This window comes from Malania oleifera, chromosome 5 (genome assembly GCF_029873635.1).
Source record: "Malania oleifera isolate guangnan ecotype guangnan chromosome 5, ASM2987363v1, whole genome shotgun sequence".
Classification (NCBI taxonomy): Eukaryota; Viridiplantae; Streptophyta; class Magnoliopsida; order Santalales; family Ximeniaceae; genus Malania; species Malania oleifera.
In genome coordinates, this window is record NC_080421.1 from 50087119 (window position 1) to 50159207 (window position 72089).

The 72089-nt window shown below is 36.8% G+C and overlaps 1 protein-coding gene across 2 annotated transcripts; it reads left to right on the forward strand.

Moving 5' to 3' along the window:
• Nucleotides 1-14923: 14923 nt before the first annotated feature.
• LOC131155595 (tetraspanin-18-like) lies at nucleotides 14924-35000 on the forward strand. 2 transcript variants are annotated; one of them, XM_058108837.1, is made up of 6 exons: nucleotides 14924-15468; nucleotides 16037-16136; nucleotides 17507-17587; nucleotides 17703-17807; nucleotides 33075-33281; nucleotides 34527-35000. In XM_058108837.1, exons 1-6 carry the CDS (start codon nucleotides 15185-15187, stop codon nucleotides 34578-34580), a joined length of 831 nt encoding a protein of 276 aa, XP_057964820.1. In that variant the 5' UTR covers nucleotides 14924-15184; the 3' UTR covers nucleotides 34581-35000. The 2 variants fall into 2 exon arrangements, with proteins under 2 accessions (XP_057964820.1, XP_057964819.1); XM_058108836.1 differs by having other exon boundaries at nucleotides 14945-15468; nucleotides 33075-35000.
• Nucleotides 35001-72089: the final 37089 nt, after the last annotated feature.

Sequence of the window (72089 nt, forward strand, 5' to 3'; positions counted from 1 at the left end):
AGAGAGAGATCAATGGAGGGCTGGCCGTGAGGAGCTTCTCCTTGCTGTCCAACAGCGCGGAACTCCAGAGAAAAAACCCCAACTGCTGCCCCCTAAAAAGAAATTAATATCTCAACCCTACCCTACCTCATTTTCTTTTCTTTTCTTTTCCTTTTCTTTTTTGCCCTCCAGCCCTTAAGCCCTTCATGTTCCAGCCCAAAGAGTTCTCCCCAATGCCTCTTAAGTTGCATGGCCGAGTCATATCAATGGACCCAGCCCACATTTTTTTTTCCTTCAATTTCTTGTTTCATTTGCTCCATTTTAAGTTTCTATTGCCCAGCGAACAAGTCCAATTTCGACCATACTAAAGCCCGCATCTCTCAAAGTTCAAAACATGAAAGTTGTAGATCTCTTTCTCAAATTTTCCCAAAATTTTGAATTGTCTCAATCAGAGCTCGTACGAGAAAGTTACGCCCAGATTACGGAGTAATGCCGAAACAGTCCATAAAACAGCGTATGGTAACTTCATGTCTAATTTCGACCTTGATGCAGCTAGTATTTCTCAAAATGCAAAACATGAAAATTGTAAACCATTTTCTTATCTTTTTACAGCATCTTGAATCATCAAAATCACAGGTCATATGAGAGAGTTACGCATAGATTACGAAATGTCATCGGTTTTTAGCTTCCAATAATCGCCCTGCGATAAAAAATACCAAAAATTTATAATTTACTCAATAAAACTCAAATGTTATAAATATGACACAATGTTAATTTATTGAGATTAATTATAAATTTAATTAAAAATATAATTTGTAATGCGTGAATTAAAACACTTAATTATGCAACTTAAGCGCGTAATCACATATATAATGAAAATCATGATACTATGAAAGTTGTGCAAATTCTGTACTGAACTGATATTCACTCATGCCACACTATTAAATAAATAAACCCATGTACTGGAACCTGTAAAACTGTATAATTTTTCCCTGAAAATTCTTATTCATATACTATACATTTTAATCATAAAAATCTCTAATTTAGCTGGCATAGCCTATTTCCTTTACCTAACTGGTTAGGAGATCTGACTCCAACTTTATTCCTATGCCCGCAGCGTACCAATCAACCCAAACTCAGAATAATAACTATACTCGCCCTTTCCCCAAGCTCACATATCCCATTATATCCATAAAATTCCAAACTACTAATTATTTATCAATATTACGTGAGTTCCTGAGGAAACACCTGCTGGGATCTTCAACCCATACTTGAGGTGTTTGGAAACCCAAACCCTGAAATCACAACACCCTAGTTTAATCAATTTAAAATTCAGTATATTTCCATTTTATACAAAATATGAGTTCGGAAAAGCCTAATAAACATAAAAATCCTAAAATAACCTACTTACCCTGATTTTGGGATGGTGGCTAAACTTCTCAAACCAAAATTCTGTTCTGGCAAAACTGTAGAGAATCTCCCCAGGATCATTGTGGTAGCTTCTGATCGTTGAACCAGGGGAAAACGGGGCTGGAATCTTAGAGAGAAGGTGGGAGAACCAAAAATCTAGAGAGAGAAACAAGGAAAAGAAGAATTTCTCATTGAAAAATGAATTTCCGGCTATAAATAGGCTGTTGCTAGTTCGTCGACGAAGGTGTAAAACTCGTCGACAAACCAAAAGGGTCTGAATTATCCCTCTCAGTATCACTTCGTCGACGAGACACTGAAACTCATCCACGAACCTTACAAGGGATTTCGTCGATGAAACTAGAGTGTTTGTCGACGAACCCTGCCTTGTCCCTTTCGAAATTTCCTTTCTCTCTATTATTTAATTGCAATTATTTTTCGGGTCTCTACATTCATAATCAAATATATAAATATAATAATATAATAATATCTGAGATTTATTTATTTTCACTGTTATTATTTTCACTAAAAATATAAGAAGTAGCACATTAGACCCTATTGGGTTTGGGGGTGCTACACATACAAATAGATATGAACAAACGATCTGTTCTGAAATCTGAATTTACCCAAAACTACTTTGTGTGTGCAAGTTGGATATGAATATGTATTTTTACATTGCATATTCAGTTCTCATCAAAATATTCAAACTTGATTTAGGAATATAGATTTGACGAAATCTTTAATGTTAGTTTTGTATTAGTTTATAAGGAATTAAATACAATTTAAATGTTACTATGTTATAATTAAATTCAAATAAAATAAAATTTCAAGTTCATCATTCAATTATTGTAAACTTCTTCTTCCAAGATAGTTAAGGAGATTAACCAGTCCTGACCAGGGTTGTCCATAGTAGTATATATTAGAGTAGAGCTCCTTATACAAAAATGTACATAGGTGGCTTGAAGTAATTTAATAATAATAAATAAATAAATAAACAAATAAAAAAATAGCGTCATGGATGGGAATCATCAGCTATACCTCACATACCCTCAAAGTAAGGTCAGGGCATAAGACAACTTAGGCAAAGTGGGGACTCGAACTCATGATCACATGGATACACGGCCGATTCCTTACCACTAAGCCACCCACCCAAGTGGCAATCTAAGGATGAGATTAATTATAGTTAAAACATTAATAAAGATGTAGAAACCTGAATAGAACTTTGATTCTGCGAATTTTGCGATACGCGTCGCTGCATTTTTTCGGCACATGTCGCTCTCTCTCGATTTCCACTACACACATCGCCCTCTCTTGATTTTTACAAAACGCATCGCTCGCGGCACGCGTCACCCTCCCTCGAATCTCACGACACATATCGCTCTCACTTAATTTTCACAAAATGCATCGCGCACTCGATATTCACGACACGCGTTACTTTCTCTCAATTCTTGCGACACACGTCGCTTTCTCTCGATTTTCATGACACGCGGCCATTTCCCTATTAAAAGGGTTTGCTCTCCTTGAACTCTAAGCATCACAACTTTCTACTATCTCGAACAACCACATTTCGGTTTGCAGAGATTAGTTTTTCCCAACTTTTCTCTTGGTTGTCTTATTACTCGTTTTATTTAACTGAAAATGCTGCCAAATCACCCAACTCCCCAAGTTGCTGAAAGCAGCACTAGATCACTAATCCAAAGGTGGAAACCTAGCAATGACCAACTGGAGATTTTAGAGGAGGCCTTTCGCAGCGGTCAAGGGGAACTCCCTTTTGTGGAGTGGGTTATCTTGCTTTTAGCATGACTCCAACGACATGGTCCAATCAAGCCGAAAAATGTACGCTTTTGGTTTGAGAACCATAGACGTAGGCGGGGATCAGTTGAAGAGGCCACCATTTCAACTACTGCCCCACCAATTATCCATCTTACCTCCTCCACCACTACTACCCCGAGTAGTGCCCCCACCATTTTCTCAACCTCTCGTACCCTCATCCGTATCGACAATATTCCATCTATGAAGCTTACAACTAACATCACACTAATGAGCCTTACCCCTTACAATGACAACATCACAGTCACCACAATAAGGGTTTTTGATAATGCTGGCCTACTCCACCATTTCCAAGAGATCCAATACGCGTTGAAACTCATGTACGGGCCATTGATGGCTCGTCACGAGTATCCCCACTGAAGGCCACAAGGGGAAGAGAGCAACTCTTCCTCCCTTGCCGAACAAACGGGCGTTCTCTCCCTTTTTCTGACCTAAGTCGGCGGCATTATAAGAGGTCAACGCTGCCAAGAAAAAACCCAAGCAGATAGCGGTGACATTGGCAACACTTCGATAGATGCTAACGTTGAGCTAAAGCTCTAAAGGCCGGATTTTATTTCATTTTATTTTGTTATATATATATATATATATATATATATATTATCCTTTTCCACATTTTTTGAATTTCTTTTCCACTTCAACCCCTATTAGACAGACGATTCACACTTTAGTTCTCAAAATAAAATATTTCACCAAATTAACCCTTAATCTATTCTAAGACTTAGTCAAATCGTTCATTAAATTACCCCTTCAAATTTAAGAGCGCAACCAATTGTACACTACTCATTTTAAATTAGAAAATTTTGAGGATGAAATTTTTATGAGGAGAGGAGGATGTAATGACCCCGAAAATGTATATGCGATTAAAGCATAATAATAATAATAATAAAAAGGATCATTTAGTTAATATCAATACAAATGTGTTTTTCTATTAGGATCCTTGATTCAATATTTGATGTTTAAGAAAAATCTTGTCTTAGCAAGTGCTCAGAGACCATTGCGGCTCAGTCGCTCCCTAGAGGTTAGCCTGATCAAAATATAATTTCATAAGATAAACAGGGTAGACACTATTTGTACACATAAATAAGTGCATATACATAAAATAATGTTTTGACTGGTATAATTTGTAGAAATATATAATAATAATAATAATAATAATAATAATAATAATAATAATAATAATAATAATATAGGTATCCTATGTGGGACCTACAAGACCGTGTGGGGCCCATATGAGCCCCGAAACCGTGTGAGGTCCACATGAGTCCTGAAGCTGTGTAGGACTCATAAAACCGTATGAGGACTATTGCAGTTACGTAGGACCCACTTGAGTCTCAAAGTTGTGTGGGGCCCACAAGACCATGTCTATTCTTTTATTTTAAAAAAATTATAATTTCACCCCTCTCCCCACCCTTTTACAAATTCCATTTTCTTTTCTAAAATTTTCCTATAAATAGGAAGCTATCAGCCTTCACTTTTTGCAAAAAAATTTCCAAAGGAAGAGCAGGATTAATAAGTGAAAGAATTAGTGGTGGAGGGAGAATTTTTTTATAATTAAAATTCTCACTCACCCATTCTTTCCGATCTTACTTTTTAAAGATATTTATTGTGATCGTATCACAAGGTTAAGTAAGAGGTAAGTAAATTTGATTATGTTAGATTTTTATTAAAATTTATACTCGATTTTATTTTTAAGTAAATTTGATTATGTTAGATTTTTATTTAAAATTTATACCCAAGTTTATTTGTAAGTAAATTTTGACTATGTTAGTTATTTTCATAAAATTATCTCGAGTTTATTTTTACACATATTTAATTATACAAGTTTTATCTTTAATATACTTGCATTTATTTTTTAGTTAATAAATGTTATAAACCCCTCAGGTATTTTATAACATTAATTTATATTCAAGAAAATATTTTTAACACGAAAATCATGTGGCATGAGTTTATTTCTAAATTACATATTTCATGAAAATATGAGTAAAGATGACATGAGTTTATTTTTACATTGCGTATTTCACAAAAATATGAGTAAAAAAAAGAAGAAGAGATTTTCATGATATTATTTTAATTTTATAAATTATATAATAAGATATTTTCAAAACCCCTTATTTCTCAGACGATACAGAAATTACGAATGTTCGATACCACAACTTAAAGTTTAAACAGATCAGAGTGCACCCACACTATTTATACAATAGTTTTATATGACACTGGATTTATCCTGAGTGCATACCTGGGTCGAATCAGGGTTTAATAGGGAAAATTTCACTTAATGATGATGTACGTTGATTTAGTTTGATTGGCTAGCGAGTTAAGTCTAGTCTTCAGACCGTACAACTCAGTCATGAAGGTAAATATGACTTACGGTTAACAGAAACATGACTTACGATTAACAGGTCTAAGGCTGATTTTTACAGTATATGTATATACATATTCAATTACGTGTATAAAGTTATTGATGATTTGAAGGAAAAGTATATGTTTATGTAAACATGGTCATTTTTGAGCCTAAATGATGATATAAAAGAAATGTGTAAGGAATATATATATGTATATAATTAAATATTATAGTTACAATTTTAAAGTCAAAAGTTTAATTTAACAATTACAGTATATGCTTATAAAATTTTACTGCTGTAGTAGATGGTAAAAGTTTTTATGTAGAAATTTTTATATTCACATTTATTTTAAAAGCAATTTTGAAGTTATAGTATTAAATATTATTTTACGAAAGTTTTATATTATGAAAGATCATTTTGGCCACACACTAATAATAATCTTATTTACTTACTGAGTGTCGTCTCTCCCAAATTGTTATTTTATATTTCAGATGATTTTGAAGAATATACCAGAAATCTAGCGTAACAAGTGCTTTGGTGGGAGTAGAAAGAGCAGAATAGAATAAAAATTTAGTATAATACAATTTAGAATATGTTTGTGTATTTTAGAATTTAAAAAATTTTCATTTTAATAGTTGAGACATATATTGGTAATAAAGCTAATTAGTGCTCTGATAATAAAAATAATTTAGATTTATGTGCATCAGCTGAAAAATTTATACGTAGGAACCCACTTGGGTTCAGCTCCTTACAACTTAGCTCTTTTGCTTTGTTACTTTACAAAATCATTTTCCAAGGTTTTAAAAACAAGGTCTCTAAATCTAAGATAAACCGTAATGAGCTTCAAACCATTTCACATGATATTTGAATATGAAGTACTTACATTGATTCATCCTAAAACCTTAAGTACTCTAAACTTGAAGTCTTTATAGGTGTCTTTGCTTTGAGTCCTCTTGACTTGAAGCTTGAGTCAACTTTAGGTTTCTAAATGCTTTGAATATTTTTAGTCCACTCGAGCTTCCTTTGGATCACTTTGAGAACGAGTATGACTTTGTGGTTCTTGGTGATCTTTGAATTTGCATTTCCTTTGATATTTTGAACTTTGTCATTTAAGCATTCCTAAAACATCATCACTTAATAACACATATGTTAAATCAACATTCTTTTGTTATCATCAAAACAAGATTCGAAAGTCATGTTAGGCCAACACAGCTCAATGTCATGGACATTTTGGGATTGACCCCACTCGGGTTGGACCTCGTATGCCCAACTTGGACACTTGAGTGCTTAAAATCAACTAAGTTTACTAAATTCGCTTCTAAGCTTTAAATTTTCAACCAGGGAGGAGTTTTCAGGTACCTTCAGTTCCAGCACGTCTAGCTTAATATTATGGGCGTGTTAGGACTAACCCCACTCAAGTTAGACCTTGTATGCCCGACTTGGACACCTAAGTTCTTTAAATCAACTAAGTTTGCTTGGTTAACTTCTAAGCACATAATTTTCAACTAGGGATGAGTTTTTGGGTACCTTTAGCTCCGACATGTCCAGTTCAACATCATAGATGTGTCAGGACTAACCCCACTCGGTTTGGATCTCTTATACCTACTTAGACACCTGAGTGCTTAAAATCAACTAAGTTTACTAAGTTTGCTTCTAAGTGCAAAATTTTCAACTGAGGATGAATTATTGGGCATCGTCAGCTCTGGCATGTTCAGCTCAATGTCACAGAAATGTCGGGACTGATGCCACTTGGTTTAGACCTCGTATGCTCAACTTGGCTCAATTGGTGCAGGTTTTTTTCTGATGCGTCATTTTACTTTCGAGTATGGTGGCAGTAGCTTTTTTTTTTAGTGACAGAAACAAGCATATTCCACGTTTTTGGCACCTCAACCTTATTTTTTCAAGCTAGATGCCTACGTATATGGGAATTGTTGGCTCGTTTCATGCAAGTTTAGTTCACACGAGTCATTCTACTTGTGAGTATGGTGGTGGTAGTTCATTTGTTACAAAAACATATATATATATATATATATATATATATATATTTCAAGTTTTAGGCAATTGAAACCTTATTTTTGACTTGCTTTGTAGGTCCTACGGTTCAAACTTGGGAACTATTGGCTCGTTTGCAACAAGACTACTCGTGTAATAACCCGAAAAAAAATTATTATTTTAAAAAATTATTAATTAATTAAAATTATTAATCAATCAATTAATTAAACATTATTCAATTAATGTATTAAATAAACAAGCAATAAGAAATAGTATGAAAAAAAAAGTTATTTATTAATTAATTAATGAATTAATTAAATATTATTTAAATAAATAAATAAAAAGTAATAGTAAAAAAAAATGGAATAAAGATATATATATATATATATATATATATATATATATATATAAAGGTTATCTAAAAGTAAGTTAAAAGAAAAAAAAAAGAAAAAAAAAAGAAAAGAAAAGAAAAGAAAATGAAAGCAGACGTCTCTCTCTCTCTCTCTCTCAATCTCTCTGCATCTCTCTCAGGCTTTCCGACGCCTCTCCGTCTCCGCTTCTCTCTCTTCTCTCATTTCTCGACAAATATTCAACCGATCGGGAAACGAAAGGTGTCGTTGGATTCGTAACTCCGCCACCAACATTTCCACTGGGGCAGATTTGTCGTGGGAACGACTTAAGCCCTATTCTTGGGGAAAGGTATATTTTCCCTAATTTCTTAATTTCTAGTTAAATTTGCTGTGAAATCGACGATCAGGCACCACCACCGAATCCTAATCGTCGTTGTCGTCATTTTGGCGTAGGTAATTTTTTAATTGGGGTTTTCTAGGCTTTACTCCAAAGCAAGAGTGGGATTTGGGAAATTTGGCAATTTGGCTAAATTTAAGGGTATATCTATTTATTTAGGAATTATGATTCTAGGAAATATTTAAATAATATTTTATACAGGAATAATTTATTGGAGTTAGGAATTTTTGATTCAGGGTTCGGGTGAGCGCCGCAGGTATTTTTCGGAGTCTCTGTTGGCGTAATTCAAGAAACCAGGTAAGGGAAAAAATATATATTAAATCAGAATTTTTATGAATTTAATGGAAAAATAAATTGTCTTATATGTACGTATATATGTTTCAGTATGGGTAAAATGCCAACTGTTTAAATTATATTTTTTTCTGAGTTTAGGACTGTTTATTAGATATGTATATGCGAAAATGAACGGATGAAAGTGGGAATATTTTCAGGATAATTAAGTAAGAAATGAAAGGTATTTTCAGTATATAAACATTAAATGTTGGTTGGCTTATTTTACAAGCAGTGTATGAATTTTATTGCTAAATTGTGTGGCATGAGATTCAGTGCAAATATATGTTAAATGTATGAGATACAGGCTAAGTAAGTAAAGCAATGAAAATAAAATATGATATGGACAATATTGTCTGTGTATGTTAAATGCAACCATGTAAATGTAAGACAACTGAAAGACAGCCATGTTAGCAGATCTAGCACACTTTTGTGTAGACTAACTGATGACAGCTAAAAGGAGCTGTGTTAGCAGATCTAGCACGTTTCTACGTAGACTAACTGATGATGGCTAAAGACCAACTGTAGTACGAAGTAATGAAATGAAATGTTATGCAATGAAATGACAATGAAATGAAATGACAAAGGTAAATGATGTAAATGGGAAAGAGTCACTTAAAGTGAAACGAAATGCAAAGTTAAGTTATGAACAGGAATGAATGTGCATGAATGTATAATGACAGAAAAGAATGATGTATTATGATATTAGAAGTATGTATGTATGTAGAACATGTTACGATTGGGCGAGGCGTACCTTTCACTTGAGGGCTTGCTGAGTAAGGCGAGTGCACTAGTAGCTTCAGATGTGGCAGTAGCTGCATAACGCACTAGGGCAGAGGGAACCTACTTGTATGGGCGGGTAGAATTCTCTATCCTTAGGGCCTTTGTACGAGATCAGTTTAATACTTGAGGGCTTACTGAGTAAGGTGAGTGCTCTGGTATGCTTAAATCGTAACCTTCGGGTTGCTAAATGTATCAAAGCAGAGGGGTGCTACTTGTATGGGCGGGTAATCACCCCTATCCTCAGGTAATCTCGTAGGTTAAATATTTGCATGTGATTGTTTAGGTTCAGAAAACGATTTCAATGTTATATGATGATTTGCAAATGAAATAAAATGATATCTATTTAACTCATGTTGGTCACACACTATTTTAATATATTGTTTCTTCCCTTACTGAGATGTGTCTCACCCGAATATGAATTCATTTTTTTTTCAGGATTTCTCAGGATCGAGCTTTGAGAGCTCGAGATTTTATAACATTTTTGGAAGATATAAGAAAAAAGGGTATATTTTTATGTTAACTTTGATATGTATATTTTATGTGTTATAATTTATGTTTTAAGTTTTATAAGATATGGATGGTTGTGAAACATACTGGTATTAGTGGATAATATTTTGGAGACATGTATATATTTGAATACTGGTAGATGATTAATTTATTATGGTTGGTAGTTAGAATTAGTAAACTCTGGTATTATGTTATATGGAGATTATGGTTATGTTTTCCGCTGCGTATATTATGGATTATGGATTATGGATTATTAGGGATTTTATCAGGTATAACGCACCAGACCCGAGTTTAAGGGTTCGGGGCATTACAACTCGCTTGTTGACTTGAAGCATATTCCATGTTTTGGGCACTTTCTGTAACGCCCCCAACCCATAAACCCGGGTCCGGTGCGTTATACCTGATAAAATCCTAATAATCCATAATCCATAATATACATAGCGGAAAACATAACCGTGATCTCCTTATATAACATAATACCATAATATCGTAATATCAGAGTTTACTATTTTCTATCTATAAATCCATAAAATAAATCATCCATCACTTGTATTTCCATATATTTACTAACTCTCAAAACATTTCAATATTTTTACAACCATTTTTTTCTCAACATCCTTAAAACATAATGACATAAAGCATAAAACATATACTTAAACTTTATACAACCTCATAGTATATAAAAAAAATATACCCTTTTTCCTTTACAATCCTCAAAAATGCTAAAAACCCTCGAGCTCTCTAAGCCCGACCTCGAGGATGTCCTGAAAAAGAAATAATCATATTCAGGTGAGACACATCTCAATAAGGGAAGAAATATACATATTAAAACAACGTGTGGCTAACATGAGGTATATAGATATCATTTTAATAACATTTGCAAATCATTAATATAATAGTGAAATCATTCTCTGAACCTAATCAAACATATGTAAAAGTTTAACCCACGAGATTACCTAAGGATAAGGGTGATTACTCGCCTATACAAGTAGCACCCCTCTACTCTAATACTTAGGCAACCCTAGGGTCGCTGTTGAAACATACCAGGGCACTCACCTTACTCAGTAAGCCCTCAAGTATTAAATTGATCTTGTACTCACACAGTTCAAACAAAGGTTTACATGTGAAGGCCCCAAGGATAGGTAAATCTACCCGCTCATATAAGTAGATTCCCTCTGCCCTAGTACGTTATGCAGCTACTGCCACATCTGAAGTTACTAGTGCACTCGCCTTACTCAGCAAGCCCTCAGGCGAAGAGTACGCCCTGTCCAGTCATAACATGTTCTACGTTCATAGATACTTCTAATATCATAATACATTATTCTTCATGTCATTATTCAATCATACACTTTTGTTCATGTTCATAACTTAAACATCGCATTGCATTACACTCTATGTAATCTTCATCATTACATCGTTCATATTTGTCATTTCATACCATGTCATTTCATAGCATTTTCCTTTCTTTCCTTCATACTACAGCTGGTCTTTAGCCATCATCAGTTAGTCTATAGCTCCTTTTAGCTATCATTAATTAGTCTACACAGAAGTGTGCTAGATCTGCTAACATGATTGTCTTTCAGCTGTTTTACATTTACATGGTTGCATTTAACATACACAAGCAACATAGTCCATATCACATTTTATTCTTAATACTTTACTTATTTAGCCTGCATCTCATACATTTAACATATATTCGCACAGAATTTACATTTACTCATACCACACAATTTAACAGTAAAAATTTATACATGTTCCTGTAAAATAGGCTAACTCACATTTAACATTTATATGATGAAAATACATTTCATTTCTTACATAATTCCTCAGAAATTACTTTTCACTTTTCGTCTACTTTCACATATACATAATTATATAAATAGTCCTAGGTTCAGAAAACATAGTTTTACATGGTTGGTATTTTATACCCACATGGAAACATATATACTTGAATAAAACATATTCCATTTTAATTAATGAAAAACCTAACTTAATATGTAATTTCCCATTACCTGACTTTAAACTACGCTGTTAGGATCCCCGAATCGATACCCACAGCGTTCATTTGGACCCTGAACCAAAAATCTTATTTTAATTAAAATAAATTCCAACTAACTCAAATCTTAAGAAAAACACATATTTACTACTTCCTGGGCTCCAAATAACATTATTCATTAAGGAAATCCCAAAATAACTCACTTACCCTAATTTTGGGATGTTTCCTAAACCCCTCAAACCAACGATCAGCTCCTACAGCCTTATAGAGAACAATCCTACGAACCTCGCGGTGGTTTCGAATCGTCAAACTAGGTCAAATCCGGCTCGAAATCAAAGAGAGAAGGTTGAAGGTTTGTATTTTAGAGAGAGAGAGTGAGGGTTCCCGAGTTTCTCGTTGAAAATGAAGAAAAACTCTATTTATAGGCAGGACTTCGTCGATGAGACACGTGGGTTCGTCAATGAGGCACTATAGATACTTCGTCGACGAGAAGGTACATTTGTTGACGAAATTCTGAGTTCCAAAATTCTCTCTCGAGATTCCTTCGTTGACGAGGGATTGAGTTCGTTGACGAGTGGACGAAGACAGGACATTCATCGACGAGGCCTGGTACTTCCTCTTCTAGTTTCGTTCCTTTTCCCCTTATTATCCTTTAATCCATCTCCTTTATTATATTTTCTAATTATTTTAATCCCCAGGTTATTACACCTTCAACCCCATTTTTGACTTGTTTTCTAGATTATATAGTAGAAACATGGGTACCATTAGCTTATTTGATGTAGGTTTAGTTCCTACAAGTCATTTTACTTACAATTATGGCGGCGGCAGTTGAATTATGACAAAAACATGCATATTTCACATTTTGGGCCCTTGTAACCCCATTTTTGGTTTGTTTGTAGGTTATATGGTTCAATTTTGGAACCATTGGTTCGTTTGATGCAACAATAGTTCCCCCGAGTAATTTTACTTATGAGCACAATGGGGGTGATTGGTTTGTGACGAGAACAAGCATATTCCACGTTTTGGAACCTTAAGCCCCAATTTTGACTTGCTTTGTAGGTCATAGGGTTTAAACTTGGGAATTGTCGGTTTATTTGTTACAGGTTTAGCTCCCCAACTTATGGCTATTAATTGGCATGGGTTGTCGATGGCTGTGTAGGTGACGTATCAGCACCAACATGCTTTGGCTGTATTGGGTCTGCTGCATGGTCCTAGTTGGCCATACTAGTTAGCCTACGCCTCAGCTGTCGAAGACCCTCCTAGTACCATGTATGCATTATAGACAACATTGAATAAGATAATTGCATATTAATTAGAATTATAGTAAATATATTTTCAGTTATTTATATAGATCAGATACATGGAATGTAATATGACAACATAACATGCTTACCCCCTATGAAATGTAGAATGATTACAAATCCTCAATATTGGTATCATCAACACTTTCTAGTATCTCTTCCTCCTCAGTATAGTAATCCACCATTGTTTCATCTTTGATATCATTTTCATCATTGTTGATGAAGTTAATATGTACATTATCAATTTTAATATCAGTAGTCCCTACGTGTTATGACGTGACACCAACCCTATTCAATGATATAGGATCAGCTCATTCCTCAACAACATAATTGTCACCGCGCGATGCCACATTCGAATCATATTGAGTTGCTGCATTGACTGATGGCTCATCTTGTTGGAAATTATCCTCGATGACATTCTTATCCCTATCTGGGACTTCTGTAATATCATACAAATTTTTGAGCTACATATGCCAATCACCCTTCAATTTTGTGTCCTTAAGGTAGAACACTTGTTCTGCCTGCGTTGTTAGCACAAAAAGATCATTTTGATACCATGTCCTACTAAAATTGACATTGGTAAAGTAGGTATCTGTGTTTATTTCACTTTTTTTATTACTAATGTCCCACTAGTCACACTTGAACAAGTAGACGATTCCATTGCCTCCATAGTTTAGCTCAATAATGTCATTTAAGATACCAGAATAGTTAATATCCTCATCTTCTTCTGTGCCTAGCACGACAACCCAACAATTTTGGGTTTTTCTATGCAGTTCAAGAGACTTCGTATGAAATCTTAAACTATTGTAATGCAACCACTGTAGTGGTTAACTCGTTGATTGATGCCACATGCCAATGCGTACAAATTTTTAGATGAGTTAATTGTCATTGAAGCTTTACGTCGCTTCAAACTCATAGAAAATTTGTTACTTACAAGTGTCCCAAACCAATTGACAAATTCTTTCTTATGTCTTTCATCAACTTTCATTTCATTTTCCTTCAGAAGTTGAGCTTTATGTTCACTATATGTAACAATAGTACATGTTAATGTCAATTAAGTATATATATATATACATTGCAAAGTATGGATTAAGAAATCATGTACTTGATATATGAAACAACTTCATTACAATTACCCCAATTATAAAAATATATAATTATGTAATATATTATATATAAATTAGCTATCAGTACACACTACTTCCATGCTCTCTATATTTAAAAAAAAAATAAAATAGTAAAAAAGTAATAATATTTTAGAATAATTATAAAAAATTATTAGGGTATATGAGCATTTAAAGATTATTATAAGTAATTAAAAAAATATTTTAAAATAATTAATAATTATAAAAATAAATTTAATATTTTTGAAAAAGACTCAAAAGGAGAATCCGTTACCCCCAGGTTGTGGTTCAGGTGGTAGTGCGGGCTGCGGGAGTGCCTCTCACGAGGTTAGGTGTTCAAACCCTCATAGTCTCGTTGTCGCCCATAGATTCCTGAAATTTACCTTCTATTTGGAGTTGTGAGGTCGGCTTTAAGGGGCGCAGGATTAGTTACGTGTACTGTGAAACGGATACGTGAAAAATTGGTGCGTAAAAAGAAAAGGAAAATCCCTTTATAATATTCGAGGTTCAAACAAATTCAAATTTAAAATTACGCAAAATTCCAGGTAAGCTTTACCCTTTCGTCTTCCTATTTCCTTCGTGTTTGCTGTCAATTGACGAAAAAAGAGAGAAGGGACACGTCAAAACCTTTCTATTATTCGCCTTGCCTTCGACCGCCCCAGTGAAATGGACAAAAACAAAGCAAATATCAATTCAAATTTTGTAAAACCTTTTCTTCCCCCAAAAATGCAAGACGCGCTTGCTTTCTGAGTTTTGTTTCGTCTCTCACCTGAATGATGCGCAACACTCTGTTTGATTAGGGTTAGGGTTTCAAATTCAATCTCTCTGCAACTGCATACCAAAAATATGTCGACCTCTTGTTGCCGAAGCTTCCTCTCCTTTCTTCTCAAATTTCTGAACTTTCTCCAGACGTTCATGGGCGTATCCATCATACTCTATTCCATATGGATGCTCAATCAGTGGAACCATCACATTCCCATCCCTTCCGCTCCCTCCCCCGACAGTCCGGCTCCGGGTTTGCCCAATCTTGAAGCCATGGTGGTTTCTCATCGCATCGCTCCATTGAATTTCGCTGTTGATATGGGTTCTGGGTTCGACAGCGGGCTCGAATTGCATCTTCCCGCCCCTTGGTACTGTCAATCTTTTGAATTTATTTTGCTACTATGCATTTTTGATTTCTGGTATCCAAACTCAGTCGAGTGTTTTCGGGTTTCGTTTAATTAGAATTTATAGACCTTTTAGTTGACTGCTGAGAAAATTCTGGGGAAAAAAAACACAGAAGTTCGAAGATTAAATCTTGTTTTTAATATTTTTTCCCCAAAATTGTTTACCTTTGACACGCTTGGATTTCATTTACAAGGTTTCCCTTATGATTCTATAGATGTTTTGAATTTTATTCTCCAATTATGCATTTATGGTTTATTGCTGTTATAGTCCAATTGGGTTGTGTTCGATTTTAGTTGAACTGAGGCTGCACATCTACCCTTTGTTAGGTTTATAAAAGGAGAAAATGACTTTCTTGATTATTATGTCTTATGTTGTTTAGGTATCTTAGAAAAAAAAAAAAAAGAAACTTATTAACAAGTTTATTGTAAGCATTTCCAATTTTACTGAGAATTTTGATTGTATTTGTAGACCCATACATTTATTAATTTTAGGCTTCTTTTTTCACTTTATTATATTCTTATGTGGTGGCAGGTTCATATACATATTTATGGGAGTTGGTATTGTGTTGTGCTGTATCACTTGCATAGGTCACATTGCAGCGGAAGCAATTAATGGCTGTTGCCTATGCTTTGTATCCTACTTACAAGGCTTTATTCTCAATCTTAAGTTCTTAGCTAATGCTGATAAAAAAAAAAAATCAAAGTTTTATTTATTTGTAACAGGTTTGCAATGGACTGTTGTGGCTGCTTTTTTACACTTGGTATCACTATTTAAAAATGATGGAGCTGAAGACCAGAAATGATTACTGAAAGCCAAAAGATAACTAAACTCTAGCAGCATGTTTGGTTAATATTTTTAAAATTGAAAAACCTAATTAAATTTATGCAATTTTATCCTTAAATTAAATAACAATTTAAAAAATATTATGAAAAAAAAAAATGAAAGTGAATATATATTAGAAAATGTTATAATAAAATATAAATTAATTATACTTTTTGATCATTTTTTTCAAATTTTTAAAAAATTGATTCTTTTAATTATACTTCAAAGTCAAATGGAATTTTTATTTGATTTTAATTAAAAATTTTGCATAGAATAAATTATTAGTTCCACAAAGTCAATTATGAATATTAAAGTAGTGTAGCAACACAATAATTGAAACCAAAATTCTAGTTTTTAGGTTTGTGAAAATAGATGACGAATATAGAAAACTAGCAACCCAAGCCAACACATTGTGATAACCTGTTTGTTCACTAGACAAGAACAGCAATACCAAGCATCCTCTTAATTTGTGAAAAATTTAAAATATTTTATCACCCATATTTGTCAAATTGGCAAGGTAGGTAATGGCATTCTCAAATGCCTAGGCAGTTGCCCAGATCCCTAGGCAGTGGACTAGACTGTCAGACAAATAAAAATGCGTGTATGCTAAAATATATTTAAATTGAAATATAATAAGTAACGATAAAAACAATGAATGTCATTGCTCAATATTTTTATTAATTTTCTTGGAATTAAGATAAATACATTACAGAAATTAACAATAAATTTGATCAGTTAATGAAATTAACCTACGAAAATGTCCAAAATCCAAATAAAATTGAAACTTCAAGAAATACATGAAAATTGAAGTATAAGAACATCAAAGTTCAAATATCCTGGCAAGCTTATCTACCTCCTGCATCATTTTCTGCTCAATATTTAATGTCACACAAATCATTATCACCATTGTCCTGCTCAATTTTGTTCTTGGCTTAACGAGTCACACATTCTGGCTTATTATGAGCATAGGTTTTGCTCTGGTGCTATGTTGTCACCCTTAACAACTATTATAGTACTGTGGACTTCTGTTATAAAGTTTACAATGCATTATACTACCCTGGAGCTAACTGGGCTCTAAGCATTATATGCACCATTGAGTTTCATGATCAATAATTTTCTTTTCCCGTTTGGCATCAAATTTATGATTGATACCTTTTTCCTTGACCTGAAATATATTAGTATACTCTACTCATTACCATACTGATGTTACTAGAAGGAGCTTTTGTGGCTTATATTGCAATTGATCATCACTGGGAAAAGGTGAGTTTGCTTTTATGGGGGGAGTTTGCTAGTAGGTTTGCTTCTACAATTGACGGGGCTTGCATCCTATGTATATAGCTAATAAATTTAACTGTTTTTCCTTGTATTTGCAAAGGATCTTCCAGCTGACCCAACAGGAGAATTTGAAAGCCTGCGTTCTTTCATCGAAGAAAATGCTGATATATGTACGTGGGTTGGCATTGTTGTAGTTGTAATTCAGGTATGTTTTCATGCAGACTCTGGATGTCATGAATCCTCATTAATATCTTCAAGATTCCAGTGGACTTCAAAACTTCCGCTTTATACTTGTTATCTTGTGTGCTATCTCATAAATTTTTGTTGATGTGACTGATTTGGTCAAGTTCTTAAATATAAACATTTGATTGTCTTTGGTGGCTTTGCATGAGTACATGATATAAATGGATTTTCTTAATCGGAAAATAAAAAAAAGAACTGTAGTTGCAATTTACAGTCCCCCCTCAGCTTAAAGAAAGGAACCCTGAAAATTAATCATGATTTTGCATCTGTACTCCTATATGTTTTCTGTGTAATAAAGACATTGCTTTTAGAACAAAAAGAATATTGAAGAATTAAATATATAAGAATGAGATATTGTTGACTAGTGTTTCTTTCCTTGGCAAGAATATGATTTTGGCATGCTGTCACTTGTGGAATCATTTGCCTTAAATGTTCCATTTAATAACCATTGAGAAACTGAACCACAGTTTGCTTGAAAGAAAATTTCATAGTAATCATGATATAGCTCATGACTGCCTCTACTTTTGATTTAATTATCAAAAATAGGTTTCCCTGATTATTCTATAGGTTTGGATTAACATATTCTTCGAGAATGAGATGCTGGGAATATTTTTGTTTTGTTTTCATTATAGAATTCTTAGGGAATATGATATTACCACCATGTCACTTTCCAGCCCAAAAACAAACATGAGAATGGGATGCTATGGTCATCACATTCCTAGGAGTACTAAAGGATCCCCAAATTGAACAATACTTCAATGTTTTGGGTAATCTTGTATGTTGTGACTGGTACTTTGTATGTGTAAGATGGACAGTGTACTGCGCAGGCTCATCCATTGTGTGTATACCACCTTTAACCCTAAGAAAAAGGGCCAAAGATCAGTAATCTGATTAGTATTATGAGACCTGCATTTTTTACAGAGATCATAATCATGGGGACAAAAATGCAAGTAGTGCTTCTAGTTTGTAAGCTTACAACAATCTTAGGATAAAATAAGAAGGTACTTGAAAGATGCTTTAGTGGAATTTTTCATTGGCAAGCTTCCCTTATTACAACTCAAAGCCCTCAAAGATATCAACTGGTAATAGTTCTCTATGAGGGATGCTGGGATAAGACAAGGAAAGATCTCATTAGTTATGCCTCTTCCCAAGGATCTTTTCACTTGCATCTTATGATCCAAGTGATGCAGATGCATCATACAAACTCATGGGTAAAAACCCTAAACTCCAATTCAATTCCAAAAAGGAAGCCAACCCGGGTTCCTTATAAATTGATTGAATACTTTCCTAAAAAATTAAGAAGACCAACTTGTGCAAAATATATATGTTGAAATAAAAATAAACGAAAATTAAAACCTCCTCCTAAATGAGGCATAGTCCTTTCTCTCCTCCACAAGGGCTATCACTTGCTGTGACATGACTGGCTGCAACATCTATGACTGAGAAGGTTGTGTGGTAGTGCTGTTGCACGCGGGCAGTGATGGTGCTGATGGAAATTGAACAATGGCATGGTGCAGTAGTAGGCTTATTCAAAGCACAGACACAGACACGGTCATAGAGATGGACACAGGTGTTCAACATGATATGCATGTCATGTTGATGCGGTCACATCTTAAAAAGTTTCAAGACCTAACATGGCAAGGACATAAAGATAATAAAACATACATATTTTTATATATGTTGTGTGAATAACACGTTTTTCAATCCAAGTATGTTCCTTAAAAAAAAAAAAAGTATTCAACCGTTATTGAATTTTATATCTGATGTTTATCCCTTGGATTTTTGGATTCTTCATTGATTGATGCAAGTTTATGTCAATGGAAGTTTTTCTTATTTGGTAATGTGATTGATGCAAGTTACAAGCTCACTAATATATATATTTTTTGAAATGTAAGAAATCTCTCAAAAATTGATAACATTTCAACATGACCCTTAAAATTTTTACTTTTCCCTTGTACTATACTTGCTGTGTCATGTGAGTGTTGGACACTTCAGCTTTGCCGTGTCCAACATGTGCCCAATAACAAAAATAATCCCAACACACCTGAGATGTCTGCTGTGTGTCTTGGCTGTGTTGGAGGAGTGTTTATGTTTGGTGTGTTGGATGTCTGACACTTCCCCATTGTTGTTGGAGTGTTGATGCTTTAGAGGTAGGCCTTGGCCTTTGACACCATTTGACTACAGACTACACTCATTCACGGGTAAAGTTCTAAACCCGAATTCAATTCAATTTCGAAAACTTAAGGCAACCCTAATGGGTTGAATACTTTCTTAAAAATTAAAAACGATACATGGAAAATATGAAAAAAAAAGTAAAATAAAATATCTTCCTAAATGAGGCATATGGAGTCTGGTCCTCTTCTCCATGAGGGGCTATCATATCTACCATTGCGAAGAAGCAAATATTTTTGGTCTGGTTTGCCTTTCAAACTATTGTACCCAACCTTCATGATGTCGCTCTTGATTTGTGTGAAAAAAAATCGTTGACTGTCCAGTCTGCTAAAAGTTAATTTTTTTCTGGCATTCTAGGCCGGAAAATTTTTAGCTTGGGATATTTTGGAGCCATTAGTCTTGTTTGGCATAATTTGGATCATTTCTCCCGCCCTAACTGATGCAGGGGTAGCATCAAGGTTCTGCAGCCATGGAGAAATTAGATGAGAAGAAGGAAGGGGAAGGGAGAAGAGATGAGAAACCAGGGGGAAAACTCACGTTCACTTCAATTCAAATTCACCAACAACTTCCTACATCATGGCTTTCACAAACTATTTATAAGAAAGTCTCTAAACATATGAAATTACACACATACCCCTAAAACTACATTACATTACAAACATACCCCTAGAATACACAATTACAACAAAAAAGCCCCCAACATAAATAATCCTAATACAAGCAACTACACACATATACTTAAACAACTAAATAACTAAGCACATTTGGGTTTCAGACCCAATAAACCATTCACCCTATTCTTTGGCATAAGCCTGCTATTGGGTCGAAATGATCCATCCAAGTAGCTGCTTCTCGTCCTACATCAATTCTTTCCTTCCGGAAAGAACTTGACTCCGTCAAGTTGGGGAAAGTACCAAGGAGTCCATCACCATGAATAAAATTATCTCATTTCATAAGAAAGGAACCAACAGTATGCTTCAACTTGGTGAGTGGAAGAATTCGTGATGACATCAACATACATTTTTTTTTGTCAATGGAGAGAGAATAAAAATTCTCATATCCATCATGCTTCACCTTCCTATCAAATAACCATGGTTGGCCCAACAGAATGTGACAAATTTTGAGAGGAAGGATATCTCATTGCACTGTCTTCATGATGGAACCAATCTTGAAGGTAAGTAAGGAGCGATCGTGGAGCTTCAAGTTGGCATTATTCACCTAAGCAATTTTGTATGGTTCGGGATGAGGCTCAACTTCCAAATTTAACTTCTTCACAGCAAGTTGGTATTATTCACCCAAGCAATTTTGTATGGTTCGGGATGAGGCTTAACTTCCATATTTAACTTCTTCACAGCTTCTTCTGAAGCTACATTTGTGCAACTACCAGGATCAATACCCAAAGTACAAAGTTGTTTTTGGCATATTACTAGAGTTTGAAAGATGTTGGTCCACCTCCAATCCTTTGTCTCTTTAACCTTGTGGGAAGAGAGCATATGTCGAAGCACTAAACAAGTTCTCAAATTGCCATTATCATCTAAGTCACTTGGAATTTCTGTTTCAGCTTCAACTGCTTGAGTATCATCATCATCTTCTTCCTTTTCTGCAACAGCCATGAATTGGTTAGGACATTGTGCAGCTCGATGTGCAAAATCTTGACATTTGAAGCATTTGAGTGATGGTTTGTCTCTTAGAAGTTGTTCCAGAATGCTCAAGAGTCTTCCAAGAAGTATTAGTCTGAACACCTTTACCCAATTGCTTAATTGTCTTCTCTTGTACCACTCCACTAGTACTCTTCTCAAACTGAAGGGCTGTTGTAGTTCTAGGAGGATTGCGTTGCATGTCCTCCTCAATCTAAGTGGCAGCCTGTGCTGCATCCCCAACTGTGATAAGACGACATGCAGTAAGTTTGGAGGCTATAGCTGGCTTCAACCCTTTTCTCTACAAAGCTTTCATAACGTCCTCTTTCCATTCTATATTGGCATGAGTAGCCAAATGATAGAATCTACTAGTGTACTCCATCACTATCTTTTCTTCTTGCTTCTAATCAAAGAGCTGGAGATAAACACGCTGCTGATAATTGGGAGGCACAAATTGCTCCTGCATGGCTCGCTTCATCTCATCCCACATTGTAATATCACCAAATCTCCTTCTTCTAAAGATTTCCCTTTGTTTAATCCACCAAATTCTAGCAGTTCCCTTCAATTTTGATTCAGCAAAATACAACTTTCTAGCCTCATTCATGACATGCCATTGGAAATAGTACTCCAAAGAATACACCCAATCATCAAATTCATCAGGAGAACCATCACCATTAAAATCTGAGACTTATAGTTTATTTCCCTTACTCAAATGATTATTGTGGCCTTAACACGACACAAAAACACGAGGGACAGCTGCTATCTCACTATCTTGTTTGGTAGGAAATTCCATGGGCCTTTTACCTAAGGTTGCGACTTCAGTTGTTAGCCTATTCAAAGCACCAATTCCATTTTTGTACTCTACCGGATAACAACTCCACCTTTGCAGAAAATTCAACATTGGTTACCATGATGCACGTATATGAAGCAAATCACAAACTTCACTTTCAATTATTTTAGAATAATCTTCAAGTCACCTTTAATCTTGAGTATCACGCAAAAATGAAACAAATTCACTACGAAAATTCACAAATAGTAGCAAGAAAACCTGACTTTTGATGCTGGCAGTGACAATTTCTAGGCTTTCGTGCCAAATTATCGCGCTTGCTTTCACAATTTCAAGTTAGGAACCAAAATATCATGCTGCAAATCAAAATATCATGAGAAAACACCAACTTCTTGTGACTAGGAACCAATTTCTATTGATTCTGGCAGGAGGAGGGAAGCCCATCAGAATCCCACTCACAATCGTTGGTGCGTGGGGCACGTGGGTCGACAGTGGTGGTTTTTATGCAATGATTTTTTGGTGAGTGGTAGATCAAAGGGTATTAGAATTGGTGTATTCCCAAGAGGGGGGTTGAATTGGGTATTTAAAAAATTTATGCCTAGGTCAAATTTGAATCCACAAACAGTAATACACAACCTAGGGTCTGTCTATGCAAATTCCAGTAACCCAACAAAATATAACTGAGTAGATAAATAAAACAGATACAACAGACTCAGTATTTCCCAATCATTCACAATATTTACAGCATGTGCACATTCGTAAGAAATTTAAATCTAAGCATGCATGTGCAGGAATTTAAGTGCAGAAAATAAAAAGTGCGACAATTAAAAAAAAAAAAAAGTGTGACAATTAAAAAAAAATAGACACCAGGTATGATATTGGGGTTCAGCCAATATTACCTACGTCCCCGTAAGTGCTCATTCACGGGTGTAGCGACACCGTTTACAACATCCTCTCTTTACTGGGTTAGGGAATACCCCAAGTCACATTAACAGGGATGACCCCAACCTTTGCAACACCTTACAGGATGGTGCAAATTCAAGTTTTCCTAACCGGGTCTAAGCCTATCTGGACTTTCTTAACCGGGTCTAAGTTTATCCGATGCTCTCCTAACTGGGTCTGAGCAAATTTGGTGCATGTTATAGGCCAGTGCAATCCTCTTCCGACCACACGTTGGGAATACAACATATATTCAATAAAATTTTTTGTACAACCAAATTGCTTTTGAAAAACAGATGTGTATAATAATAAAGCACAAATGCCCTCACTTATGATATGAATATAAGCTCAGTGTGAGTATGTGGATTTTTCTCAAAATAACTTTTTGGAATTTTTGAAACTGGTGTATATAATAAAACACTTCAAAGATTCAAACCCTAATAAAATTTTCTCCCAAATATTTTTCAAATAAAGTATAGGAGAACCTAGAGTTTTTGCTTTTCAAATAATTTTTCCCAAACAAAAATAAATGTGATCTTTGATAAAGATGAAATATGAAATGAATGCAATTCAAAGATCACAAGAAAACCTTCAAATGAAATCTCCAAAAAAAAATTATATTCTTGAGGAGCTAAGTGCTGGAGATATAGAGTTTATGCTCAAAAATTATTTATGCAATAAACAACAAGTGAGCTATTGGAATCTTGCAATGGATGTGTAAGATTCTTAAGCTAAGACAAGTTTTCTCCACGAAAATTTATCAAGAAAATAATGGGAGAAAACTAAAGATAAACTCTCAAAAGATTTGAAATAAAATATATGAGAGAATATGTGATTTTTGATATGAAAGATTTATGCCCAAAGTGAATGCTCTCTTGAAAAGATTTGTGAACAATGATAAGTATAAGAGAGTAGAAAAATTTAAAACACAAAATTTTTGGGAGGATTTTCTAATCTGGTCTCATACTTAATTTTGAGTTATGAGGGGGTATATATAGACTCAAGGATATTTTTGACCATTAGGAACAAAACGGGAATAATTATAATTGTTTAATTGAAAATTAACCACGTTTAGTGCTGTAAAAATTCATTTTCCCGAGAGGTTTGGTCAACCGCGAGCGAAGGCAATATTCCAAACCTTCATAGGTTCAGTCTCTTGGCCTTAAGGCCGGTTTGCCGGTTCATGAGGTTCGGTCAGCCGAGGGTATTTTTGAACTGAAAGTTCAGTTGGCCGGGGCAGGTAGAAAAATTCAAGTATGAAGGTTGGTCGACCGTGGAAGATACGTTCAATTTAGAACGGTCGCCCGAGGCTTGGTCAAACATTTGACTTTTGGCCTTAAGTGTGGTCGGTCGACTGAGCATATTTGAACTGGAAGAGTTCGGTCGACCGAGACTTTTTAATTAAGCCAAAAAATCAGACGTTGGTCGACCGAAGGTCGACTGAAGTCTTTGTAAAATAAATTTTGGCCATGTGTTTGACCCTAATGCAATTCCAAAAGCCTTGTATGATTTTAGTAGTTAAGAAAAAGGTTTTTGGTGCAAGTGTTGGGTTCCCTATGGTCAGTCTATGGTCAATCTAAGCTCTTATCCACATCATGCATGCCATGCATTATTACAGACCAAATACAAAAAAAAATGCATTTACAATTAAAATAGTCTTCTTCTTCTTCTTCTTTTGCTCCTCAGATACGACATGGAATTTGCGAAGTTGTGTGAGCTTTAGGTTTTGTCTTGGCTTCTACTTCCCCTGTACCTTATGTACATGCTGGAATGTAAACCTACTTATGCACTAAGTACACACATAAGTTCCAAGTGCATTGTCAGTTTCAAAACAGGGATCAGACTCAAAAAGTCAACAAAGGGTGGTGAGTCGAATGGTGGTGGTGGTGTGTCAAAAGAACTCCAGAATGGTGGATTTTGATGGGGCTGGCGGCTGGAGAAATTTGGTCGGAGCGCGGGGGTCCTCTAGTGATGAAATTTTGAGGGGAGGGGCTTCGTGGGGTTCTGTTTTTGGTGGTATGGGTGGTGTTGTAGGATGGTGGCATTTGAAGAAATGGAGATACAGCTGGAATTTTCTGAAAAGTTCTGAAACTGCAGAACTGCTTTTCGGTTTTTTTTTTTTTTTTAATGCTGAAATTTCAGAATAGAAACTAAGAGATGAGAGAGTAACAGAGAAGGAGAGATTAATGGGGATAATGGAAGAGGAAGTAGCAGCAGCAGCAGAGAGGGAGGGAGAGGTTATAGAACAGATGAGCAAAGAAGAAGAAGAGAAGGAAAAAGAGGAAGAGAAGAGGAGAAGAGTGAGGGGATGGGAGAAGTTACAGACCAGAAGAGAAGGAAAGAAAAAGAAGAGAAGGAGAAGCAGCAGGGAGGGAGAGGTTACAGGGAGGAGAGGTTACAGAACAGAGGAGAAGGAAAGAAGAAGAGAAGGAAAAAGAGGAAGAGAAGACGAGAAGAGTGAGGGAGAATGGGTGGACTGAAATGGAAGAATGGTGATCGTGGTTTGGCTCTGATACCAAATGATGTAGGGGCACAATCAAGGTTCTGCAGCCATGGAGAAATTAGATGAGGAAGGTGAAGAGAGGAGAGAGGAGATACCAGGGGGAAAACTCACGTTCACTTCAATTCACCTTCATCAACAACTGTCTACATCATGGCTTTCACGCTATTTATAAGAAAGTGTCTAAACATATGAAATTACCCACATACCCCTAAAACTACATCACATTACAAACATACCCCTAGAATACACAATTACTACAAACAAACCCTCAACATAGATAATCCTAACACAAGCAACTACACACATATACTTAACTAAATTACTAAGCACATTTGGGTTTCGGACCCAATAAACCATTCACCCTATTCTTTGATATATGCCTCCTAATTGGGTTGACATGATCCATCCAAATAGCCACTTCTCGTCCTACATCACTAACTTTCCTTTTTTGTGCCGAAGAGCCAACTTAGCATAGCTGTTTTTGTTCATCCATGGTTAACTCCAAGCAGTCATGCACCTCAAAATGTCTCGTACACTTAGCCTTTTCGTTATCAGCCATACATTCACTCACTTTTCCCTCTTTACTATTTTCATTATCATGACTGATTTGATTTGATCCCATCCACCCTGACCATGTTGGATGAAGGCTTAGTTGTTTTGGAAATTGGATTACCCAATTTTGAGAATATTCATCAGGAAATTTGAGAAAAGTTTTTACATTTTGCACGACACAAAATCCCTAGTGGCAAATTTTTGAAGGGACTAACTAATGCATTGGGGAAAAAGAAAGAGAAAAAAAAAGGATAGTTGACATATCTTTGTCGTATTGAGATAGGCAAGGGGATTTTTATTGTAAGCCTTTCTTCTCTTATTTGACTCATGTTCCTAATGGTACTCCTTTTGTCCCATGATCTTTCATTTTGGAAAGCTAAAGTGCCTTAAAGATAAGGCCTTTATGTGGGGTAGCAGTCTTGGAAAAAAATTAATACTAATGACTTGCTTTAGAAACAAATACCTAACCAGTCTTTGTCACTTAATGTGTGTCCTCTATCTTTAGAGTGCGAGACTTGTTTGTATTTGTCCGAATATTTTCACTTTTCTTGGACCCTTTGGAGTTAGTTGTTTGGTATATGTCCCTTCTCTTTGTGGGGGAGTTTCGTGCTATGATGTTTAGGGGGTTTGATTAGGGGAAGGAGGGAAAAGCTTTTGTTGCAATGCTCGATTATGGTTATCTTGTGGTGTATTTGGATGGAGAGAACTGCCAGAACTTTTGAGATTATGGCTATTCCTAATAACTTGCTTTGGAATGGAATGGTGATTCTTGCATTGTTGTGGGCTTCGTTGAATGGGTTCTTGCAGGATTTACTTTATTTTATTTTTTGGAGGTTTTTTTTTTGTATAGTTCTTTGTCTTCTGTTTTGGGAGGATGTTCTATTCTCCATGTATTGTTTTCTTTGCTCCTCTCCCTCTAATAAAATTCTTTGTTTATCAAAAAGTAAAAAAATTAATTGAGATAGGAGACAGTTAGGGATGACTTGCACCCAAAATTGAATGGCACAAAGATTTGACTCAAAAAAGATGAGCTAGATTACTTATACTGTTACCCAATAGTGAGGAAGAGAGGTCTTATTCCATTTTTATTTTTTGTTTTTTTACATTGTGGATATGTAAAATAGAGGTGTAAAAGCATTTTTATATGCCCATACCTAATATGACCATTAATTGATATAATTGTTAGCAGAAGTAATTATAATAATATTAATAATAAGTAAGACTTTGTGTAATATCGCTACTAATTTTAAATATGAGATAAACTAAACTACAAATTGTGTATCTTTTATGAATGAGTCCATTGATGCCATAGTATGTCTTCAGAGAGTGACTGCCCTTTTTTCTTCTCTCTAAATTGTAGTTTGATAGGGAACAACAATATGCAAGGGTGAGGGTAAGGTGTATTGTATGTAACATGATGTGAACCTTACTCTTCATGGGTTACCTTGTGCTCTCAAAGGCCACAATAACCTTAACCACCGAGGTGTTCTTGCTCCAAAACCAAAAAATGATGAGCACTTGGTCCTGGAAGCAATTCCTCGTCATTGTGAAAATATATATTTAGAAAGTTGACTTTGCATCATGTACCCAACCTTAATAGTCAGCATTAGAATATCCGACCGCCTCATAATATTGCGTGTAAGTTAGTGTTAAGTCTTTATGCTCTAGAATATAGTGTCACTAACTTTATTGTGAATCACCCTAAGATCACTCATGTATCTCTCTGAAGTACACTAATTGCATAAGCAAAATAGCTAGATGTGCCAGATGTGTGCATACTTGGGCATACATTAACCTATTAGCAGCTCAGAGACCTCACTTTCATATGCTTTTTATCATCATTTTCTTAAGGGCAAGGGCTTCACACCTTTAAGGATGGACGTGACACAAGATGAACAATATTGCATGTTGAAACTGGACTTTCTTCTTTGAGACAGATCAAGAAAACCTATGCCCAAAACAAAGGAGACATCACCAAAATCCTTCATAAGCTGATGTGATAATAGTCATCCCAAGGAGTACCATCATTGTTAGCAAACTGCACCAACATAAAGCTCAAAAAATATAGACCTGCTCCCACAGTCCCACTCACCTTCATGTATACATAAGTGGTCAGCAGCATTTTCTTTAAAGTTGAAGGAAGAGTGGGGCTACTCCATGTATACATCTTGAACTAAGTTACCATTTAGAAAGGCAGTCTTGACATCAGCAATAATGTTCTCCAAACACAATCTTATGGGATTATGAACTCTCATTGCAGTTTCATCCTCAAGAAAGATAGCATGATCTAATTCGCTAACTCTAGTGGTATCGGAAGGATAATCAACTCGAACTAAAGCAATAACAAATAAAGTCATTGCAAATGTTTCATGATGAAGTTTCTTATGCTAAAAGCATTGATACCGACACAAGACAAGGATATGACACGAGACTAACATGGCGAGATGGAGATTTCAAAAAAATGATGATATGACATGGTAGGGGTATGTTAATTAATTAATGTGTGTGTATATATATATATATATATATATCTCTATAGACATGTTTTTCCTTTTATATGGCAAATGTTGTGGCAAATTTGATTTAAAATGAAATATAAGACCATTTGTGCAAAATTATCAATTACACATTTTATGAATAACACTTGTACAATCATTAACTACATTCATATTATAGAATATTGGTCAAAAAAAAAAAAAGAACAAAAACAATCAAGTGGATGGCTGAAGGTGGGCTATGAGCATGGCTCATCAAGAAATTAAAGGGGAAAAAAAAAAAAAAACAGATTAACAGTGTGGTAAATTGGTGATGGCTTCAGAGAGAGGAGAGGAATTCTGGAGGCTGAAAGGTTTGATGTTGCTGTGATCACTCCAGAATAGAAGAGGGTTTTCAATTTTTTTGGGGTTTTGTTAACAGAATTAAAGGGGGCAACAATACATAGTGTTTCGGTGCACCAAGTGTCCCAAAAGTGTCCTTGTGGTGTCAGAAAGTGTCAAAGTGTCTCACCTGTATCCAAAAATAAAAATAGAATAATTATTTTCTGACAAGTGCTAGGTATGTTTCGAGGAGTGTCGGGTAGGTATCAGACACTGACATGTGTTGGACAGGTGTTGCCTAGTTCTTCAGCTCTGGATTATAGGGATTTCCTTCTGCTTTGTGCCCCAAATATAGAAAGTGTTTCAAATTATGCTTCTTACTTTCCTAAAATTCATGTGGATTTGTTGGAATGGACTTATTAGCACTTGATTTAGAATATATGCAACACTCTTTAATGCATCTCCCACAAAAAATTTGCTAAAGTCAAATGTTTGATCATACACCCCATCTTACCTATAAGAGTGCAGTTTTGTGCTTCTACTGTTCCATTTTGGTTGAGAGTTTCCAACAATGTATATTAGGCTTCTATTCCACATTTGTGAAGAAATCTAGTAAAAGGTCCAAGATTCGGCTCAATTTCATGATACCTCCCATGATATTTATGACCTTTGTTTGATATCACTATTTTGATCAATTACAAGTTTGAATATGTTGAAGGCATTTAAAGAGTTGGAATTTTCATGAATAAGCTCAACACAATCATGATACGAGTAATCATCAATGAAGATAATAAAATATTTGTAAGCGAGCCATTGTAATAGAATTAGAAAGACCACAAACATATGCATTAATCAATTCTAAAACACCTAACCATTTAGTTCTACTCTAATTGTAAGTTTCTACCTTTTGCAATCAGCATAATGCTTAATTCAAAGAAATCTAGATAGCGCCCTTCTTAATTAATCCCTTTATAATCTCCATAGAAATATGCCCTTGGTGTCCATGCCACAACATAGAAGAAAATTCATTGACTCTACTGCATGTAGAGCCGACAACATTAATCACAACCGATAAGGAAAAAGGATCAACAACTTCAGGATCTAACTTAACTTTATCTAACCCTTCACAAAAAATACAAGATCCAGCCGTAGTGTTATTATAATTTAGAATGACTGTCCATTTCCAAAATGAAAAGTGTATCCACATCTATCTAGAAGAGAAATAGAATTCAATTGCCTCCTTATAAAGGATACATAAGCAATGCTCTTTAAATCCTAAATATGAGCAAAATATAAGAAGCCTAATGACTCATATCTACTTAAGTTTTAACTTTGACTCCTTTCCCTATGTTGACATGTGACGTTTAAATCTCCTTCATTTGACATGTGTGGGCTTCTAAATTTTTGAAAGGAATTTGTAATGTGAATTGTAGCATTAGTATCAAATCACTGAATATAAACAATATTTGACTTACACATACTTGTGGTAGATGTTATCTTTCTTTTCACATCTAAATTCTCAATAATCTGCTTATTTGTGTTGAATTTTATGACAGAAATTGCGCTCTCTTGAAGTTCGCCAATTTTTAGGCCCAAGTGAGGCTTCCACTATTTTTCCTTCTTCCCTGGTCAATGGTTGTTCTTGCCAGCCTTAACAATTCTCTTCTTCCTGCAAGTAGAACCTTGAATTATGACTTTAACATTGTGGGCTTTACCCTTTCTCATCATCTCTTCATCTAGAACCACTATAGCAGTCATTTGATTCAAGCTCCATTCTTCCCTTTTTTCTTCTTTTGGAGCCACTATAGCAGTCATTTTATTGTTTCCATTTATATATATATATATATATGGCATTATAAGATGATTTAAATCATCAATCTGCAATGGAAGAGACTCCCAAATTTGCCAAACTAAAAAACTTTCCCGAAGTCACCTTGACTTTATTTGGCTTATTATAAGTTTATAACAGTGAGTAAGCTCCACTAACGTCGTAGCAAGTGGAAATCAACAATATTAGAGAAGTCTCCTTTTCTGTTTTGTCAAGCTTTGTAAATTTATCAGCAGTTTCTTTAAGTAATGCCCTCAATTGCTATATCACTTTGCCTTGTGAACTTCTCCACTACGAGGAATGCCCTAAATTTTGAATTGTGGCCACACTCTGCCTCGTGTACTTTTCCATTGATTGCTTCATGAGCACAAGACAACTTTTTAGAGTACTAATTTTCTCATTATAAGCCCCATTATTAGCAGAAGTAGTTGCAGTGATCCTTCGCAGGGTCATCAACCCTTGGAACTAAATCTATGTTCATAATGACGATGTGAACTCTAATTGTGTTTGGCAGCATGAATTTTGAGTCTTGGATTTGGATTTGCATGGATTTGGACCACATTTTTGTACTGTGTTTTGGCCAAGTTCACATAAATTGAATCCAATTTTGTGGGGGAGCGGCGTCATCCTCGTATCGTTGGCCAGAGCTGCCACAATCAAGTCCAGGATGAGATTCCGTCAAAGATGAGTTCCAAGACATTCTAATGGCAAATTTTGGTGCTGCAGGGATAGCTATTGCCCTAGTGAAGCATCATCTGTTGCAATATAGCACAACTGTAAGCATGAGCATGCATCTGAGATCATACATGTTCAATAACAAATGGGAAGTGAGTGGAGTTGAATCTTGGATCAGGCAATGTAGGGGAGGGAGAGAAAGGGGATGGTGGAGGTGGGGAGGGAGTTTCACAAATGAAATAAAATGGTTGCATGAGGTAATGGAGGAAACTGTAGGCAGTTAATATGAAATGTGTCTTATAATTGTTGAAAACTTAGCTAATATTACATGTGATCATGGGATGCACAAAAGACATGCAGTGAACAACTGATGCTGCTGTACTCTTTTTTGTAACATAGAAATTATCGCATGTGCTGTGGATTGTCTTTATCTTAAGAGGTTACAGAGAAAGTTTCACAGTTTCCCTGTTAAGATTCTTGTAAGATGCAGAATTGCAAATAGATGTGTGTTTGTAAGCTTTGGGAATTGATCCAGTCTTATTATTATTGTTGTTGTTTCTGGGCCCAATGGAAGATTGTTATGACTGGATCTCACGTAAAAACTTTAAGAAAGAAGAATAGAAGAGGGTTTTCATTTTGTAGTTATATATATATATATATATATATATATATATATTTTCAGTAGGTGAGATTGGCATAAGAAGGCCCCGATGAAAGGTTTTCAATTTAGGATGTGCTGTATGCTTGTACCAACACATGTTACTGCTTGGCTGCTTGCAAGGTCCATTGCCTTATGCATGACTCACCCAGTGAGAATTATACTGTATGTGGCCACAACAGCGCGTTAGTGTAAGGTTAAGATATGCATTGAGCTTGGTTGAAAGAAGTTTGTGTGTCTAGTGATCAGCTCTTGATTTTTAGCTTGCAAATGCCTAGAAACCTTATCTTTGGTTAAGAGTTGTCTTTACTATTTCTTGATGCCAGATGTGGAGTGTATAATCCCAGGATTTAATATTCAGTCATGAAAACTAATTGTTCAGTTACAAAAATTTCTTTTTTAAACTGATCAACCCTAGCTGAAATAAGGAAATTACAAATGAGCCACACGTATTCAAAATTTTAAAAGAATTAAATACCAAGCATCTAAATATAATCCATAATAATTCCAATTGAAAAATCTTCTCTATTTTCCCTTTTTCATCAATAATTTGTGCACAACTCCATGTGTTATTCATCATTTCTATTTGTTATTTTTAATTTGGCTTTTACTTTGTTTCTTGTTAGTATTTTTGATACTTAAATTTCTTTTGGTATCCTCAGGCATTGTCTCTACTACTCGCAATGATCCTGAGAGCTATGGTTTCTTCTTACAGAGCAGACTATGACAGTGACGAGGATTGTGCTGTTGTTCGGGGTAGAGCCTGGGAGCCACTGCTCCATGCACAATTGGGTCAATCATCAGGTTCAATTAAGGGTGATGGCAAAACGGCTCATTCTGATATCTGGAGCTCCCGGATGAGAGAGAAGGTATGTTGTTTCAGGAGTGACAATTGGGTGAAAAATAGTTTGGACTCACCCTCTAAGAATGCACATTTTGGCATTGACGATTTCCAAGTTGGGGTATTTTTTAATTTCTGATTTTTTTACATTGGCAAATCAACTGTCTCCACTGCAACTAAAGGGAAGATAATACAGCATAAAAGGTAAAAAGGTTGAAGGGAATTAATTAAATGTATGGAAAGGGTGAAAGGAAGCATATTGACATTTGTCCTGCGCATATTCACTCTCTCTTTAGTGAGATTTAAAAGAGAAAAAGGGAAACTTGCTCAGATCAAAAGTCTTAATGAATAATTTTGCCTTTCATATTTTTTGTTAATGGATGTCTTATTTCTACTAGTTTAATGCTTCCACTTGAAAATTTGCAGTTTCTGAACAGATTAGTCTTTGAAATAGGATGCATGTAATTGCCTTAAGTAGCTCAGCACTAAGTGATTGCAGACTAATTTTTCTACTGTTGGAGTTGTTGGACAGTCTACGAGAACATGAAATCTAATGTACACAGTAACGACTACATGGTTCTACTAGGGTCTTTTGTTTTGGACATACATTGTGATATAAAATCTAAGGCAGCATTAAGTAGATGGAATGACTCATGGAGTTTGGCAGTATGCTGTTTTATGTGTCTGATTCTGTTCACAGAATATAAAAATGTGAAGGAGAAATCAGGCCTTCAATTGTTGTTGAGATATTCCTTATGTTAAACATATATATACATATATATATATACCTTGTGTAAAATGCATCAGCCATTTTTTTGTTTGCATTAGGTATCAAATTTTGTGTCTCCCATTTAATTACATAATGAGAAATAGGCTTACTTGCATGAGCAAGCTGGTACAATAATATGATTGCAGACTCTTTTTCCTTTAAAAATGTATTAATTGATTTTGAGAGCTGCTTTGTTTTGTAAGGGATTTGTCAACTCCCATGTATTTGAGAGTTAGAACCGTTGAATGATTGCTTGATAGCCAGAATTTGAAATGCTCTTGAATCTTAATCTGTAAATCATAACTTGGACATATCAATTATATAATGAATTTTTGTTACTCTATATGTCTAATAAGAGCTTCTGTCTCGAGATTATTATAATTTTTCCCCAATTATCCAAGCTTCTTTATTATTTTTACATGTTGCTGATGGATCTTCCTGTGTAATTTGGTACAAATATTGGATTTTGATTGCACTGAGGCATTCTTTTATTTTGTGCTACAGTATGGATTGAATTCTAGTGATGCCAAATATAATTTACTGAATCAGAAGCCGTAGATGGCCATGAAGCCCAAGCAGTGAAGATCGCAAAAGGTATTTAAATGTAACGAGAAAGCTGTGAAAAGACTTGGCAGTATTCCTTGCGAGCCTTGTTGGTGCTGGATTTTTTTCCCCACTCTGATATTTTGTTCTTAGGTATTTGTCGTGGGGAATTTGTGATGTAAATAGATGTGCAGTGCAGTGTGTGAAAATGCTAAGAGTACTGATGGGGGGCGAGGATGATACGGTGTTATTGGCTGATTAAATAGGGAAGAGTTTGTGATTTAAAGTAATTAACTAGGTATCTAAATTATTTGCTCATGCCTTTAAAGTAGGAAATGCTTTAGCTGTGTCATGTAGCGTTTTAATCAATAACTTTTGTTGTAATATGATTAAAAATTAAGAAAAATTAAATGTTAATCACGATTTAAATCAAAATTTATTCATTGTTTTGCTATATATTTTATTTTTTTTTACTCTCCTCCATAATTAAAAGTGAAAGATTAGATTCTTTTGATATTTTTCTTTCCTTTTCCCAAGTTTCAAATGCAGTTTTTATTTTTTATTTTCAGCTTTCTAATGAATTATTAAAAATATTACATTGTCTTTTAAACAATTGTTTTTTTTTTTGGAAGAAACAAGATTCAGTAAATTATTAAGCAGGAAAATAACGAATTAGCCTACAATGATCAATTGTACAAAGGAGCAGAAGATACAACTGCAATTAGCCCACAGAAGCCGCCTTGCTTTGACAATTAAAAGTACTAGCCTAGTGTTCATTTCTGCATTCACGGGGGTTCCATCATAGCTGTCCAACGGTGGTATACTGAAGCTGTCCAGGCAAGCCTGCGAACTTGGACTGATTTAGTGTTGCCTAGGGTAGAAATCCATTCCAAATTGTCTTTCCAGAGTAGAGTAGGTCCTTTGAATCTTGAACTATGCCTTGCAAAGTCATGAGCTTGCCAGTAGGCGGTCTCCTCTGAGGGCAAGAGGAGCAGAGTTTGTAGGAAGAATTTGTTATATTTCACAATCTCTTTTAAGAGTGTTGAACTCTATTCCACAGAGCCAGCCATGCTATGAGTTACGGAGCTTAGCTTGCTTCTCTCCATAGCTTCCCAAGCTGAAAAAAAAGTGATTGTGCCATTTAGTGGTAGACCCCAATAAATTGTCTTCAATATCAGGATTGGGGGAGAAATCGAGTGCGTCTCGTAGGCGAGCTGAGTTGGTTGATAGTCTTCTTGGCTATTTCCATCGGTTATTCAGTATTAATGGAGCAGTCAGCAAGTACCCCAAGTTCAGTTGGTAAATGGCTTCCATAATAAAGAGATAAAGGGCTGTGGGCATCGGAAGTGTCATAGAAAACGAAGGTGGAATTGCCATTTCTCATGGAGTGTATGTGGGAAAACATATGGTCTTGATTGAGGATATGCTGTGGCATTGATTTTCCATTCACTTCTCCCCTTGAGTTTATATATTCATGAATCCATCTCACCCAAAGAAAAATATTTTAGCAGCAAATACTCCGGAGAAGGTTAATAATAGCTGAACCAATTTTCCACTCTGATAGCAGTTTTAACCCTAAAGCTGCCCTCTTCAAGAGGCTAAAAAATGCTCTCCCCCATTTGACATTTGCACCATGAGAATTACATTCATTAACCCTCCAAATTAAAAAAAGTTCTTAAGCTTACTTTAAAGCTCAACTAAAACAACTGTGGCACAAAGATGGCAGAGCAGCTCGCCGGAGTATGAAAGGCATCTGTTTGAAATTTTCTCCCCTAGCACTTCACAACCAGCCCTAGAGATTCTTCTTGAGTAGGGGCAGACCTAAATGTCTTACAGGAGGCAGTCCTTTTTTGACTTTCCAAACCTGCTTTGTCAACGTCTTCATTCTTGAGGCATCCCAGAGAGCAAAGAGCATCTTGACTTCTCATGATTGCATTCTAATTCAAAGTGAGTTTATAAGAAGGGTACAGAGTGAGTTCAATATGGGTAGCAGAATGGAGATCCCTAAGCACAAATTTAGAGACACCTTCAGCTTCAAAATTGAATACAAGGGCAAAAAAAAAAAAAAAAAAAAAAAAAAAAAAAGGAAGAGGGTGAAAAGTTCATTTTTTATCTAGACTTAGCTTCTAATTAGTGAAAAATCTTTTTTTTTTCTTTAATCAATAAAATTAAATATTAGGGGTTCTTTTAGTAGTTCTAAGAAATTTGGAGCATGAAGTGTCATGTTCACAAAATGCAGCGGTGTTAGAGAATGTTACCCCCTTTTATTTATTTATTTTTTTTTGAAAAAAGAAAACTAATATGATGATCATTGTAGATAGCTATAATAATTTTAAGAAATAAACTTGGAAAATGTTATTCTTTTCTAGTAATATTAACATACAAGTCTTCGTGACATCAAAACCAACTTGTGATTTTTCATTTAAGAGCAATCCATGGGCTTATAACAAGTTCCAACATTCTCACGATCAAATCTTTAGATTCATTAATTACGGTCATAATATATTTAATTAGACTATAAGACCTCATTTAGAACTTGAACAATATTAGGAAAAAGAAAGAAAAATATTAAAAAATCCTCGTTCTCTTGTTTGAATATAGAGGAAAGTAAGAAAAAAAATAAAAATTATATCAAATTCATGAACAAAATTTTGGTTTCGCACATCATTAATATTTAGTTTTTCTCAATTTTTAATCATATAAAAACAAACTTTCATTTTTAATAAAAATTAATATAGAAGGAAAATATAATGAAAAATGAGTTTTCTCTTGATTTCCTTTCCTTTCCTTACCTTTCTCCAAGTAAAATTCTTGATCCAAATGGATCCTAAGAGTTTGAAGGATTTGCTTCATCCAAACCTTGATTTATGACATTCTAAATGTCTTGAAATTCAAAGAGTGTCTATGTCTATTTTCTCCTAGAGCTAAAAATTTATTTTTCTATCAAAAGATGTTGTCATAAGATGTGGGGTTCAAAATAAATTCATTGAAATAAAATTAAGAGCAGATGTTGTTGCTTTGCTTCCTTCATGCACAGAGAATGACCAGCAGGGAATCAAATGGTGGCACACACTATGACTCATTAGATGTTTAGGGTTACATGGGTTATAATCCCATTCAGCTTACATAAACGCTACTAAATATGTAGTAACCCATAAAATAAATAATAGAAGAATTAGTTTATTCCTATAAGTTCAAATTCTAAGAGGGGCACAAGAGACATGGGTTGGGAGAGGGACTCCCTCCCATTATGTACTCTAGGCTTTATATGGGCTTCTAATAAGAAAAAAAATGGTGTTATTATTGTTGATAGTGATAATTTTAGAAAATAAGATAATGTAATTTTTATGGGTTTAAAAAACTAAAAATTTAGAAAATTGGGATGGAGAATCTTAAACAAATGAATTAGGTTAAGATAAACTACTTAGTGTTGTTAATGCAAGGGTTTGCTTCGTATCATGTCGAAATTTAGAGAAACGAAAATTAGAAACAAAAATCAAAAATCAAAAATAGAAACAACAAAATTAGAAACTAGCAACCTATTTGGTTAACATTTATAAAATTAATACAAATTAAAAAAATACTTAATTTCATCTTTAAATCAGGTAATATTATAAAAATATTTTTTAAAATAATAAAATTATAAATAATACACATTAAAAAGTTACTATAATAAAAATAAAATTTATTATAATTATTTTACTTATTGTTCTACTTTAAAATTTTAATTTACAATAAAATTTTATTGGACATGACAATTGAAAAAATAGTAAAAGTATTTTGTAATTAGCTTTATTATTATTATTATTATTGAAATTTATGTATATTTTTATTTTAATTATATTTAAATTCATATGATTATTTAATTTTTATTTTAATTTGACAATGTATAAAATGAATAATTTAATTTAAAAAAAATAATTTCTAGATATTAAATTTTTTGGCAACAGGTTGCCAAAATAATTAAAAACCGTAAAATTTGGTTTTTAGTCTTTTGGAAAATAATAGAAAATCAAAAATAGAAACAAAAAACTGACAATATAAACAAACACATTTTTACAATCTAAACAAACCCTAAAAGAATTAGTGACGTAGATATATTGTTGCGAGAAAAGGAATAAAGTACAATACATCATGAATGACTAAATTGAATATTTTTTTTTTCAAAAAAATTGAGATAAAATAAAGGCAAAATATAAAAGATGAAAGTAGACAATGTTTTTTTCTTTGGGTTTCTCAGAGTTCTCCTATAACCGCTGACTGCATGGCTCCTCTATCATGCATTGGTGCATGTGATTAAAATTTTGTGTGCTTAAATATTTGTTGTATGATAACAAGGCATCAGTATACATTAAGTTGTGTTATATTATTTTGAGTGAATATTTTATCCATTATGTGACAAATTTTGACCATGCAAAACATTGGTGCTAGGTGAATTGTTCTCCAACCAATTCTGGTGAAGTATTGTTCACTTTGGCTCATTGGATCTCATAGTTATGTCCCATAAAAGGTGCATCATAATGTTGAAACATAGCTAAACCATTCTTATATAGCCAAGAACTTTTCCCTTTTAGACTCTCAATGTGGAATTATGACAAGTTCTATGATCTCTAATGCCCTCATCTAAGTGGCTCATACCTTTGTAAGGGACCTACACCTTTGTGTAGAATCTATCCACATTGTAATAGTCTCAAGATAGCTTTAATACCAAATATAATAGTTTTGGACTAATTTCAATGAGATATTATTTGCTTTGACTCACTGACCCTCAAGATTTTGTCAAATAAAAGGGCACTTCATAAGGTTGAAACCCTAAACCAACATTATGGCCAAGATCTTGTTATTACATATCCAATGTGAGATCGTAACTCTATGCATTATTGCAAAATAGAGGAGCTAAGACCTTAAATTTTAGCCATTTAGGATATCACTTATTGAATATGGTTTAGAGAGTTAATATTTATAATATGATTTTCAAGCTCCCACTTAGCCAATCCATCCATGAAAGAGAACATGAAATGCCTTGTAGTGTTATCTACCAACATGTCTGTATTCGGTAATGGGAATAATCTTTTAGTATTGAGTTTGGGTTTCCAAAATTGACACACATTCTAACATTTTCATCTTTCTTTAGTATTGGCATAATATTTAAACTTAGCATGGATAAATGTCACTTCCAAGAATCTTGTCTTGAATTATTTTTCAATCTCCTCTTTAATTTTTAATGGCATATCTAGTTTCATCCTTCTCAACTTCTACTTTATTGGTTTACACTTTTGTGTGTAAGTGATGCGAAACCCCAAGAATGAACGCCCGGAAAACCCAAATCAGATTTATCAAAACCCAAACCCAAAATAAGATTCGACATGATAGTTGATCCTTGACCTATTGCTTGACGTGAAGCGTAAACCAAGAATATCAAATTAATGGATGAACGTCACAAAGGTAGCACCTTTGATAAGTTCGGTGAAAGTTCAATGAAGAACTTGAAGAGAAATAAACCTCACTTGGAATTGCATTTGGCCAAAAATATTCATTTTTCAATACAACAGAGAGTTGGCTACTTATAGAAAATAAAAGAAACCCAAGATATCAATCCAACCAATAAAAATAAGCTATGACATCAACCTGGCCAATAAAATAGCCCTACATAACCTTAAGCATGTCATGTCCTTTAATGAAACACGTGCAAGTCACATGCCATGTGCCATGTCATTTAATGAAACATGTGCAAGTTACATGCCATGCTTAATTGACACAATTGGCCCACTATTTAGCCCATACTTTAATTAAAACAATAAAAATTCCCCAAACAGCCCCTATTGGCTTAAGGTTCTAGTTTCACATGTCTTTAGACAATTTACCATCTTAGGCTCTTCAAGAAAGTCATTTTCTTTAGTGTCCATGGCCCTCATTGACTCTTGCTCAAGTAACTTCTCAATTAGTTCTTGTGTAGTCTCCTTGATCTTCTTGGCTCTAGCTCTTGTGATGGGTCCGCTTGGCATGTGCAGATCATCCAGTGCAATCACAGCTTGTTGGTTCATATAATTCCCCCTCTCCTAAAAAAGATTCGTCCTCGAATCATCACCTACATCAAAAGTAGATAAATCAGAAATGTTGAAAGTTGCATTGACCTTATACTCACCTGGTAGATCCAACTTATATGCATTGTAGTTGATATTTTCTAGCACTTGAAAAGGTCCATCACTCCTTGGGTATAGCTTTGTTTTCCTTTTAGTAGGAAACCTCTCTTTTCTCATATGCACCCGTACCCAATCTCCCGGTTCAAAAGTAAAGAACTTGCGCCCTTTATTGGCTTAAGATGAATATTGTCGGTTCTTCTTTTCGATGTGTTGTTGTTCTTGTTCATGGATCCTCTTCACCAAGTCAGCCTTGTGTCATCCATCTAAGCTAGCTATCTCATTCACAGGTAGCTGCATCAAATCCAATGGAGTCAAAGGATTAAAACCATAAACAATTTCAAATGGAGAAAAATTAGTAGAAGCATGCACAATTCTATTACAAGCAAACTCAACAAGTGGTATGCATTCTTCCCATGATTTTAAATTCCTTTGAATGACCACACACAATAAGGTAGCTAAAGTCCAATTAACTACTTCGGTTTGACCATCGGTTTGAGGATGACAAGTAGTAGAAAACAATAGCTTAATTCCTAACTTTCCCCACAAAACCTTCCAAAACTAGTTAAGGAATTTAACATCCCTATCACTTACAATTGTCCTAGGAATGCCATGCAATCTCACAATGTCCCTAAAGAATAAATTGGCTATATTTGTGGCATCATCTGTTTTATGGTAAGGAATAAAATGTGCCATTTTAGAAAATCTATCAACCACCAAAAATATAGAGTCCATACCCCCTTTGGACCTAGGCAAACCTAATAGGAAATCCGTTGAAATGTCTACCCAAGGTTCACTAGGTACAGGCAAAGGAGTATAAAAGCCATGAGCTTAGACCTTAGACTTAGCTTGTTTACATGAAATGCATCTAGAACACATTCTCTCTACATCTTTATGCATATGTGGCCAAAAGAAGTGTTCATGCAGAATATCTAAAGTCTTTTGTACCCCAAAATGTCCCATCAAACCCTCACTATGTGACTCTCGAACAAGCAATTCTCTTAAGGAGTAGTTAGGCACACAAAGTCTATTCTCCCTAAACAAATATCCATTATGCCTATAGAATTTATGAAACACAACTTTATCACATGCCTCATACACATTAGAAAAATCATAATCTTTAGCATATAAATCTTTTATGTACTCAAAACCCAATTGCTTAGTGGTAAGTGTGGTAATTAAGGCATACTTGCGAGAAAACGCATTAGCCACGACATTCTCTTTCCCCTGCTTGTACTGAATGACATATGGGAAGGTTTTGATGAACTCTACCCATTTGGCATGGCGATGATTTAGCTTACCTTGCCCCTTCAAATGCTTTAATGATTCATGAATAGAGTGGATCACGAATTCTTTAGGCCATAATTAGTGTTGCCATGTCTCCCATGCCCTCACCAAGGCATACAATTTTTTATCATACGTGGAGTAGTTCAATGCTGCCCCATTGAGTTTTTCACTAAAACATGCAATGAGATGCTTATCCTGTATCAAAATAGCTCCAATACCAATCCTGGAGGCATCACATTCAATCTCAAAAGTTTTAGTGAAATCAGGTAAAAGCAACAATGGATTAGAACATAACCTATCTTTAAGAATTTTAAAGGCATGTTATTGTGAATTACCCCATTTAAACCCCACATTCCTTTTTATCACTTTAGTTAAAGGTGCAGCAATGGTGCTAAAATCTCTCACAATTTGCCTATAAAAACTAGCCAACCCATGAAAACTACGTACATCAGTTACAGATTTAGGTGTTGGCAAATATTTTATTGCTTTCTCCTTTTCCTTATCCACTTCTACTCCCTTAGCACTCACCATTTAACCTAAGTAAATAACCTTTTCCATGCAAAAATTACATTTCTTTAGGTTAGCAAACAAATTTTATTTTCTAAGAACATTCAGTACACTTTTCAAATGATCCAAGTGATCATCAAGATTCTTGCTGTACACTAGGATGTCGTCAAAGTAGACAACAATAAATCTGCCTATAAATACATGCAACACATGATTCATCAAGTGCATGAAGGTACCAGGTGCATTGGTGAGACCAAATGGCATAACCATCCATTCATACAAACCGTACTTTCTTTTAAATGCAGTTTTCCATTCATCATCCAGTTTCATTCTTATTTTGATGGTAGCCACTTTTTAAATCAATTTTAGAAAAGATGTAAGAGCCATGCAGTTCATCTAGCATGTCATTTACTCTAAGGATAGGATAGGATGATGATATTTTATAGTGATTTTATTGATGGCTCTATAGACCATGCACATACTCCATGATCCATCTTTCTTCGGTACCAATAGCACGAGTACCACATATAGACTCATGCTCTCCCTCACATGCCCTTTGGCTAGTAGCTCCTTAACTTGTCTTTGAAGTTCCTTAGTCTCCTCAAGGCTGCTCCTATAAGCTGGATGGTTGGGAATTATAGCCCCAGGGATGAAGTCAATCTGATACTCAATTCCTCTAATCGGTGGCAAACCATTGGGCACGTCTAGAGGAAAGACAATCTCGTATTCCTGCAGCAAAGAAACAACAGCACTAGGCAAGGAAGAGGTGAGTTCGTTAGTGCTCAAATATGCCTCCTTGTACATGAGTACAACTAGAGGTCTTTCTGCATAAAAAAGCTTTCTTACACTCTTTTTCTTTTGCATACAAACTCACTTTTCCTCTCTCGCCGTTTTCCCTCATTTTTACCACTCTTTTTTCCCCCCTAATTTCAGCTCCTCTATTGCCCTCATTTTCTCTCCTCTTTTTTTTTTTTTCAATGCTCTCTGCCTCTCCTTTTGTTTTATTCTTAGCCTCTTTTTATTTTTCTCATCATTTGCTCTTTTCAATCTCAATTGATCTTCATACACTTGCTTAGGAGTTAATGGTACAAGGGTCACACTCCTCCCGTCTTTTATAAAGGAATACCTATTCTTGAACCCATCATGAGTGACACGTCGTTCATATTGCCATAGCCTACCCAATAAGATGTGACTAGAACGCATAGAGACCACATCACATAGAATATCATCTTAATATTTTCCAATTTAAAATACAATAAGCACTTGCTTATTCAGCTAACCTCCCCACACTGATTCAACCGTTGAAGTTTGTAAAACCTAGGATGTTCTATGCATTGCAACCCCAACTTCTCTACCAATGTGGTCCTAGCTACGTTAGTGTAGCTCCCTCCATTGATGGTCATACTACACACCTTATCATGGATGTAACATTGAGTATGAAATATATTGTCACGCTATTTCTCATTTTCATCTTTCACCACATGCATGTTTAAAGCTCTGCTAGTTACTAATGTCTCGCCATGGACAACATACTCAACATCACTAGACTCGTCTAGTGAAGGCATGGACTCATGATCACTCTTTTCATCATCGGTCTCAATAGTACCATCATCTCTCATAATCATTACTCTTTTATTTGGGCATTGTGATGCAATATGGCCAGTCCCCAAACACCTAAAACATTTGGTATTTCTGTACTTACTAGTTTGAGAAGAAGTTGTACCTTTTTCATGGCTGCCCACTTTGTCTTTGCCTTTCTCCTTCTCTTCCTTCGGAGTAGTTATGAAACTCAAAAAATGAGCTCAACCTTCCTCTCCCATTTAAGGTATACATCCAGGTTATTTTTCCCTTGAAAAGGAGGGATCTTCATTTTGATGCTTCCGATGTTTCTATCGATGTTATCTTGATTCCTTTGGCTCTTATTGAGGTTGTCGCTCTTGCCTAGTGCTTCAATAAGCAATTCTGCCCATACCGTCATGTTCATCATCACTTGCTTCATTGCTACCTATATCATGTTCAAATTCAACAATCGGAGGAGTATGTGGCCTTCGCTGCCTTTCATTGGATTGCCCTATTCTCAGTCCATTAATTGCAGCATTTTGTCTATCCAATCTATCTCTGAACTCCCCAAAAACTGTATTGAGTCTTTCAAATTGCTGTTGAATGGCTTGCAAGGTGAAGAATGAGTCTTGTGGAGGGTTCTCATTCTCATTACTCTTACTGGAAGTTTCAGCGCCAACCGCCTTCTACTCGTGATTTCAAACGTACAAAAAGGATATTAGAGAGAAAAAAATTCCTCACTCACTCCCTTACGTGTTTACCCTCAAACAATGACACTCAATGCTTGTGTTTTGACACAAATTTTTGTTTTTGGTTTTTTTCCCTCTGATACGCTCACATACTCGTGCCTCTTACTAAGGATTTCTCTTTTAGTTCTTTAATGAACTAATCCCAAACAAATCAATATTTCAACCAAACGCAACAATTGAATCAATGAATAAGAAGCGAGATATCAATGAAAATACAATAGAATAACTAAATTAGGATACAAAACAACGAAGGAAAGACAAAAAGAAGTCAAGAAAACAATAATGACACAAACGAAATAAGAAGAAATTTAATAGAACAAAATAACCAATTCGACCAAGGATATATTCAAACACAAATCACAATAATGAATCGAATAGATTTTAGAATGGACTAATATAAAGCCAAAGGAGAATCCAAGTTAAGTGCAGCCACAAATTGCACAAACCTTCAAGCTGCAGCCTCCTTTTTTTTTTTTTTTTAATGCAAAATATTGCATTTTCTCTCTTTTTTTTTTGAATGCACAAAATGGCTTTTTTTTTTGGGTGCTCTAATCGGCCTTGCTGTGATTCTTGCAATTTCCAGCCACAAAAGTGTAGGAACTCGAACCCAAAAAATAAAATAAAATATGTATAAAAGAGGAAAATAAAAGGAAAATAAAAGAAAAGAAAGGAGTTGAGTTTGTTAGGGCCAAAACCATTGACGGTTTCAAAAAGTAGAAGAAAAACCGTCGCTTGTTTTGGGTCAACTAGGCGAGTCAACCATAAAATCGTAGACGGTTTTGTGGATATAGGGAAAACCGTTGACGATTTTCTCCAAGGCTGCCCACCTATAAATAGAAGTGAGCTCATTTTTTCTTGAAATTGCAAAATTCTCTCTTTTTGGGCTCTGCTAGGGTTTTGGAATTTTTTCATTAAAAGGCCCCTACGGGGTCTCTCTTACTCCCGTATCACTCTCTCTCTCTCTTGGCGACTCATAGGATCTTGAGTTTCTGCTAGTTCAAAAAGCTAGGGTTTTAGTTTTTCTGTCCATTTTGGTTTCTTTTTCATAAACAAGTAAGGGGATTAAGTTAAGTCAGCTTTTTAGCGATTTTGAACTGATGGAAATGTATTTTGGGTATGTATATTTATGTTTTCAGTTGTTACTAAATGGTTTTTTTTTTCAAACGTAGGATATACGATATGATATTTTGAGTAAAAATGAATGGTGTCATGCTCCAAACCCGGAAATGGGACCCACAGGTGAAAATGTAATCTAACCTGTCCCTGTATCATACAAACCATCCACAGATACAGTACAAAGGATGAGGGTCCGACCCCATGAGGTTCCTAGGCACACTAAACACATCCAAACATAACAGAATATATGCAGCAAAAAAATATCGTTCTATATATAAATACAGTACCATACCAGAGTCTATACAAGAATAGAATCAAGGTTCCATCAAACAACGTACAACCGGGTGCCCAACATAGCCCAAAATGGCAACCCACAAAATACAAATCATAACACTTACCCAAGTGCTACCCGCAGTACACTGGTCACTACGCTCCCTACACCAAAATGCTAGTTCCGGTTACTCGAAGGACCTATAAAAATGTACGTATAGCAGGGGTGAGACACTGCTCAGTAAGGAAGAATACAAGTTATATCGGTGTGTGGTATTTGAGTGTTATCATGATACAACATACATGCAGTTAAATGCAGTCTAGTACTAATTTCACAACAGTACATACAAGCACACACACACATGATCAGCAATCTCGGTGTCATCACACCCATCGGCCCAAAGCTGGCCCGTGACATATGGCATTGGCCCGTAGCCAACCCGCGTAACACGGAGCCACCGGCACATGGCTAGTCTTCGACTCCTATGGCATCGTACCAACGCTAACTGGTGGATCCACACCCTTCGACCCGATTTGCCGGAATAGGCTCACGCCCTCGGATATAAAGCCGAACCTCTACCAACCTATGGCCAATGATTTCATACGCCCTTGGATATAGAGCCGGACACTCTCAGTACCTAGAACAATTCGGAACCGCGTTCCTACTAGCATTTAAACAATCATACACACACATGCATGCTTATATAACCAAACAAACCACACCCATTTGGTAATCTGAAATCGTGGTTTTCCAAACATATACAGTTTAAATAAGTCAAGGAACAACCATCCCCATAACACAATATAAATCAACATATATGCACGGTTTTCAACAAAACCAGGGATACAACCCGTCGCCCCCTTTTTCCCAAAACTATAATAATGAAAAACCCATAGTTTTCTCCATTAGATCCCCCCAAATGTGTAACCAAAACACACACACGACCGTGAACCACAGTTCCACCGAGTTCGATTTCAAAAATAACCGATATAAACACAATTCCCCTTACCTTTTCCCCAAATAACAAATCTCGAACTCCAAGGCCCCTAAACAGCGAATCGAGTTCCAAAACCTACAATCAACAGTGCAAAATATGCTCACAAGATAGTTCCTTACAAAAATATTGGATCAAAATTGAAAACCGAGCCTTACTTCGATTTTTTGCCAAAACCCAAAAATCTCCGAAACGAGATTTCGATCCGTAGAACTTGTAGAGAATTCTTCCACGATTCTCGTGGTAACTTCAGATTCACGATTGCAATGACAAATGACGAGGGAATCTAGAGAGATAGAGAGTAGAGAGAGTTCTAGAGAGAGAGAGAGAAAAGATATTTGAGTTTCTTAATGGCTAAGCAATGAAAAATGATATTTATAGCCCTTTGACCCAGGCAAACTCGTCAACGAGATGGTGTCCTCATCGACGAGGCTCTATAGTCTTCTCGTTGACGAGAGGGTAGATTCGTCGACGAATCCTGATATCATCAGTTTCCCGAAACTCCTCGGCATCTCCTCATCGACGAGCCTCTGAACTTCATCGACGAGAGATGCATGGCCTTCGTCAACGAACTCTGGCTTCATCGACGAAGCCTGTTCAAATACCAATTTTACCCCTCTCTTATCTATTTAAACCCATCTATCATGGTTCGGGTTCTTACAATCTCCCCTCCTGACAAAAATTTCGTCCTCAAAATTTGTCATGTCTCATTTACAAAATCATACCACTGAATACACATACAACATTCTAGGAAGAAAACTGGCGACTACTACAACATGGCCTCGATACACATACACATATATACCCTCACTTATGGCGGAGGAATACCGTGGTTACATATACAACCGTATCAGGAGTTCACAATACACACACTCTTGATGACTAACCACTTATCCCAACCCAAAGTAGGATAACATACAAGTGCTCAAAACACTGGCGTATTTCTGTTTCCAGTTCCCAATAAGCTTCCTCAACCTCATGGTTCCGCCACAATACCTTCACTAACGGTATTTCCTTAGTACGGAGCTTCTGAACTTTACGGTCAAGAATCTGAATAGGTATCTCCTCATATGCTAAAGTATCCCCAATTTCCAACTCATCGTAGCTGATAATATGTGAAGGATCCAACACGTACCTTCTCAACATGGATACGTGAAACATATCGTGGACCCTCGAAAGTGCTGGAGGTAATGCAATTCTATAGGCTACTAGACTCACTCGCTCAAGAACCTTGAATGGTCCAATATATCCCGGGCTCAACTTGCCCTTCCTCCAAAATCTCATCACCCCTTTCATCGGAGCGATACGCAGAAATACCTTACCCCCACCTCAAACTCTAAATCAAGGTGGCGAACATCTGCATAACTTTTCTGTCGACTCTGAGCTGATCTAATCCTCTCCCGGATCAAACCCACCTTCTCAGATGTCTGCTGCACAAGTTTAGGTCCTAACACCTAACATTCACCAACCTCATCCCAACACAAAGGCGATCGACACCTTCGACCATACAAAGCCTCGAACGGTGCCATCCCGATACTAGACTGGAAGTTGTTATTATAAGCGAACTCTACAAGTGGCATAAACTATATCCAACTACCACCAAAGTCTAACACACAAGCTCGCAACATATCTTCTAAGATTTGTATCTCCTCTTCGACTATCCATCAATTTGGGGATGGAACGCTGTACTAAAAGTAAGCTTCATTCCTAGTGCTTCCTGTAAACTCGTCCAGAATCAAGAAGTAAATCAATAGATACAGGTACTCTGTGCATTCTCACAATCTCATGCACGTACATATCAGCTAGCCTATTCAAAGAATAGTCAACTAGTCAAAGGGATCATCTATACAAGGTAAATGATAGCGATTCTTCACAGTTACCTTGTTAATCTCATGGTAATCAATGCACATCCGCATTGACCCGTCCTTCTTTTTCACAAACAATACTGGAGCTCCCCAGGGCGAAACACTAGGTCGAATGAATCCCCTGTCCAGTAATTCCTGTAACTGCTTCTTCAACTCCCAAAGTTCTACTAGAGCCATTCGAGACAGAGCTTTAGAGATCGATGCCTTGCCAGGTAGCAACTCTATTGTAAACTCCACCTCACGATCTAGAGGTAAATCGGGTAAATCATCTGGAAACACTTCCGGGAACTTGCCGACTACCCGAATATCCTCGAGTCTCAACTCATCCTATAGTGGTTCCTCCACACAAGTTAGGTACCCCTAACATCCGTCCAAGAGTAGCCTCCTTGCCTGTAGTATCGACAGAATCTGTGGCGTTGGACGCACACACGATCCTATAAACATTTAAACTCATATTCTAAAACAAATACTAATTCAAACTCATATTCTGAAAATTCTGTATAGAAAAATGGTGCAGTTATGCTTTTATAAAATCTCTATTATCATTACAAAAATTCCTAGCATAGCATATTTCCCTTACCTCAACTTTGAAAAGCCCCTATAAAAATCTGGCTGTATACTCCCAGGATTCCTAACCCGACATCCTGAAAATGCAATCCCTGAGAACAAAACATCAGTATTTCCTAGTCTACGTCATTTTCTATAACTGTTAGGAAGTCAAAAACTCAATAAAAGACCTTACCCAGAATTTGGGATGAAATTTAACTTCGTTTTCTCGACGATCCGCTCTGGCAGATTTGTGGAGATGAAGAGAGAAGGGAGAGAGAGTCGTAGAGAGAGAGAGAAGAGAGAGAGAGAGCTCGGTGAAAAGTGAAAAATATCCCGGATTTCTACTATTTATAAACTAGGGGATTTTGTTGACGAGACCCTGTGTTCGTCGACGAGTCCTTCAAAAATTTCGTAGACGAGACCCTGTATTCGTCGACGAAATTCAGGTTGCCTCAGAACCCCTCTCGGCATTTTCTCATCTACGAAGCCCTGTGTTCGTCGACGAAATTTATTAACCACTCGTCGACGAATCCCTGTATTCGTCGACGAGTCCTTGTAATTTCTTGAATTTCTTTTATTCTCCAAAATGCAATGTCGTCGACGAAGTCTACGGCCTCCTTCTGTTTCTGTATCTATTTTCCTCTCTCTTTAATATTTGAATATCAATATTTTCTGGGTTGTTACATTCTCCCCTCCTTATAAAATTTCGTCCTTGAAATTTACTATCTGTATCCCCGCCAATACACTCTATCATTTCATAGAGGAAAAGGGTCTACTTATTTTATTACCTGCCCTCACTTGTGGCGGAGGAATACCATGGTTACATATTATGTTCTGGGAGATTATACATATAAAACTATTTACTAGCTAAAATCTCATACATGTACCTGTAAAAAGAAAGCTATCTAACCATTATACGTTACCTGAGTACATCTATACCTTTGGGAATAACTGCGGATATCTCTGTCTAATCTGCTCCTCAAGCTCCCAAGAAGCTTCCTCTATAGCGTGGTTCCTTCACAAAACTTTTACCAACTGTATTTCTTTAGTATGTAAAGTCTGAACCTTTCTGTCCAAAATCTGTACTAGTACCTCTTCATATGCTAAGGAATCCTTAAGCTCTATCTCCGCATAACTGATGATGTGGGATGGGTCTGGGACGTATTTCCGTAACATGGCAACAGAAACATGTCATGAATACGAGCCAAAGCTAGTGGCAAAGCTAGCCTGTAGGCAACTGTCCCTATTCTCTCAAGTATCTCAAAAGGGCCAATAAACCTAAGGCTCAACTTGCCCTTCTTTCCAAACCTCATAACTCCTTTCAGAGGAGCTATCTTAAAAAATACTCGATCTCCCACATCAAATTCCAACTCTCGGCAGCGAGTGTCTGCATAACTTTTCTGCCGACTTTGTGCTGTTTTAATTCTTTCTCTAATTAACCGGACTTTGTCGGACGCCTGTTGTACTATATTTGGACCCAAAACTCGCCTTTAACCTACCTCATCCCAGAAAAGAGGAGAACGACATCTCCTACCATACAATGCTTCGTATGGATCCATGCCAATACTAGCCTGATAGCTATTATTATAAGCAAACTCCACTAACGGCATGTACTGGATCCAACTGCCTCCAAAATCAAGTACACAAGTACGAAGCATATCTTCTAATATCTGAATGGTCTTCTCCGTCTGACCATCAATCTGGGGATGAAAAGCAGTGCTAAAAGCTAACTGCGTACCCATAGCCTCCTGAAAACTTCTCCATAATCATGAAGTAAACCGAGGATCTCGGTCTGAAACTATGGATATTGGTACTCCATGAATACGAACTACCTCTTGAACATATATCTCTACCAATCTGTCCATGGAATAACTAATTTTAATAGGGATGAAATGAGCAGTCTTCATCAAATGATCAACAACTACCCAAATTGCATTCAAGCCCTGCCGCACTGGTGGTAACCCTGTAACAAAATCCATTGAAACGTGGTCCCACTTCCACTTCGGAATAAACAACGGCTGCAACTGTCCTGCTAGTCTCTGGTGCTCAGCTTTAACCTGTTGGCACATCAAGCACTGCTGAACAAATTCAGCTATCTCCCTCTTCATTCCACTCCACCAGAAATACTCTCGCAGATCCCTATACATTTTCGTACTACTGGGGTGGATTGTGTATAAGGATCTGTGAGCCTCCTCCAGTATAGTCCTGCTGATCTCAGTATCTGCAGGAACACATAGCCTAGAACGAAATCGCAGAGCTCCGTCATCTAATATACTGAACTCCTCAGCCTGACCATCACGCACTCTAGCCATCACCTTTGCCAACTCTGCGTCATCACCCTGGGCTGCTTTAATCCTCTCGTATAGGGTAGGCTGAATCACTAGGCTGGCAATAACTGCCTGAGGGCTCTCCTCCACCAATTTGATACTAAGCCTCTCCAAATCCGTCAAAATCGAGTGCTGAGTCTCCATAGCTGCCAGCACGGGTCCCCCTGATTTCCTACTCAGGGCATTTGCCACTACATTTGCCTTTCCTGGGTGGTAGCTAATCGTACACTCATAGTCTTTAATAAGCTCTAGCCACCTTCTTTGTCTCATATTTAATTCTTTCTGAGTGAAGAAATATTTTAGGCTCTTGTGATCAGTAAAAATCTCACATTTCCCACTATATAAATAATGCCTCTAGATTTTGAGAGCATAAACCACTGCAGCAAGCTCTAAATCGTGGACAAGATAATTCCTCTCATATTATTTAAGCTGCCTAGACGCATAAGCAATAACCCTGCCGTTCTGCATCAACACGCACCCAAGACCCTTCAAAGAAGCATCACTGTATCTCACATAACCATCCTCTCCTGATGGAATAGCCAGTATTGGAGCTGAAACTAACCGCTGCTTCAACTCTTGGAAACTCTGCTCACAGTCATCAGTCCATTCAAATTTCACATTTTTCCTTATAAGTCGTGTCAATGGACCTGATAGCCTAGAAAAACCTTCCATAAAGCGTTGGTAATAACCTGCCAACCCCAGAAAACTCCTGACTTCCTAAACATTTCCCAGCCTTCCCCAATTCACGACTATCTCTATCTTGCTCGGATCAACTGATACTCCTGCTTCTGAGATCACATGGCCGAGAAAAGTAACCTGCCTTAACCAGAACTCACACTTCTTGAACTTTGCATATAACTTCCTTTCTTTCAATACCTGCAACACCAGCCTCAAATGATGCTCGTGCTCCTCAGAACTCCTCGAGTAGACGAGTATATCATCAATGAACACAACTACAAATTGGTCCAAATAATGGTGGAACACCTGATTCATCAAATCCATAAAAACCGCTGGTGCATTAGTCAACCCAAATGGCATCACTAAAAACTCGTAATGCCCATATCGGGTACAAAAGGCAGTCTTCAAAATGTCCTCTGCCTTGACTTTCACCTGATGGTAGCTTGACCGCAGATCAATCTTAGAATAAACCTGGGTCCCTTGGAGCTGATCAAATAAATCATCGATCCTAGGGAGAAGATATTTATTCTTGACTGTCAATTTATTTATCTCCCTATAATCGATGCACAATCTCATGGATCCATCTTTCTTCTTCACGAACAATACTGGCGCACCCCAAGGCGACGCACTAGGCCTGATGAAACCCTTATCCAGTAACTCTTGTAGCTGGTCTTTTAATTCTTTTAACTCAACTGGGGCCATACGGTACGGTGTTTTAGATATTGGTGTGGACTCCGGCTACAAATCTATGGTAAACTCAATCTCATGGTCTGGCAGCAAACCAGACAATTCTTCTGGAAATACATTTGGAAAATTCCTTCACTACTGGTATGTCACCTTGTCTTAACTCTTCTTTTGGAAACTCTTTTATGTATGCAACATACCCCTAGCAACCCTCCTGTAATAGTCTCCTCACCTGAATAGCTGACACTAGCTGTGGCGAGGCACGTACACACGATCCCGTAAATCTAAATTTTGGTTCACCCGAGGGTCTGAAAATTACTTCTTTCTGATGGCAATCTATGCTAGCATGATAAATGGCCAACCAATCCATGCCCAGTATCACATCGAACCCCTGCATATCAAGAACCACAAGATCGGCTAGCAGCACTCTCTCCTGAATACTTACTGGGAAATTTCGAAGTACTCTCCTGCATCTAATAACAGATCCCATCGGCGTGCCCACTGACAATTCCATATCTAATGGTTGGGTCTCCATTCCAGCTATTTTCAAATATCCGGCCGATATAAAAGAATGCGTGGCACCTGTATTAAACAAAACAATCATGCTATATGGTAAAGTAGTAAGAGTACCTATGACAACGTCCCCAGCCGTCTCAGCGTCTCTTGGTGTCAACGAGTAAACCCTCGTCGGTGCAGTGTTCCTCTGCTGACCGCAGTGGGGCGCCTGATATACACCCCAAAATGGTCTGGGAGCCTATGCATAACCCTATGGCATCTGACACGCTCGTGCCATGTGACCAGGTCTCCCACAACGATAGCGAACATTCTCCCCGAATCGACATTCACCCGGGTGTCTTCGGCCACACCTAGCACAAGTGGCAGGAGGCTGACTGCTCTGGAATCCCCTGTGCTCTACCATCTATCTCTGGCCTCCACCAGATCTACCTCCTCTCTAAGGGCCTCGGCTAGGACCCACCTGATAACTCGAGGGCACAGCCCTCTTCTTCTGACTCTGTGCCTCCATCTCTCCAGATAAACTCTCCTCTGCGATAGTGGCCCTATTAACCAACTCTGAGAAATCCTGGATCCTCAGTACCGCCACCTATCTGTAAACATCCCGCCTTAAATTCCTCTCAAACATTCTAGCCTTCTTTGCTTCATCTGGGACAATATAAGGGCAGAAGCGATTGAGCTTAATAAATCTCGCTGCATACTGTGGGACAGTCAATGACCCCTGGGATAGACTCAGAAACTCCTGTACTCGAGTGTCTCTCACTGAAACAGGATAATATCTGTCGAAGAACATGTCCCTGAATCGGGCCCAAGTCATTTGCCCTGGTATAGCTCTCTGCTCCTCCAACAACCTGGTGGTTGTCCACCACCTCTCAGCCTCCCCTTCCAGTCTATATGTAGTGTACATAACTCTCTGCTCTTTAGTGCAGTGAAGTACTATCAGGATCTTCTCTATCTCTTGCACCCAGTTCTCTGCAACTGCAGGATCAGTCGCTCCCGAGAAAGCTGGCGGATTCATCTTCATGAATTTCTCTATGGTACATCCCTGAGCTGACGATGGACCTCCCTGCTCTCTAGAGCTCTGCGCTATCTCAGCCATAACTTGCTGAGCTACACTGCGTAGCACAGCATCTGAATCTCCTCCAACTGCGCCAGAAGGACCTGCTCCATCATTCCCACTAGCGTGAGCACTATTATCCCCTAGGTCCATCCTGTAATCACATAGAACACCGTTTCAAAATTCTATTTTCCTACAGACCCAACTTACTCAACTAAAATTCCAAATCCTCTATTAACTATCCCTCCTACTTTTAGCCCCAAAATCCACTCCTGCAACCTAAACACATGACTCGGCGATAGTTTACTATGATTTTCCTGGAATCGTCACCCCAGGAAAGACACAGAAACAATCACGAAAGTTTGTATCCAGATCATAGGTCAAAACCTCAAATCTCTTTCCTATATTCTGGTATTGCTTTCCGCTGCACTCTAGGGTCTACAGAACCTAGAAACCTAGGCTTTGATACCAAATTGTAACGACCTCAAAATTCTGTCATTTTTTTTTTTATATATACAGTAAACATTCCTACGCAGCGGAAACAAAAAGCATATCACTATTACAACATAACTGCACAATACCAGAATCCAATATATACAGGTCATATCCATACAAAGTAAACTCCTCTATCCTCATCTTTCCCAAAAATACAACTCATCAAAAACTCACCCAAAACCAGGGTGATCAAACACTCTCTCTATTCGCGAGCCTGATCTGCTCGCCTATCTGGCTCACCTAAAAATGTTAGAATAAAGGGGGTGAGTCGACGCTCAGTAAGTGGAAATATGCTATCACTAGTGTGTGACAGCTAAGTTAAATATGCTTTTAAAATAATAGCTGTTTTGTAATGTAATAAACAATCTGTAAATCATATTTTTCAAATATATCTTTCCTTCTCAATTTAAAGTACACTGTATCATCTGTATTTTTCTACTTTTCATACTGATAATATCATACTATACTGTAAAACTGTAAATATATAAATATTTGTACTTTATCCTTGGGACTCTGTACGTCATGATTTGACCCCTCATGACAGGGTTGTGCGGCCCGTAGGCGGGACTCTATCTGGTCGGCCCTTCAGATAGGTCATCATACTCTACACTACCTCAGTCTGGCTAAACTGCATCCTCTCCTAAGCTCGGGATTGGCTACTACCTCGTCAAACCGGCCCCCTCAACCCAGTGTATTGGGGAGCTGCATACTCTCTGAGCACAGCTGACGGTACCCACATACTATCTGAGCTATGTGGCTACACTCTATCTGTCTCTAGCAACGGTACCGTGCTCTGTAATCTGTATCTGTTTGTGTAACTTTCCTCAGGGATCTGATACTATATACACATATACATATATATACTCTTTTACTATTTTTCGTTATGTTTCCAAAATTACCATAACTTTATATTTCTGTACTATAAATACTGTATCTGTAGCATCTTGATGCTACCTCTGTATGTCTATCTGTGTATTCTGTATATATACTTTGTCTGTGTGTTCTGTATGTTATGGTAACAGGAAAAACATAGAATGTTATAATACTATATATAAATATATATATATACTATTCTGTAATAAACTGTAATGTAAAATACTAATCATGAAACTACTTGTATAAAAACTGTATATGCAAGTAAATTTCTCTGTACATGTATATCCTCATCTGTATAATCTGTATAATCTCTCACTGAGATTGAGGCATTACGTACCGCTGTCCCTCAATTTAGTATAATATGATATATTATAATAACTGTATGAATTTCTTCATCTCATAAAAATCTACTTAGGCCACACAAACATTTAAACTCATATTCTAAAACAAATACTAATTCAAACTCATATTCTGAAAATTCTGTATAGCAAAATGGTACAGTTATGCATTTATAAAATCTCTATTATCATTACAAAAATTCCTAGCATAGCATATTTCCCTTACCTTAACTTTGAAAAGCCCCTATAAAAATCTAGTTGTATACCCACAGGATTCCTAACCCGACATCCTGAAAACGCAATCCCCTAGAACAAAACATCAGTATTTCCTAGTCTACGTCATTTTCTATAACTGTCAGGAAGTCAAAAACTTAATAAAAGACATTACCCAGAATTTGGGATGAAATTCAACTTTGTTTTCTCGACGATCCGCTCCAGCAGATTTGTGGAGAACTCCGCCAGGAGCGTCGTGGTAGCTTCGGATCGTCAATCCGATGACCGGTGGGGTCGAAAATGAAGGGAGAAGGGAGAGAGAGTCGTAGAGAGAGAGAGAGAGAGAGAGAGAGAAGAGAGAGAGAGCTCGGTGAAAAGTGAAAAATATCCCGGATTTCTACTATTTATAAACCAGGGCATTTCGTCAAAGAGACCCTGTGTTCGTCGACGAGTCCTTCACAAATTTCGTCGACGAGACCCTGTATTCATCGACGAAATTTAGGCTGCCTCAGAACCCCTCCCGGCATTTTCTCATCGGCGAAATTTCTTAACCACTCGTCGACGAATCCCTATATTTGTCAACGAGTCCTTGTAATTTCTTGAATTTCTTTTATTCTCCAAAATGCAATGTCGTCGACGAAGTCTACGGTCTCCTTATATTTCTGTATCTATTTTCCTCTCTCTTTAATATTTGAATATCAATATTTTCTGGGTCATTACAACCACCTTCCTACGACAGTCGATCACAACATAACTGGAGAACAACCAATCCATCCCCAGAATGACATCGAACCCTGACATGTCGTATACCACAAGATTCGCCAGTAGCAGTTTCCCTCTGAATTTTCACTAGGCAGTCTACCTACATCTTCCTACAGAAAGATACACTCCTAGATGGCGTAGTTACAGATAACACCTTGTTCATGTCTTGGGTTTCAACCCCACACCGTCCAACAAAATTCACAGATATAAAAGAATGGGTTGCACCCGAATCAAACAAAACAAAAGCCTTATTTGAAAGCAATAATAAGGTGCTTGTCACTACGTTCCTTGCATGCTCAACGTCTACTGGAGTAAGAGAGTATACTCTGGCTGGAGCTGTATTTGTCTGAATGGTTCCCCGAGGTATTCGATTGCTTCCTCGGTTCACACTGGATGCAGGCACATCTCGCTTCGGTGCACAACAATAACGAAACGTGTGACCTGGCTGGCCACAATTGTAGCAGCTACCCCCAAATGACTGGCACTCACTCTTGTGCCATTTATGGCATCTGATACAATGATTCCTAGTCTGGCTCCCCTTAGAACCCTAGCGCTTGGTATTCTGAAGGTAATCCGAGCCTTTGCCCCTTTTTTTCCACGATCCTTGACGAGATCCTGTCCGAGAACCAGGAGGTACTGTCCTCTTCCTCGATTCCTTATCCACCTCGTCCTCTCGGATACCGGTCTCAATCACCGAGGCTTTATCCACCAACACCGAGAACTCACGGATCTAAAACTTACCCACTAGTCTGCGGATATCCTTCCTCAGGTCCTTCTCGAACCTCCGAGTCTTCTTATACTTGCTCGATATTAGACACGACGCAAACTGGGATAGCTCTATATACTGAGCCGCATATCCCTGCATCGTCATACTCCCCTGAGTCAGAGCATAAAACTCATCCGCCTTTTCTTCACGTACAGAAACCGAGAAGTATCTGTTGAAGAACACCTCCTTGAAACGGCTCCATGACATGTCCTCAGGACCGCCCCTCTGCTTCTCCAGCAGATTCACTGTAGTCCACCATCGAGCCACCTCCCAAGATAGCTGGAAGGTGGCATATAGGACTTGCTGCCTATCCGTGCAGTGCAGGACCTCCAAGATCCTTTCCGTCTTCTCCACCCAATCCTCCGCTATCATTGGGTCAGGTCCTCTAGAGAACGTCGGAGGATGCATGCGTGAGAACCTTCAACGGTGCACCTCACAGCAATAGGAGAGCGCTCGCGTCTCCTCACACTCTGCCTGATCTCCTGTAACACCTGCCTCATCAAACCTCGAGGCACAGAGGGAGAATCATCACTCGTAGTCTCCTCGGAGCCACTTCCTAGGTCATTATCCTTGGACTCCATTCTGTAGCACAATAGGAATCTATCAGTATCCCTACAATATATATAGTTAACACAATGATCTACACTAATTGTGTTAACTATTCCCTACCAGATCCAGGTCTGTCCTATCACACCAACACGGAAGTCATCAATGATCTGCCTTGCTTTTATTGGAATCGTCATCCCAGGAAAAACATGGAATATCGTCGATAATTTTTGGTCTAGCAACCGAACAACCCTCAACCAACTCTACCCATATCCAATATCCTATACTCTGGTATGTACTCACAGCTAAGCCTAACCAAGTCTACAAGACCTAACAACCTGGTTTGCTTTGATACCAAGCTGTCACGCCCCGAACTCGGATATGGGACCTAGGGGTGAAAATGTAATCTAACCTATCCCTGTATCATACAAACCATCCACAGATATAGTACAAAGGATGAGGGTCCGACCCCATGAGGTTCCAAGGCACTTTAAACACATCCAAACATAACAGAATATACGTAACAAAAAAAGGTCGTTCTATATATAGATACAGTACCATACCAGAGTCTATACAAGGAAACAATCAAGGTTTCGTCAAACAAAGTACAACCGGGTGCCCAACATAGCCCAAAATAGCAACCCACAAAATACAAGTCCTAGCACTTGCCCAAGCGCTACCCGTAGTACACCAGCCACTACGCTCCCTACACCAGGACGCTAGTTTCGGTTACTTAAAGGACTTGTAAAAGTGTACATACAGCAGAGGTGAGACACCTCTCAGTAAGGAAGAACACATGTTATATTGGTGTGTGGCATTTGAGTGTTATCATGATACAACATACACGCAGTTAAATGCAGTCCAATACTAATTTCACAACAGTGCATACAAGCACACACACACACACACACACACACACACACACTTGATCAGCAATCCCAGTGTCGTCACACTCATTGGTCCGAAGCCAGCTTGCGACATACGGCATTGGCTCGTAGCTAACCTGTGTAACACGACGCCACCGGCACATGGCTAGTCCCCGACTCCCATGGCATCGTGCCGACGCTAACTGGTGGATCCACACCTTTCGACCTGATCTGTCGGAATAGGCTCATGCCCTCGGATATAGAGCTGGACCTCTGCCAACCTATGGCCAGTGATTTAATACGCCCTCGGATATAGAGCCGAACACTCTCAGTACCTGGAACAAGTCGGAACTGCGTTCCTACTAGCATTTAAACAATTATACACACACATGCATGCTCATACAACCAAATGAACCACACCCATTTGGTAATCTAAAATCGTGGTTTTCCAAGCATATACAGTTTACACAAGTCAAGGCACAACCATCCCCATTATATAGTATAAATCAACATATACGCTCGATTTTCAACAAAACTAGGGATACAACCTGTCACCCCTCTTTTTCCCAAAACTGTAATCTTGAAAAACCTATAGTTTTCCCCTTTGGACCCTTCCAAATGAGTAGCCAAAACACACACACAACCGTGGACCACAGTTCCACAGAGTCCGATTTCAAAAAAAATCGATATAAACACAATTCCTCTTACCTTTTCCTTAAATAACAAATCTCGAACTCCAAGGCCCCTAAACAGCGAACCAAGTTCCAAAACCTACAATCAACAGTACAAAATATACTTACAAGACAGTTCCCTACTAAACTATTGGATCATAATTGAAAACCGAGCCTTACCTCGAATTTTTGCCAAAACCCAAAAATCTTTGAAACGAGATTCTGATCCGTAGAACTTGTAGAGAATTCTTCCATTATCCTTGTGGTAACTTCTGATTCACGATTGCAGCGACAAACGGTAAGGAAATCTAGAGAGATAGAGAGTAAGGAGAGTTTTAGAGAGAGAGAGAGAGAGAGAGAGGGAGAGAGAGAGAAGATATTTGAGTTTCTTAATGGTTAAGCAATGAAAAATGATATTTATAGCCCTTTGACTTGGGCAAAATCGTTGAAGAGATGGTGTCCTCATCGACAAGGCTCTATAGTCTTCTCATCGATGAGACGGTAGATTCATTGACGAATCCTGATATCACCGGTTTCCCGAAACTCTTCGACATCTCCTCGTCGATGAGCCTCTGAACTTCGTCGATGAGAGATGCATAGCCTTCGTCAACGAACTCTGGCTTCTTCGACGAAGCCTGTTCAAATACCAATTTACGCCTTTCTTATCTATTTAAACCCATCTATCACGGTTCGGGTTCTTACAAACGGTGAGAAGCTTGGTTTTATATTCTAAACCGAATACACTATGTTTTCTAGGTTGTCTATGAGCTAGGTTTCAATTATGGAAATTTTGTGTGGTAGGTGAATGATATGTAAGTAATACTTTAAAACCGAATTTGGGAATGTTTGTGAAATACTGGATCTGCTTGTGAAAATGCAGGGATTTGATATAGCGGCTACGAGCCGAGTTTTATATAATGGCTGCGAGGGCCGGGATTTTGTTTAGCAGTTGTGAGCTGAGTTTTATATGACGGCCACAAAGGTTGGATTATGTTTAGCGATTGTGAGTCGAGTTTTATATGACGGCTGCGAGGGCCTAAATTATGTTTAGTGATTATGAGGCGAGATGTATATGATGGCTGGGGGCTGAGTTTTATAATATGACAGATTTTATATGAAATGAGTTTGAAATACAATTTTTATTACTTAAATTGCATGATATGCTCTACGAACCTTGAGGACTAGTTATGTTATGCATGCGGTATCATTGCTAGAGATTCAATATTTGGCCATGTGCACCCACACTGTTCTAGATAGAAGTGTAGGGTGGTCTCAACCGATTAGCTTCAGTAGAGGGTGTACCTTCCCTGGAAGTTCGAAACCAAGAAGTGGTAAGGTAATTAGACCCACAAGCAAGTTGCGGATGCCTGCATAGTCAGAGTTAGATGCAGACATATGTTTTGACTTAGTCTGGGTTGATCCCCCAGGGCTAAGTCCAGCCTTCGGGCCGCACAATCCATACCATGGAGGAAGTAAATGATGTTTAGTCATAGGGAATATCTTTTATGCATCTGTAGATTTACGTAAATGATGTTACTAATTTACTGATCTGTTTATACTATGGAAATGAGACAAGTATTTTCAACTGTGAAAAGTGAGTACAATGTAAAATAGTTATTTTCGGTTATAGAAGGATGAATGTTTTTCTGTAAACTAAATGTATGCTGACCACACATTGATGTTAACTTAATCTTCCTTACTGAGAAGTGTCTCACCCCAATATACAAATTATCTTTTTAGGACCATCTCGAGGTCGAATATAGCAAACTCGAGTGGGTTGATAACTAGTTAGATTTTTGTGAGTGTCACCAAGAGCTCTATTATATTTAAGTTGGGTTTGAAGCCCTGAGTATGTAATATGATTGTATAGACTAAGATGGGTTTTGTTTTGTAATATGGATTGTAATATGGATATTGGGGAGTTTTCAATATATGGTAACAATTTAGAACTTTGGTAATATGTTTTAGAGAAGGTATCACTTATTTTCGCTGAATTTATTAATGAAAATGATATTAGGTACACAAACGTCACTAAAGTAACACCTCGAGCCCACGTGGTGGGTTGGGGCGTTATAGGTGGTATCAGAGCCTAGGTTTGCTAGGTTTTGCAGACTTTGATAGTGGATAATTACTAAAGTATAGGTTAAGATAAGTTAAAGATAAGAATGGGTAGGTTAGGTTGAGTTTTAGTATGGAAGCTTAGAGGCAGAGATTGTTGACGGTTTTCTGTGTTCTTCCTGGAATGATGATTTCATAAGAACCATGGTAAATCCATCGATGGTTTCGTTTCTGGGTTGAAAGACTGAATCTTGGAAATATAAGTGGGAACGACAGGTCGGTTGAGTAGGTGCGTAGTGTCAGTGTTATGAATAGAGGCCAGTACCTTGACGACTTTGTAGCAGAATTTTGTAAATGACCTCTTTATCTACAAACTCATATATTGTGTTATTAGTCATTCCATATTTGTGTTAACCATGTTAAATATGGAATTTTTAAGCTGGTTTCTATTATATTTACAAGATGGATTCCAGGGGAAAGGAGGTTAATGTCAAGGGAGATAATCATGTGGTACCTCTAGTGAGGATGATGCTGATGCTTCGCCAATGCTACGCAGTATAGTGCGGTAGGCTAGGAAGGAAACTCGGAGGGATTCTCGAGAGTAGGATCAGCTATCGGCTAATAGGGGTGGCACATTTTAGCAGTTTACCCAGACAAATCCACTAGCATTTTTAGGAGGAGCGAACCCGATTGCAGCTGAAGATTGGGTTTAGGAGATAGAGGAGCTGTTGGGTGTGTTGGAATGCATGGAGGAGCAAAAGGTGCGGTTTGCCACCTTTATATTGGTGGGGGAGGTGAAGAGATGGTGGAGATCGGTTAAGTTGGTAAAGGAACAACGTCCAGGGTATGCATTTATTATCTGGAGCCATTTCAGGGAGGTCTTCTTCGACAGATACTTCCCTATTGCCACTAGAGAGGCGAAGGTAGATGAGTTTCTGCATCTGACATAGAGCCCCATGACTGTGCAATAGTATGCAGTCAAGTTTGTGGAGCTATCTTGTTTTGCTCCGCACATGGTCTCTGATGAGCCAAAGAAGGCTCGGATGTTTGAAAGAGGTTTGAGGTAAGGTATACGGGCATAGGTGGTGACGTTAATGACTCAGAGGTTTTTTGAGCTGGTGGACAGGGTGATGGCAGTCGAGACCAGCATTTAGGAGGGGGAGAGAGCAGCAAATCAAAAGAAGAGGCCCTTACCTCAGGGTTTTCAATCCAGCTCTAGCCAGAGTTCATGGAGGCGGTCTGGTAATTATATAGGCCAGTGATAGGAGATGGAATCTTGAGTCCCTCAGGGGAATTCTCAGCAGTCCATCTGCCCCAGATGCCATAAGAGGCATTGGGGTGAGTGTAGGGTTGGATCAGCTGGTTGTTATCGGTGCGGTGGGGCAAGACATTAGGCCCGGGACTGTCATGTGACAGTGAATTATGCATCTCCATAGCATCAGTATGGGATATGTAACCAAGCACCCCGAGGTGGTCACTAGAGGGGCACCACCCAAGCACAGGTATATTCTATGACTTCAGGTGACGCCGAGTGTAGACACCCTATTTTTGCCCGAGTCAAATATAATAAAGAGATTACTATATTATTATTATTATTATTATTATTATTACTTTACTATTATTATTTTTATTATTTATCATTCTTATTATTTCTATTTTATTATTACTTTACTATAATTATTATTTTTGCTATTCCTATTTTTTTATTATTATTATTATTATTATTATTATTATTATTATTTGTATTATCATTATTATTACATTACTAATAGTTGTTATTATTATTACTATCTTATTGTTGTTATTATTATTATCCTTATGTTTATTATTATTATTATTATTACCATAAAGGTACAAAAAAAGAAAAAAATAAAAAAAAAATGAAAAAAAAAGGGAAAAAGAAGAGAAAAAAGAGTTTAGGGTTTTGGGGAAAAACTTTATAAAAGCTGGGGAGGGGGCCGCACAAAGGAGAGGAGCCGGGGACGGCCATTAAAAAAAAAAACCATTCTACTCACTCGGGGTCTCTCCCATCTCTCCCACTATTTTCTTGCTCTCCCAGCCACCTTTTCTCTCCCTCATCATTGCCATCTCCCTCAACTCCATTGTTCCCAGTTCGCATGCCCCACAGGACCACTGTCATCTCTCCCTACACACCCTCTCACGCAGCCACCATCCTCAAACACCCAGCAGTTCTCCGGCCACCTACCCGCAACCCAGGCAACCTCTGGCCACCACACCAGTCACGGCTAGCTTCCAGCAGTTACCCAGCCACCAGCAATCCAGCTCCACACCAGCAGCAACCGAGCACCTCTCCACTGCAGCCGACCGTGAGCACCACTCCAGCAACACCGTGAGTAGCTTCTTCTTCGGTTGCAGCTCCTGTTGGTCCTGCTGGAACCTGATCGCCACAAGCCTCCCTGCAATTATCCCGACACTACCACGACACCCAACCACCATCTCCGGCGTCTCCACGTCAACTCCGGCGGTGCCTCCTCCTCCTCGCCTGCAACGCTGGCCACGAGCCTCCCAGTTGTACCATGCTCCCTGCAGATCCAGCCACTCTCTACTCAATCCCGGCAGCTCCGGCAACCTCTCTAGCCACTCATCCTCTTCTGCGGCTACTCACCCACTAAAGCACTCACAGTTTACACACACCTTGCACACACACTTTTACACACATTAAAACACACACTTTTACACACTTTAAACACACTTTTAGAACACATCCTTACACACACTAAAACACACAGCAGGTATATACACATACACACACATTTTTGTTTTAAAGTTTAAATTTGTTTGGTTATTGTTTTAAGATTTTTAATAATTAATGTCCATATTTATAAATATTAATCTGTCCATATTTGTTTTCATTATTGAAGGATTTTTCTTTTTATTGCCAAGGTAAAATTTCAATTGTAATATTTAAATGTAATAATTTTTGTTGTCATATTTTTTTTTAGTGTGCAATATTCAAGTTGTATGTATAATATTTAGGGTTTTGGCTTATCATTACGTAGGTTTCTCATTATTAATATGGTAAATTATTATTAATGTGTTGTTATTATTTATTATGGTAAGTTATTATTAGGATATCATTATTATGTAGAAAGGTAGTTTACTATTATGGTATTTTATTAAGTATTGCGGCAAATTATTATTATGGTACAGTTCTTATTATAGTAGTATATATAATATTATGGCATTCCCGTATTGTTATATGTTTATATTTAGTATTACATATTATATTGTTTTTAGTATTTTGGTACATTATGGTGTTCTTATTATGGTATCTTTAGTATATTAGTATTACTTATCAAAGTATCATTAGTATTTTAATATATAGGGTATTACTTATTATGGAATCTTTAGTGTATTAGTATATATAACTTATTAGGTTATTTTTAATATCTTAATATATAGTATTACTTATTATAGTGTATATTTATTATTATGAACTATGGTACTTATTTTTATATTTTAGTATTATTATATATATATATATATGTATTTTTTATTATTAAATATTTTCGATTTTTTTATCCTTATGATTTCAAAAAGGGGTATGAGCTTTCGGGTTTCATGTACCTTTAGTTCTGAGGGAATATATATATATATATATATATATATATATTACGTATATTTTGTATGATTTATTTATTTATTTACTTATTTATTTTGTATGTGTATTCATAAATTCACAAAAAGAGTAACCTAAAAGGCTTTTAAAATTTACTTTGGGATAATTTTGTAACTAATTAGGTACCATTCGTAAGAACAGGTGCGTTGGGGGTGCTCGTACCTTCCACTCGTGTAACCGAACTGCCGATCCCGGCTTTAGTAATGCAGACCCATTCTACCCTTAATTGGGTAGTAATCACGTATTCTAACTACACTAAAAGATTAGTGGCGACTCCATATTCCTGTTTTTCCTGAAAATATAAAATAATTTTTATTTCACCACCCCGGGGCACCTGCGCTCCGGGACATCACGACACCGAGCACGCAGGAGATGTAGTTACAGGTAACATTTATGTGTTTTCAAATAAAACTGTTGTGCTCTTTGATTCAGGTGCGACCCACTCATTTATATCTCGGGGGTTTGTTAAAGTGTGCGGATAGAGACTTAGTCGTTAGAGATTGAGCTAGGTGTGGTTACGTCGACATGGTTGGTTGTTGTATGCAGTAAGGTGGCTAGAAACTATCCAGTGGAGATTTAGGGGAGGAGGCTGCCTTCTAGTCTAATCTTCTTTGATATGCATGGATTCGACATTCACTACAAAAAAATGGGTTTTTAGTGACGAAAGTATTAGTGACGAATTTGAATTCGTCACTAAATGTTGGTAATAGTGACGGTTCTTAAGAACCGTCACTAAAATTATAAGCATTAGTGACGGTTTCTGAAACCGTCACTAATAGTGTACTATGAGTGACGAATCAAATTCGTCACTAATACTTTTGTCACTAAAAAGAGCGCAGTAAACAATTTCCGCACGAAAATTTATTCGGGAAAATATTAGCAACGATTCTATTGTATTAGTGACGATTTTAAAACCGTCACTACTATTGTTTATATTTAAATAAATATTAAAAAAGAAACGGTTTAGAGTATTAGTGACGATTATCCCTAATTGTCACTAATAATATGGTATTAGTGACGGTTTTAAACCATCACTACTAGTGTTTGTACTAAAAAATATTTAAAAAATAAATGTGTCTTAGGGTATTAGTGACGGTTTAGGATAACCGTCACTAATATTATTTATTAGTGATGGTTTTAGAACCGTTACTACTAGTTTTTTATTTAAAAAATGTTAAAAAAGAAATCGTATGGGAATTAGTCACTGTCTGGAACCACCTTCACTAATAATGTCGTATTAGTGACGGTTGCGAACCGTCACTAATAGTGTTTTTATTTAAAAAAGATTAAAAAAGAAATCGTTAAGTGTATTACTGATGGTTTGAACAACCGTCACTAATACCCCAGACCTAGTTAGTCCAGTGAGCCTACTGCCCAAGTGCGCACACCGCCCATACGCCCTACTCAACCATCCCACTCCCAGGCGAACCCTAAATCCCTAATCCCTAGTGCCCTAATCCCTATTTGATTCTTCATTTGTAGTGTCTGTTCAGAGAGCCAGCACGAGAGGAGAGAGTGAGAGACCCTTCAGTTCTGGCCTTCTTCTTCGACCCTTCAAAGCCCTCTGGCCTTCTTCTGATCTTTGTGAGTTCATCGTCAACCCTTCAAACCAGCAGGAGCTTCGTGAGTTAGTCTTCCACATTGCAAACCAGTAGGAGCCCTTCGCGAGTTTGTCAGAAGCTTCGTGAGTTTGTCGTGGAGATTTTGAACCAAAAGGAGCTCGTCGCAAGCTCGTCTTTGAGCCTTCGTGAATTCATCTGCGTGGAAGTTCAAATTTGTAAGTATTCTTCTTCTTCTTCTTCTTCTTCTACAGATCTTAACTCATTTTGCAAATGTCATTAGAAACTAAAGTACCTTCTTTCGTTTGTGTGTAAAAGATTAAGAAAACTTTGAACAAATATTCAAATTTTGTATTAAAATGAAAGAATATGTACAATCTCTATTATTATTTATTTTTTATAATAAAGAATGATTATTTTTCTTATTAGAGGGCTTAAAAAGTGTGTTCTCAAATGATTATTCCTCCTATTTGATCTCCTAACAAGTTTTGTTGGTTCAAGAGTTCAAGAGTTTGTTCTCAAAATGATTGATGGTTAATTATCACCAATGCTAGATGTTTGAACAATAAGTAGATTGCAAAAGAACTCTAGGATACTTGTTTTTACTTCATCTATTAATCTTTGTAGATCGCAGGTAGCTTTAATTCTGGGAGACTTGTCCAAAAATTTGTAGGCAAAGTAAAGTTCCCTCCTTTGGTTGATGTGTCTTTAGGAGCCAATGAGAGATTTTATAGGGCATGCTCGAGTATTGTTATGTCAAACCCTAGGAGCTCTCATATTTTGACATATGTCCATATACGATACTTAAGCTTATGGATGAATAAATTGTATTTTACTAGTGAAGCCCAGAGCCCATTTTCTTAATGAAGATCACGTGCAAAGGTTACACAGAGCCACAAAGCATTATATAAAATATGTTGATTTTTTTTCCTTTCATTTTTGCATACTGAACTTATAAATTTGGCACACATTTTTTTGGAAAGATTTTTGCTTAACTTTCAATTTCCTATACTATAAATTTGGCTAAGCGGACTATTAGTCATCCCTTAAATCTGAGAATACTTTCAATTTGCCTATACTATTTATGATGCTTCTGTCCTTCTACTTGACAATTATTTAAAATCTTTCCTTGTTCTAACAGTGATCTGGGCGTATCTGGTATCAGAGCCAGTTTTATTCATTGCTCTTTGAAAGGTTTGTAATTGAGATTAAATGATACTGACCATTAGGCATAATTTGTTATTACAAATGAACTTAATTTTGAATTACAGTTTGTTCTGATATGCACTTGCCTTCGATTAAAGAACTAATTCACTTAAAAGTTCAAACTCATTAGGCATGCATTTCGTATGATTATGTGTTCTCAAGGTTGCTAAAGGGTTGTTAGTCAAGGCTGGCTTGGCTTGTTATTCTGACATAATAGCATGTCCCTCCAGTGGACTATTAGTCATCCCTTAAATCTGAGAATACTTTCAATTTGCCTATACTATTTATGATGCTTCTGTCCTTTTACTTGACAATTGTTTAAAATCTTTCCTTGTTCTAAGAGTGATCTGGGCGTATCTGGTATCAGAGCCAGTTTTATTCATTGCTCTTTCAAAGGTTTGTAATTGAGATTAAATGATACTGACCATTAGGCATAATTTGTTATTACAAATGAACTTAATTTCGAATTACAGTTTGTTCAGATATGCACTTGTTTTCGGTTAAAGAACTAATTCACTTAAAAGTTTAAACTCATTAGGCATGCATTTCGAATGATTATGTGTTCTCAAGGTTGCTAAAGGGTTGTTAGTCAAGCCTGGCTTGGCTAGTTATTCTGACATAATAGCATGTCCCTCCAGCGGACTATTAGTCATCCCTTAAATCTGAGAATACTTTCAATTTGCCTATACTATTTATGATGCTTCCGTCCTTTTACTTGACAATTGTTTAAAATCTTTCCTTGTTCTAAGAGTGATCTGGGCGTATTTGGTATTAGCGCCAGTTTTATTCATTGCTCTTTCAAAGGTTTGTAATTGAGATTAAATGATACTGACCATTAGGCATAATTTGTTATTACAAATGAACTTAATTTCGAATTACAGTTTGTTCAGATATGCACTTGTTTTCGGTTAAAGAACTAATTCACTTAAAATTTTAAACTCATTAGGCATGCATTTCGAATGATTATGTCTTCTCAAGGTTGCTAAAGGGTTGTCAGTCAAGCCTAGCTCGGCCAGTTATTCTGACATAATAGCACGTCCCTCTAGCGGACTATTAGTCATCCCTTAAATCTGAGAATACTTTCAATTTGCCTATACTATTTATGATGCTTCTGTCCTTTTACTTGACAATTGTTTAAAATCTTTTCTTGTTCTAAGAGTGATCTGAGCGTATCTGGTATCAGAGTTAGTTTTATTCATTGCTCTTTGAAAGGTTTGTAATTGAGATTAAATGATACTGACCATTAGACATAATTTGTAATTACAAATGAACTTAATTTCGAATTACAGTTTGTTCAGATATGCACTTGCCTTTGGTTAAAGAACTAATTCACTTAAAAGTTTAAACTCATTAGGCATGCGTTTCGATTGATTATGTGTTCTCAAGGTTGCTAAAAGGTTGTCAGTTAAGCCTGGCTCGGCCAGTTATTCTAACGTAATAGCACGTCCCTCCAGCGGACTATTAGTCATCCCTTAAATCTGAGAATACTTTCAATTTGCCTATACTATTTATGATGCTTCTATTCTTTTCCTTGACAATTGTTTAAAATATTTCCTTGTTCTAAGAATGATCTGGGCATATCTGGTATCAGAGCCAGTTTTATTCATTGCTCTTTGAAAGGTTTGTAATTAAGATTACATTATACTGACCAATAGGCATAATTTGTAATTACAAATGAACTTAATTTGGAATTATAGTTTGTTCAGATATGCACTTGCCTTCGGTTAAAGAACACTTAAAAGTTTAAACTCATTAGGCATGCGTTTAAATTGATTATGTGTTCTCAAGGTTGCTAAAGGGTTGTCAGTTAAGCCTGGCTCGACCAGTTATTCTGACGTAATAGCACGTCCCTCTAGCGGACTATTAGTCATCCCTTAAATCTGAGAATACTTTCAATTTGCCTATACTATTTATGATGCTTCTGTCCTTTTACTTGACAATTGTTTAAAATCTTTCCTTGTTCTAAGAGTGATGTGGGCGTATCTGGTATCAGAGCCAGTTTTATTCATTGCTCTTTGAAAGGTTTGTAATTGAGATTACATTATACTGACCATTAGGCATAATTTGTAATTACAAATGAACTTAATTTCGAATTACAGTTTGTTCAGATATGCACTTGCCTTCGGTTAAAGAACTAATTCACTTAATAGTTTAAACTCATTAGGCATGCGTTTCGATTGATTATATGTTCTCAAGGTTGCTAAAGGGTTGTCAGTCAAGCCTGGCTTGGCCAGTTATTCTGACGTAATAGCACGTCCCTCCAGCGGACTATTAGTCATCCCTTAAATCTGAGAATACTTTTAATTTGCCTATACTATTTATGATGCTTCTGTCCTTTTACTTGACAATTGTTTAAAATCTTTTCTTGTTCTAAGAGTGATGTGGGTGTATCTGGTATCAGAGCCAGTTTTATTCATTGCTCTTTGAAATGTTTGTAATTGAGATTACATTATACTGACCATTAGACATAATTTGTAATTACAAATGAACTTAATTTGGAATTATAGTTTGTTCAGATATGCACTTGCCTTCGCTTAAAGAACTAATTCACTTAAAAGTTTAAACTCATTAGGCATGCATTTCGATTGATTATGTGTTCTCAAGGTTGCTAAAGGGTTGTCAGTCAAGCCTAGTTCGGCCAGTTATTCTGATGTAAAGCACGTCCCTCCAGCGGACTATTAGTCATCCCTTAAATCTGAGAATTCTTTCAATTTGCCTATACTATTTATGATGCTTCTGTCTTTTTACTTGACAATTGTTTAAAATCTTTCCTTGTTCTAAGAGTGATTTGGGCGTATCTGGTATCAAAGCCAGTTTTATTCATTGCTCTTTGAAAGGTTTGTAATTAAGATTACATTATATTGACCATTAGGCATAATTTGTAATTACAAATGAACTTAATTTGGAATTACAGTTTGTTCAGATATGCACTTGCCTTCGGTTAAAGAACTAATTCACTTAAAAGTTTAAACTCATTAGGCATGCATTTCGATTGATTATGTGTTCTCAAGGTTGCTAAAGGGTTGTCAGTCAAGCCTGGCTCGGCCAGTTATTCTGACGTAATAGCATGTCCCTCCAGCGGACTATTAGTCATCCCTTAAATCTGAGAATACTTTCAATTTGCCTATACTGTTTATGATGCTTCTGTCCTTTTACTTGACAATTGTTTAAAATCTTTCCTTGTTCTAAGAGTGATCTGGGCGTATATGGTATTAGAGCTAGTTTTATTCA

Coding starts and splice junctions, on each gene's coding strand:
- LOC131155595 (XM_058108836.1), top strand. CDS start 15,185: ATGTCGACCTCTTGTTGCCGAAGCTTCCTCTCCTTTCTTCTCAAATTT. Junction 17,588..17,702: donor TTGATCATCACTGGGAAAAG/GTGAGTTTGCTT, acceptor GTATTTGCAAAG/GATCTTCCAGCTGACCCAAC. Junction 17,808..33,074: donor TTGTTGTAGTTGTAATTCAG/GTATGTTTTCAT, acceptor TGGTATCCTCAG/GCATTGTCTCTACTACTCGC.